Genomic DNA, 60,948 nt, shown 5'->3' on the forward strand with positions numbered 1-60,948 from the left:
GATCCAAACAGGCTATCAGGAATCATTCAGGAATACCAAGTTAGGTGATTTGAGGTAAACATTTGATTCGAGCCCACTTTGCGGTCTGTTCGAAATTTGGACGTGCACTTTGAAAAATATTGGAATTGTGACAGTATGTTTCAATAGGTTCTTTATTTCGCTCGGGTTGAAAGGCAAGGTTTCTTGGGAGTTGGATTCGCTGCAAAAAGGTTCAATATTTCTGAATACGAGTCTCCGAAAAAATATGGTTTCAGGACAACACAGTCGAAACTAAGTAAATTAAAGACATACCCCATCGACGGTGACATTTCATTCTGGTTTTATTTCAATAATTCATGAGGTTTGAAAAGACATTAGGCCAAACGAGGAACACATGAGGCTAACGCTCAAACATGTGGTTCGGGAGAGGGGGAATTTTTAGGACTTAACAAAAACAAGTGCTGTGACGCGAGCGCAGAGCGCAAACAGGAAGGAAACAACACACTCCATAAACTCTCCCCAAATGAGTATGTTATCAATAACACTTGTGTCTGAGGGAGAGAGTAAATGTAGCCGCGTTTCACAACGTGTGTTTTAGGTTTGACTGCCGGAGCCTTTGCCAATAACCATGTTACCCGCAATCACTATCCAAACCGCACTGCCTTGGCACCGTCGTCTGTCACAAATTATGTTTTGGTTCTGACCGAATGCTACAGCTTCCTGTCTCGTTCTGTTTTCTCTTACCGTCTTTGTTATGAGCCTCAGCCAAAGGCAGGCTTTTTCACTTTAGCAGGGAAGGAAATGCACATGGAAACAGTTGGCGCAATGACAAATGTGAAATATAGGTCTACATATCTTTTTATGTTGACTTAACAGGGCATGTGAATCAAGTCATTATCATATCTGATGACGTGCGTGCTGGTGTATGATGGCCCATTGACCCGAACACCACTTAAACAATTGTAACAATTTACATCACTTACGTATTTACCACTGGGCACAGACGTTAATTCACCGTCTAGTTTTGATTTACATTTGGTTGAGTTGTCAGCTAACCATGAATTCAACGTGAAATCAACAAGAAATGTCACAAGGTCATTGGATTTAGGTTAAAAGTTTTTTTTTTTTAAATGACTAAATGCCTTTTAGGTTGATGACTTTTTGCAAATCCAATCAGTTTTCCGCGTCGATTCCACATCATCACATAGATTTGTCGGGGTTGAAATGACATGGAAACAACGTTGATACACACAGTTTTTGCCCAGTGGGTTACCACCTTCTGAAAAACAAAAAGTACGTACAGTTTTAGGTTTGTCATGTCTAAAAAATCCCTTCTTCTGTAGCCATTTTTTCACTATCTTTGTGACTGTGTCTGTGTGTGAGAGAAAGGCAGTGTGTGTGTGTACCCGCTGGTGAGTGTGTGTGTGTGTTTCAAATGCGAGACAGCTCCTGGGCTTGCTGAACTTTTGCTTGTTATCAGGAGCTGGGAGAGAGATGGAGAGAATTGATCTTTTGTCTGCTGGAGGTGCACTCCCCTGGGCCGGACCAGCTCTCTCTTCCTTCCTCTTTGTCTCCCTCCCTCTCTGTTGTTCTCTCCATCCCTCCCTCTCCCTCTTTTTCTCTCACTCCCTCTTCCTTTCTCTCATTTTCTATCCCTCTCTCTCTGTCTCTCTCTCCCTCTCCAACCCTCCATCTCTCTGTCTCTGCATGGCGGCTACCTCTCCTCCAGCTGACACTTGTCCTGCCGTTGCTGAGAGGAGAGATGTGCGCTGAGCGCCTGACACCAGGATTGATCTGATCTCGCTGTCTCCCCATAAGCTCCATCTCATCCCTCGCTCCCAGAGACTCCGGAGGAGAGCAGTGATGGAGGAGAGAGGAGAGGCTATTGTCAACCCTTATCCTAGCGTGTCAAATTAGAAATGTACTGTGGGCACAGAGTGAGGATTCCAGAACACACGGAAGTTAATGACAGGAGAGGGGTTGCAACACAAAGCTCATGAGACTGGGTTGCAAGAGATGGGCGTGACATTCAGACAATCCAAGTGGATGATTATTATGAAATCCTAAACATCACTTTATACCAGTGGCTTGGCACCTCTGTCTTAATCGTTCCCTGCATCCATCCAGAAAGTATATTTCACTTCTCCCAACAAGTACTGTGAGTGAACCTCTGACCTCTTTTATTGAAGTGAACTAAGAATGGTATGTCAAATGTTATTTTATTGAGGTGAAGTGAGAATGTAAAAACCAATGAGTCCTGTGTTTCTGTAAAAGCCATGCCTACCCACAGTGAATAACAAATCCCAGACATGTTCTTGCCTGGGCAAGGATACCAGCTATGTATTTCTTCCATCGGGAGAAAAACTCCAAGCTACAGTGTGCTGGCCAGATGTTGGTGGGAGTGAGAATGTTTTACCGAAGCCCACTAAATGTTTGAGCCCACACACACACACACACACGCATGCACGCACACACGCACGCACACACACGCACACACACACACGCATGCACGCACGCACACTCACACGCACACATGCACACGCACACACACACACACACACACACACACACACACACACACACACACACACACACACACACACACACACACACACACACACACACACACACACACACAGAGAGAGAAATCAAGACTTCACTCCAGGCCAGAAAACACAGCACAAGTAAACTGTATTCATCTGATAAAACTTTATTTTTCTATGGATTTGTACTGGAATCAACATAATATTTTCTGATGGAACAGAAAACACCAAGGAGAAGGGTGGGAAAACCCCCTCTAAACACCAGATAATGTTGGAGGGTTGCAGAGTTGGAGTGAACGTTAGGGCAGCCTCCTATCCACTCTTATTATTGTCCTTGTGTTTCTTCCTACTTTTGGGGTGAGTTTCTTGTCTTTGATTCAAACACTCTCACGTGTTTTTACATATGATTAATGACATGGAACATACTTGTCAGGGTAGATCAGAAGAAAAGTACACTAAGCCAACTCTGACATGTACTGTAGCCCTCTCTCCCCCAACATACCTTGTTCAGAGTTTATTGTGTGCCTAGGGTATATTAGTTGCTATAGTAACTAATATACTACAGTATATAGCAACTCCAAAAGAATTCTTGAAAAAAGGGAAAACCTAATTCTGGCCCTCGTCCAATTCTGAGTGAATTATGTAGGCTAGTTAATCACAAAATGTGTTTCTTAAAACCAACAGTTCATAAAAAAATGCTAATTTATAAAAAAAAATCTAGGGGGAGGAATATGAATTTTTGCTCACACTTGTGTATTGACGTATCGTCAGAGCGCAGGGTGTAAGACTTTGTCACATATGAGGTTCTACATTTAGTTCCTCACACAGTAGCTGGATTATATTTGCAAACCTTGACCAAAATAGCTGAAAATAGTGTGGTAAAATGTCCTTTCAAATGAACATAATGGGGCAAAAGTGAGAAAATAGCTTATGGTGTATTGCACTAATACAGTACAAACTAGTATAGCCACATACTCAGGGGGTAGTTTGTTGGAGGTATTTGGGCACATATTAAAGTGACAGCTATATCTGACTGCCAGCAGAGTGCCGTTGACAGGGCTGTAAGCCATCCAAAGTGCATAATTAGCAGGATCATGTCATGTCGTATAGCCAGACTTAGGGAGATACGGTGGTAACGTCTCAGTGCAGTTTACCCGCTTCAAAAGGGGATCCATCTGCTGCTGCTGACAACACTCACCTTGCCATGCAGGGGAATAAGCTGTCTATGTTAGCTTACTTCAGGCAGGCAGGCAGAGAATACAATGTGGTCCTATTTACATGTACAGTTTAGTCAATTAGCAGATGCTCTTATCCAGAGCGAGTTACAATACAGTTAGTGCATTCATTTTAAGATAGCTAGATAGCTAGGTGGGACAACCACATACAGTATCACAGGCATAGGAAGTACACTTTTCCTCTATAATGCAGCAGAGTCACAGTTAGAAGGGCGGGGTCAAGTGCAAGTGTTGGTTCAGGGAAGTTTGTTTATTTATTTATTTATTTTTAAATCTTATTTTCTTATATATATATATATATATATATATATATATATTTATTTTGGGGGGGTCGAGGGGAGGAGGGGGATTATTTGAAGATGTAAAATATGCTAGCTTACTTTATGGTACAGTCAGGTTTGGGTAGGTTACTTTCTAGATGTAATCTGTTACAGTTATTGTAATGGGTCATTTACTTTTGGATTACCTAAACTCAGTGACATAATCTGATTACTTTCCCCTTAAGAGGCATTAGAAGAAGACAAAAATAATCCATCAAATGCATTTGGTGTGTCATCATAGTGGTTTCTGACTCGTGGTCAGATTCGCTCAGGGGAAACAAACTTAAACTTGTGCTTTTTTTCAATGTTGAATTGAATGTAATTGAGAACATCCTTTCTGAATTCAAAAGAAAACCAATAAGTAATCATGAAGTTTTTTGAAAGTATCTATAATGGGATTAAAATATGTTAACTGGTAACGTAATTTATTACAGTTACATTTGTTTCTAATCAGATTACATGTAGTTCATCTTCAATCCTGGGTACAGTGAAATAATGTACTTCTGGACGTAAGAGGGTCATTTAGTAGATGCTTTCAACATATTTAACCTGTGTTCAGTATGTTCAGTCTAGGTGGCCCACGTGGGGAAGAAGTAGCCAGCTCTCTCCTACAGAAGCCTTGGTGGAGCGGACTGTTGATCTTTACCGTTATTATTGTGTGTTACTGGCATTGGGAGGAGAGGGTGATGTAATCTATTGTATCTATGTTAATCACCTCTTTTTGATCCCAAACAACTAGCGAAATATAACCACCAACACCAAAAAATTATATATATATATATATATAGGCCTAGTCTATTAAATATGGAATAAAGATATTCTATTTGTTGAACAAAAAGGAAAAAAGAAGCAACTGAGCAAGAGATGAATCAAAACAAATGTCTGTAACTCCTGAAAGAGAAAAGTAACAGAGATGTGTTGTTAAAAACAAAGGAAGGAAGAGAGTTGGGAGATGGGTTGGCTGCTTTTTACCAGACAGGTAGCAACTGCTAACATGATCACTTGCAGGTTAGCCAATTTCGGGAAGGCGAGATGCCCCGTTACCCTCCGCAAGGGTCCAGGGGAGAGAGAGGAGCAGAGCAGGGATGGATGAATCAAGTTTAATGACAAAGTGCTCTAATTGTCCCCCTCCACCCTCTCTCCACTCCCTCCTCCACCCCCATCCCCATCCCCATTGAACTCTAATTACGGGCCAAGCTCTCCACACTGTCACGCGATATTAAGTTGTTGAAGAGCGGGGAGCCGAGATCATCGATAAACACTTTACTTTTGCGGAGGGGGGGGGGAGACGGAAGAGAGAGAATGAAGAAGAAGAAGAGCCGGCCCCTCCCTCCTGCCGTAACAGTGGGAACCAGCAGCACCTAAAGCCCTCCTGCGTCCATGAGAACGCCGGTGGGACTGCCCGGGAATGATTGCCGAGCAACAATCCGGAGCGTGAGCTCCCGGGCCCCGTCGAGGCTCCCAGGGGCCCACCAAGCGCTGGTGCGTCTGAGAGGGAAAGGTGAACACGGTCACTCTAATTACAGGCCACTCACACACACATTCTTTCAAAGACACACACACACACATTCACACATACCACCGGCATAAGTAAAGACAGGCCAATTAGGCCGAGTGGGAGATAAGGGGAAGTTTTATTTGTATACTAATTAAGACCCTGATGAAATTCAAAAGGGGGGGGGGGGTGAGGTGGAGGAGAGGAGCGAGCAGCCGGTAATTGTGTCTCGGAGAAAAGGTTGCTTTAGGTGCTGTTATCTGAGAAGCACAGCCTTGAGATAGTTGCCCCTAATCCCGTGCTAGAGCCCCGGTGTTGCACTGCAAGGTCTCTCATAATTTGATCCAGGCCCTTATGAAATTGCTAGAGCTTTGACAGCGGGATCATCGACTGTGTTTATTGTCTATTTGGTCCTTGTTAGTGAGTGTGGGAGAGAGGAGACAAAAAGGAAAGTGTGAGATCACACGGAAGGTTTATTTTTACCTGGCGGTGTGAATGAAGGAGCGGGAATCTCAAGACAATGGATGTGAACTTGTGGCTGTCCCCTATTAGTGAAATGAACCCTAAAGCTGATTCATTGAAGAGACGTGGTGTTATTAATCATAATTAGTAGCGAGCGTGCCAGTACACGTGTAATCACCTCAAAAGGCGTGACCATTAAAGCACTGAGTGGTCAATGGTCTCCTATTCACAAAGCTCTTTAATGAATACAGACAATAGATCATGCTTAGGCATAGTGGAAGTCAGCACTACCAATACACTGAGGGCCAGATTAAACCTAGTCCTGAACTAAAAAGCATGTTCAATAGAGAATCTATGTTGAAACAGCTATTTAGTCCATCACTACGCATAATATCTTTGTCCGTGAAAACCAGCCCTATGGGTAGGCCTAGAATTCTCTGTTATTTGTGTTTAAAACACAAGGAGATGAAGTTGTCCTGGTCTGGTAGACGTGGCGGTGTGTTTCTAGCTCCAACTCCAGCTAAGCAACAGCGAAGATGATCAAGGAGTTTGGGCATAGGCCTCTTGAATCTCAACTCGGAGTCATTGTGTTCAAAGAGAGTTGAAAAGGAGTGAGAGTGAGTGTGGAACTAGTTGAAGTAGCGAGCCCTCGTAGGTTGATCATCAGTGGGGTAATTCCCCCCACGGTAGCAAGTACCTCCTCGGATCAGAAAGTGAAGCACATAGATCCAAAGTGAAAAGTACTCCTTATCATTAGGCTACCCGCTATTTACTCCAACACTCCTCCGTCTTAAAAGGGAGTTTTTTCCCCCTGCTAAAGATCAACCTGGTTGGCTCTAAAGCCTCATCAAGAACCGTTTCATCCCTTATTAGAGATTAGGCTCACAGAGACCCCCTGCGACGCGTTGTCACAGTAAGCCCTGTTGCCCGGGAATCAAAGCAGGTGCCCCACCGAGCGTAGAGAGAGAGAGAGAGAGAGAGGGAGAGAGAGAGAGAGAGAGAGAGAGAGAGAGAGAGAGAGAGAGAGACAGAGAGAGAGAGAGAGACAGAGAGAGAGAGACAGAGAGAGAGAGAGAGAGAGAGAGAGAGAACGTCAGTAAAGCTCCGTTTTATCGGCCAAGTAAAGAAGATCGCATGTGGCAGGATCTTAAAAAAGTCAAATAATCTGGGCGATTTGACAACTCTCGGCAGTGGAGGGGAGCTTGTTGCTTCACTGGGGAGACCGATTCTAGACCGATTTGGAAAACCCTCGGCTTCAAATTGAATTAGCCTGCGAGACGGAAATATTAATGACGTAGTAATGCGTCGCTAGCAAAGTCAAAAGTTAGTATAAGCGGAGAAAGTGTGTGATGTTAAAGTGATAAAGAGAATTCGAAATGGACCCTCATCAGTGGAGAGAAGACATAGCTTCACACTCTTGAATCTGAGGGCAACTTTTTACAGTTGCATCATGGCAAGTCCAAAATTGCATTATTTTTCTGGGGAATTGACTAAAACTATTTAAGTTGTATCCCTGCAGTGGAAGCAAGTGTTAAGACAAATATCCTTTCACATTTTGAGATGGCAAATGTATCATTGGTTTATCATTGCTAGCATGGGAATTTGTTTGTTGTTGATTTTATCTCATAATTTCAGTTTAGTGAAGCCAGAGAATATCAGTGTTTTGTTATTCCCTAATTTCTCAACAGTCCAATTAATTGAAATCTAATTTGAATGAACATTCACTGGGATGATTGAGCTGAAAAAAAAGTGATTAAGGATTCAAAAACGTAAAAGAACACTGCGAGTGATTACACTCGGCCACGGTCGTCCATTCGCGTAGTGAAATATCTTGACCAGAGAGAGGCATTAGCAGAGATGTTTAATCATGTATTCCCTTTAAGCCCATTAAGAATATCTATGTGGACACTTTTGATTGCTACAGAAAGTGTATCATCTAGGAATAGGCTTACCTTCAAACCACATCTCACCCTTTCGTCTCTTTCCCCCCGAGCCACAAAGATCAACTGGACCAGGCTGTAATTGTTCAGAAGTGAAGGAACACCAGAGAGGTGGATGCTACAGAGAAGCAGGTATCAGCTGACCTCTGTTGGTCTGTTAGTGCTGCTAGGGGTTTTAAAGGTGTCATTGACAACGTGAAGACAGGTGCTGTAATGCAATGGTCTGAATGGTCATGCAATGCAATGGTCTGGTTGTCATGATTAGGGACTGATTCAGACCTGGGACACGCCAGGTGAGAGGGAACTCTATGGACAATCAATGACATGAATTTATTTTAAAAAACAGCAGTACTTCCAGGCCACATGTGAATAGTTCTGTCATGATCTATATCATTGGCACTTTGATGGAAGACCTTTGATAATCTAATATTTAAAACATGTTTTTATCTCAACTTGATAGAAAATCACTTGATAGCCCAAAAAAAACAGCAAGGATTGCATCTTTTTCGTTTTATTGATTAATGCAACATTCATTTTGTTTACTTGTTTCCTGCTCACACATCAGTCCAATCTCCGTCCGTCCGGAAGGTTTCCCTTCTTGAATTTGTCTTGCAAATATTTATTTGGAGGTGATGCAAGCCATTGCAACTGTGAGAGGGGTGGTCAGCATGGGGTTGTGGGATCACTGTGAAGTAACCCACGTATCACCGATACCACTCCCTGTGCTCCACTGTGGGTTGAGGATTAGATAAAGAGCGTGCGTGTCAGTATTGGAATGGACAGTAATACAACACAACAGCTTACATGTCATGGATGCCAAACAATAACAAATCATAGTTTGGTTGGTGCATCCCTCGACGGGAAGAACTATCAAAGCCTGTTTGCTTTTACTCCGTGATCACTTCTCTCTTCCAAGGCTACGTGTGCCTTTTAATTCTTTTTTTACGTAGTTCTGTCTTTGAGCTGTTCTTGTCTGTTGATGTTCTGTATTTTGTCATTCTGTATCATGTTTCATGTTTTGTGTGGACCCCAGGATGAGGAGCTGCTGCTTTTGCAACAGCTAATGGGGATCCTAATAAAGTACCAAATACCAAGAGGAGGGATTGTCTAGTCTACAGAGAAAGAAAAAGAGAGAGAGAGAGAGAGAGATAGAGGCCCATTCACAATCCACCCTGGGGGGGTCTGGCTGGTCTGAGTGTCTTCACCGGGGATGGGGCTCCGGTCTGGGGCTCGGCTTCCACCGCTCCTGGGCCCGTCTGTCTGGGTGGAAGATGAATCTGGTCCATAGTCAACCGTCAACCTCCAGCCCCGAACAGACCCCCAACCAGCCTCCAGCCCCCAACAAACCCCCAACCAGCCTCCAGCCCCCCAAACAAGCAACCATTTCCCATGCGCCAACCAAATGGCAGGGGCTCATGGGGGATAATTGTGTGTGTAAGTAATGTTGTTTCTTTAACCATTGCAGCTCTAAAGCCCCTCAACACTTGCCAGGCCGTCATTGTAAGTAAGAATTTGCTCCTGGATGAATAACAAACCAAATAAAAAGCAGAGTGTAGGTCCCTGTTTAAGGACTCTGTCAGGGGTTGGGGGGGGGGGGGGGTCTATAAAACCACACCGACAGGGGGTAAACAGTGCCGAGTCAACCCCGGCGACCTCCACAGCGACGCCTTCACTGTGTTATTAGCCCGGGGCCCTCTGGGGAAGGAGGCTTTGGAGAGCTGCCCACGCTAATGCCACGACAGACAGACAGACAGACAGGAAAACTGGCTGGGAAGCACAATGAGGCCTAATTAGCACAGAGACCTAGCAGCGTTAGCAGTTCTCGGCTACGCGCTCCCCTGGATAGCTAAACCCCCGGCCCTTCTTTTCATTTACTCTACTACTCTCATCCATCCATCCAGTGGCGTACCACATGTTGTGGCAGAGTGAAAACTGAGAGAAAACTGTGCAGTTTTATAACTAATCTCAAGTTATTCTACAAATTTTACAATGAGGCTGAGAGAGTTTTGCATTTTTAAAGCACATTTCTACACAAATTTTACAATGAGGCTGAGAGAGTTTTGCATTTTTAAAGCACATTTCCTGCCATTCTACACAAATGTTGCCATGAGGCTGAGAGAAAATATTGCAGTTTTACAGCTAATTTCCTGTAATTGTAAACATTTTTGCCATGGTTTATGACATGTTCACATGCCTTGCCAGGGCTGCTGGGGTGTGTGGTACACCAGTGCATCCATCCATCCCTCCATCCACGGAATAAAATGTGTGGGTTAGTTCACATGTGGGAGAGCAGGGAAATAGGAGAGCACCAGCCTCCCATCCTATCTCTGGCCCCAACGTCAAGCCTCAGTCTGGGCATCAGGAGGGGGCAGAGGTGGTGGGGGTATATTGTCTAAGGGTGTCGTTTAGCAACAACCCACACCATTTATGTCTAGAAACAAGGTACTGTAATTTAGAATGCGTTTCAGAGCAATTAAAATTTTACAGGCACAATTACTTATTTCCCCACTGGGGCAGCCACAATCAGAGAGTGTTTGTGTGTGTGTATGTGTGTGTGTGTGTAATGGGTTTATGGCCTTGACGCCTGGCACAAACATGTGATGCCTATCGCCCAGCTCGGCCGGGGCTTCTCTCAAGGCTACGGACCTGCGTTTATTAATTGTGGCTAAAGTTGATAAATAAAATCAGCTGTTTGCTCTTATGCTAATTAGCGTTAGAGATCAAATTTATGATTTCATAAGCACATATTTCTCCAAAGACTTAGGCCGTATGCCCCCTATCCATCGGTCATATGCTGCCTTGTAAGTAATCTATCTTTTGGGAGAGGAGAGGGGCCGAGAGGGGAGCTTGGACGAACACAGGCAGTAAATACTAATAGTACTTAGTGGGTACTTTGAGACTTGAAGTATTTCAGGCGATTTATTGAGCTAACTGGGCTTCTAAAGTAAAGATGCTAGAATGAAGGACTAACACACAAAATATGACAATTTGTAGAAAAACGGAGCATCACAGGCTAACTAGCATTTAAATAAGATACCTATCTCACAATCAACACACAGAAAAGAATATAGTGTGAGATTAGGTGTCACATCTATTGAGCATTTGTCTAATTGAATCCTAACCATTTCCTCTTTTGGGTTTTCTCTCCCTTATTTGAGGTAGAGTACGGGTTAAGGTCTGTATAAAGCGACCCGTAGTGGTTTGAGAGATTCTTCTAACATAAAATGTGAAAAAGCCCTCTGACTGAAGCCCTCTTCCTCGGGTAAACCCAGTGCACCAGCTTCACACAAACACTTCATCTGTTTTTAACATCATAGCATGTCGGTGCCACCGGGCTCCTAGTCCGACTATCGATCCAAGTCACGACATCAAGGTGTAGCGTGGACGCCAGAGCCCGTGAAGAGTACCACGGCGGGACCATCCTGAAAGGGAAGACAACGTCCACATCTCTAGCCTCTAGGCCATGCCCGGAAGAGTGACAAGTGCTGAAACCACTTCAATGGACTTCACTGTGCCCCTAGCCCTTTCTAGTCCCTGCTTCAAAGCCAAGAGGAGCCTCTGGCAGTTCCCTCTCTCACTCTCTTTCCCTCTCTCCCTCACTTTCTCTCTCTCCAGTCCTTTGGGGTGGCTGGTCCTCCTCTCCTCCTCTCAGGCCTGTCAATGTCAAAGCCTGACTGAGTCCAGTCAAAGTCAGCTACCCCGCTCTCTCTCTCTCTCTCTGATGCTCCAGTCTCTTCCCCTCTGCATGGCTGGCCCTATCTGACAAGTGGAAATCACATAGATCCTAGCTCCTCGCTGAGCGAAGAAGACTTCTGAGTGCCGACTACCCTACAGCGATCAGTTGTCCTGAACCTTAAAGATGACACAGAGTGCATACATTTCCCTGTACTTCAGAAACTACTTGCAGTTTGAGTTTCATGAAAAAATTTGAAAGGGGGCAAGGGATATAAAAATGGTCTGCCTGCTACTCTGCTCGTGATGTTTTTTTTTTTACTTTCTAGGATAAATAGAGAGGGAGGAAAGAGGGATGAGAGAAAGGGAGCTTCACTTGCCAAAAGGGACCTTGGGTTTTGCCCTGTGGGCATGGCAGCTTTCATTTTCCTCTGCCTCCATCACTATTCCCCCCGGTTTCCAGAGGTATGATTAAGTTTCACATATTGGAGTTATATCTGGCAACACGTCTTGTTTATCTGCTGGGCTTGATAACTGTACTGGTCTAGGTCCGAACGGGTGGGGGGAGGGGGGGGGGTGTAGAGAGAGAAAGAGACTTGAACTCAATCTCTCTGTTTGACTCATTGATTTAGCCAGAGTTCATTGGCAACCCTTTCCAGCCACTTGTTATCTCAAGCTCCAGATTGGACCCAGGGTGGACTCCCCAGGACCCTCAGACCCCTAAGGCTAGCTGGGCAAGAGTCTGGTGATCAAGGTGGGCTTTCTCTGCCCAAGACAGGGAAGACAGTTATTCTGGGTGACTAGATGGGTTTTACTACCGGGTAATCACTGTTTGTTTGTGTGTTTGTTTATTTCAGTTAAAGTCCAGCCCTCAAAGTTACTCTCCTGATGTCCGCTGTGGGACTTGGTGGGGCGCACTATGGTTCAACCTTTTGGTTTTATTTTTTATAAACGGTATCCATTTTTAATAGGAGAGTCTAGGCTTTTTTTAATCAATACAAACGCTATGAATTATATTCTGCTCAAGTCCCAGGACAGTATGAGGGCGAGGAGGGGGGGGGGGGGGGAGTTATTTGGCAGAGGGGTGTAGGATGGAGAAGGAGGGAAAGGGAGGGGGGCTGTGGAGAGACAGGAGGGACGATGGCAGCCCAACTCAACTCAGGGATCATTTCACCAAAGTGGATGGTGCCACGTCTCCCAGACTTCTCTTATTGTCAAGGATTAGATATGTCCAGCCGGACAAAGAGAAAGGAGAAAGAGAGAACGAGGGAGGGAGAGATAGCAAGAGAGATAGAGAGAGAGAGAGAAGGGTAGAGCTGTGCTTGCTGGACCCTGGCTGCGTTGCAGCGAAGCCTCAATTATTCATGGTGCAGTGCACATGTCAGGAGGCCGCCAGACAAGCACAAGAGCAAGGCCGAGCCCGAACGGCGAGCGAATCAAACGGCCGCGTCCACGGGCAAACCAGGCCCACAATGCACCTGGAGCAGAGCAGCAGCACGCCTCACCACGGCCTATCTCTACTGTTCTCTGGATAAACAGAGAACAAGGCTACCTGAGCACCGGCTGACTCTCCTGCTTCTCCTCTGGAGCCAGGAGCTGCTGGCCTGCTGTTGTTGTTGGGTTCCATCTGCTCACGGCTCATTACTTTTTCAACCACTTTAAACTTAGACTATCCTATATCTCCTCTGTGGTTCCACTCTCTGTGAGTGTGTGCGCATGTCCCCAAAATGTCTACATTAGCTTGGGTTGTGAATGGTTTCCCCAGGTGGCCACAGAGGGACTGGATGGTGATGGTTCAGGAATCTCATCTTGTCTTTATTTTACTGTCGACCGCTGACTGACTCTCTTCTCACTTTCTTTATTCCCTGTTCTTGCACCTTCCTCATCTATTGTCGGTAGACCATCCAGGCTGTATCACAACCAGCCGTGATTGGGAGTCCCACAGGGCGGCGCACAAAGGTGAAATAAAATAAAATAAAAAGTTTCTCAAAGCTGTTAGAATTCCATGTATGTATTATTGTTCTAGTTGCCAAAAGAGCTTTTTACACTTGGCCATTGCTCAACACCTGTCAATTAACACTTTCTATTCCACTCAGAGGTGGTAGAATTATGGACTGTTGGCACTATGGCGACCGTGGGCCACCCAGGGCTATGGGCAGCCATTCCAGAATCTTCTGAGCCCAGTGCATGCCTGGGGTGACCTCTCCGTGCTCCCTGTCAGTGACAGCGGGGAACCAATCAGAGAGCTCGTCACTGGCTGACCCTGTGCTGTATTTTAGCAGAGAATCAGGACTGTGAGGTTGGTGAGGCCAAATACGGGGAGAAATGAATACACAGTACATTTAAATCACGATTTTGTGAATTTGCCATTGTTTATAGCATAAATTCACCCCAGTTTTGGGTTGATGCCCTCTTCCGGGTAAAACTATTTCCAAGAAAAGTTTTCTAGGATATGTTGAGCTGATTTTCAAATGGAAGTATCAAAATGGTCTATTTACATTTTTTTTTTTTTATCAAACCTTTATTTAACCAGGTAGGCCAGTTCAGAACAAATTCTCTTTTACAACTGTGACCTGGCCAAGATAAAGCAAAGCAGTGCGACAAAAACAACAACACAGAGTTACACATAAACAAACGTACAGTCAATAACACAATAGAAAAAAAAATGAAAAATCTATGTACAGTGTGTGCAAATGTAGAAGAGTAGGGAGGTAAGGCAATAAATAGGCCATGGAGGCAAAATAATTACAATTTAGCATTAACACTGGAGTGATAGATGTGCAGATGATGATGTGCACGTAGAGATACTGAGGTGCAAAATAGTAAGAGGATAAGTAACAATATGGGGATGAGGTAGTTGGGTGGGCTATTTACAGATTGGCTGTGTACAGCTGCAGCGATCGGTAAGCTGCTCTGACAGCTGATGCTTAAAGTTAGTGAGGGAGATATAAGACTCCAGCTTCAGTGATTTTTGCAATTCGTTCCAGTCATTGGCAGCAGAGAACTGGAAGGAAAGGCAGCCAAAGAAAGTGTTGGCTTTGGGGATGACCAATGAAATATACCTGCTGGAGCGCGTGCTACAGGTGGGTGTTGCTATGGTGACCAATGAGCTGAGATAAGGCTGGGCTTTACCTAGCATAGACTTATAGATGACCTGGAGCCAGTGGGTTTGGCGACGAATATGTAGTGAGGGCCAGCCGACGAGAGCATACAGGTCGCAGTGGTGGGTAGTTTATGGGGCATTGGTGACAAAACGGATGGCACTGTGATAGACTGCATCCAATTTGCTGAGTATAGTGTTGGGGACTATTTTGTAAATGACATCTCCAAAGTCAAGGATCGGAAGGATAGTCAGTTTTACGAGGGTATGTTTGGCAGCATGAGTGGGCAGTCACAATAGGGGCAGTCCTTTTACACCTCCAGGCTATTCTGTACAGCTATCAGATACACCGAGACACAGTACAGATATAAGGCACTTTTCAAGGATGATTTTGGGGGTTTCTTCCTGGTGTGTTTTCATACAGTAGATCTGTTTGATATATAGCATTGTTTATTTTCCTCTGGGTTTTTGCACTTCCATGAGCAGTGACTTGTTCTTCTGAGTATTTGTTAGCTGGAAAATATCAGCTTTCACAGACACCCTGAGAGAGAGTGAGAGAAAAGAGAGAGAGAGAGAGAGAAAAGAGAGCGAGAGAGAGAAAGGGAGAAAGAAAGGAGAGAGAGAAAGAAAGGAGAGAGAAAGAACTCCTCTGTGTCGAGTAGTCCTCAGGAGGTGCGGCTCTCAACACCACTTGACAATACATCATTGGCCAATCCCCTGGCCCTTGTATTCTAAACTGTATTTTCCCCGGCCCAACCGACAGGCATGAAATGTGTACGGGTTTAATAGGTCTTCTGATGTGGTCAAGTCGAGCAGAAGCATAGCATTATGTCCCTAGGAAGAAACAAAATCACTTTTTTAGAGGCGTTGGTCATGTTATCGGTCAATGAATCTCTCTCTCTCTCTCTCTCTCTCTCTCTCAGAAATGTAACATGTTTCTCTTGGACCTGAACTCCTCAACATCAATTTAAAGGAATGTGCAGGGTAGGGTTAGTGTTGTCCACTCTACTCTCTCAGGGAGTTCACTCCAATTCCCCTCTCTGTTTGCTGCCACATGTAATATGTATTACATTCTGTGGGGTGGAATAGGCTTTTGTATTAAAGGGTAGACTGTTAGACTGTCAAGCTGCAAAAGGACAGTTGACGATACCCTGTAAGGATGCTGGTGAACCCCTGACAACCATATGGGACAATTTGCCTTAGATATTACCTGTCTTGTGTCTATTTGATACAAATGCTGTCCTTTGCACACAGGATGGAATCTTACAAACAACACCAAGTGGAGACCGTGCCTTTGTGTGCAATGTCTGCAAAGTGCAATGCAGCCTCCCACCAATCTGAAGCTTGATGCCATGGTTTAATGAAATAACCAGTCAAACATCTGCCGAGTGTTATTCAAGGCGGTTAACAGGAAAGGTGTGTGTGTACAGAAGTATTAGCAGTATCGGTCTAATACCTCTGACATACACACACTGCTGCTGCCCCAGTTACTCGTCTCCCTCTCTCTCTCTCTCTTTCTCTCTCCTGATGGATGACAAGGCTCTAGAGAAAAGGAGGACAGAAATCCCTCCTTTCTTCCCTCAGTGAAGACGGTAATAATAACTCATTTAATAAGACGCCACATCAGCTGTTTTCCTTTACCCAAAGATCAGTGGCGTTCTTCGTCTTCCGCCACATATTTCCCCTGGAACCGGAGGAGCTGAACTGAAATAAATACTACATGTTTACGTTTAGTTTTTAATGTCCGTCAGTTGTTACATTGAATGACTGATCTCCGGATCAAGAGTGTATCAAAATAAAATTATTTCATAACCCTCTATCCACTTAAAATCTTGGCCCAGTGCAGTCAAAATTCAGTTTTTCCAGTGTTTTGTATCATATTGTACAACAGCTGATGAAACTAACACTGTAAAAGTGTGAAAAAATGTGATCAGTGTTGTTATAATCGACACGGGTCCTTCTAATCAGCAGGTTTGCATGGGCGGGGGTTTCGGCATTCCATGGTGACATCACCATGCATAGATAATATGACATGTAAAGCAAGTTCCTAACGAGTTCCGGATGCCAAGCAAGAGGTCTGTGAGACGTTCACAGCGATGGGGAAAGAAGTTTTGATCAAGAGAGACCTTTAGAAAATATGAACATTTTCTCTACCTAAACACCTTGTAGTTAGTCATTTGATTATACTAGATTTAGAACTCTTATAAGTAATTTCAAGTCTTATTCATGCAGTTTTGTTGAATAGGAAATACATCATATAAAATAGCATTACTAGTTATTGTTTATGGTACTCTCATGATAGTGCCATACTTGGGGGATGATGTAGATTACATTTTAGATTTAATTTAGTTACATTTATAAAATGTCCACTGCAGCTGTTTTTATCTCAATATCAAATCATTTCTGGGTAACAATAAAATACCTTCCTGTGATTGTTTTGAATTCAAATGGGCAAAAATAAACAAAAATGGCTTCTTAGCAAAGAGCAATTTCCCAAGCAAGAATTTTGCTAGGTTTGGTCTGGGAGTGTTGAGGGGAAAATTAAAAACTAGCTTTGGAACCCTCTGTCTTAACGGTCTATTAACTTATTTACCACATGGTGATGTCACCATGGAAAGGCCAAAGGTTCATCTAGTCAAAACAGGCTGAAATGTCAGGCGGTCTATTCAAACAGCTCTTACACTAAAAGGGCAGTATCCTCATTTTCACAAATTCACAGTATTATTCCAACTTTATATTGTGGAAATATGTACAGGAGCAATTATGGTGCTTTGCTCAACTGCTTTACTCAAGGGCACATCACCAGATTTTTCACTTAGTCGGCTCAGGGATTCAAACCAGCGACCTTTAAATTACTGGCCCGTAACTTTTAACCGCTAGGCTACCTGCCACCTCAGGAAACTCACTGCCAGGCTACCTGCCACCAATGTTCCCTCTAAGCTGCACAGGGACTGCCACGCAGAAGAAATATCAGTCCGTTCACTCAGCTTTTCTAGAGTTTTCCCCGATTGTTAACATTCAACGTTTCCCTTTACTGTGGGAATTGTGATCGAATCAATGCAATATTAGCCCATTTCAATGCAACATACCGAAACGAACTATGCAAACGTAGTATGCAAAACAAACTATGCAAGAGACTGTTTTGTAGGCAGAACTCATCGGAGTAGGATTCTATTGCGTTGACTGACAGGCACGACTCAGGCCCATACTCTAGTCTACATAGACTGGTGCGCCATAACCAATCAGAGCTGCAGTAGGCCTATGTGCAAATACACCGCTGCCATACATGGATCTGTGCCATTCACTTTGAACTGCTGTTTACAGCATGAGCGGTCTTGAGTAGATGAGTTTGTTTTGAGATCAAAGCGAGAGCTGCATCAGCCACACGCACACATTTGTTCATATTCTTTGCCAGTTAGTGAGTTATTAGCCCAGTTATAGATAATTTGTAGACAGCAATGAAGGAGTGAATGCTTCCTACAAGAGCACAAAACATGTACATTTCTAGACATCTTTGAAAAGAGAGTCAGGTGAAGAGCTTTTTTTTGTCTTAAAAGGGAAGTGTTGTATTTTGAGACAGGCTTGAATAAGCTCAGTAGCCAATAGGCAGAGGGAAGCATAATTTGTCTGATTCACTGTAATAATGGTATGGGAATAATAATTTATTTTATTTTGTAAAGTGGTTTCTTGCATCAACCAACCATTTTCAGTTTGTAGGAAAAGTAGGTTAACGGGTTAATGTAAAGCCTGTATGTTTTTTTCAAAAGTCTCACGGAATGTTTTTATTTAACTTGGCAAAATAACAAATTCTTATTTACAATGACGGCCTACCCCAGCCAAACCCTCCCCTAACCCGGACGACGCTGGGTCAATGATGTGCCGCCCTATGGGACTCCCGATCACGGCCAAGTTGTGATACAGCCCGGGATCGAACCTGAATGATAGAACAGCTATTTCCGTGTTAAAATGTTATGGGATGCATTTTTTCCATTGTTTATGATGGTTGACCATTCTGGTAGGCTTACATTATGGTCAAACAGCCACTTAAAATTGTAACTTACAGCACGTACAGCCTCAGTGTTCACAGTAAACACACAGAAGTTGCACATTGCCTGCTTTTTGACTGCACCGGGCACTTAAGGATCAACTGTGGACAGAGAAGAGGAAAGAGGAGTGGCGGAGAAGCAGCCGCCACTAGGCTAATTAGCATGGGCTCACTGCTCCACCAGGCTACAGTTAATGACACACCTGGTGTGGTGGCATTGGCTCTGTGTACACACACACACACACACATATATAGACATACACACACACCCCCCTCCCTGCAAGGGAAGAAAACAAATAGACATCCACACACACTAAAGGCACTCCCCCACACTGGCCTATTGTGTGGACAATGCAAAGCAAGCGCATCGGTGGTCTGCCCTGAGATGGCTCCAGTGACTGCTTCATCAGCATCCCATAATTTATGTTGTGTTAATTAGGTCCCTGTGGCTGGGCCTGGCTGCTAGCGGTGACTTCATGCTCACACCAAGGGAGGTGTGTGTGTGTGTGTGACACAGAGAGAGAGAGAGAAAGAGAGAGAGAGAGAGAGCAAAAGTTAGAGGGGGAAAGAGATAAAGAGAGTAAAAAGAGAGAGAGAGAGAGGGAGAGAGAGAGAGAGAGAGAGAGAGAGAGAGAGAGCAAAAGTTAGAGGGGGAAAGAGATAAAGAGAGTAAAAAGAGAGAGAGGCTCCTTGCAGACATCAGTCGCATTAACATGCCCTCAGCATTGGCATCAAACTGAGATATAGACAAGTCATAATTAATGCTGGTGAATTATTAATGGCGCATGAGTCCTCATTGTGTGTGTATGTGTGTGCATGCGTGTGTCCATACCTTCTCAGTGCTTCAGTTGTTGCAGGACAAGTCTCTTTTCACACACACACACCTTCGCTGATTAGGACGAATGACATCACCTGGAACTGGGGTATAAAGCTCAGCTGCAGCTGCCGGGGCCCCAGCTCCGCTCCACCATGGCCCTACCTGGCTCATTAGCCATAGTCAGTGTCAGAGGTCAACACTGCACCGTGGAGCCCAGTGGAGCTTGGTGAAGCAGGGGCCACAGACACACAGCTATCCCAGCAGGAGCAGCAGGACCAGGGGCTGAGTTATTAAGACACTGCCTGCTGCCAGGGGCTGGTACAGGTCAACATCACACAGGTCTGGGAGGACTGGAGGATGTCCTGGGAGAGAGAGATGTAGACACAGATTTAAACACAAGTACACACCCACACACCTCAGATGTACACACACACACAGAAGTACACACATAAACTCAGCGCTCATGAACGAACAGAGATGCATAACAGACAGACAGACAGACAGACAGACAGACAGACAGACAGACAGCTAGACAGTGCACACAAAGGTAAACAGTAGCTGAAGGTATGCCTACAGTATGTGAACTCAAAAATATTATGTGTGTGGGATTCAATGCAAAATACTGACCCAGGCAAAGTTGACACATATGGTAATACATAGTCACACCAGACCAGTACACATTGTGTAAGAAATTATTATTGTGTGGTCTGTTTTATAGCCTTGATTTATAATGCAATTCCACGAGGGAATTCAGGCTTTAAGTCGAATCCAAACGGGATAGGCCACTAGAAATGTATAGAGCTGATTTTATTTATTGATATGGCAAGAAATACATTGTAACAAAACATATCCACACATTTTGCAAATGAAATTTTAGGGATTTGACCCAGTCAAAACCCGATTCAGAACCTTACTGAAAAATGTCTGATTTAGGAAATATCTAAACCAATACAGCATGAGACAAAGCCAAACATATTTGTTATGGTACTGTATTCTAGTGGCATATACAGTTGAAGTCGGAAGTTTACATACACCTTAGCCAAACACATTTAAACTCAGTTTTTCACAATTCCTGACATTTAATACTCGTAAAAATTCCCTGTCTTAGGTCAGTTAGGATCACCACTTTAGTTTAAGAATGTGAAATGTCAGGATAATAGTAGAGAGAATGATTTATTTCAGCTTTTATTTCTTTCATCACATTCCCAGTGGGTCAGAAGTTTACATACATTCAATTAGTATTTTGTAGCATTGCCTTTAAATTGTTTAACTTGGATCAAACGTCTCGGGTAGCCTTCCACAGGCTTCCCACAATAATTAATTTTGGCCCATTCCTCCTGGCAGAGCTGGTGTAACTGAGTCAGGTTTGTAGGCCTCCTTGCTCGCACACACTTTTTTCAGTTCTGCCCACAAATTTTCTATGGGATTGAGGTCAGGGTTTGTGATGGCCACTCCAATACCTTGACGTTGTTGTCCTTAAGCCATTTTGGATGTATGCTTGGGGTCATTGTCCATTTGGAAGACCCATTTGCGACCAAGCTTTAACTTCCTGACTGATGTCTTAAGATGTTGCTTTATTATATCCACATAATTTTCCTCCCTCATGATGCCATCTATTTTGTGAAGTGCACCAGTCCCTTCTGCAGCAAAGCATCCCCACAACATGATGCTGCCACCCCTGTGCTTCACAGTTGGGATGATGTTCTTCGGCTTGTAAGCCTCCCTCCTTTTCCTCCAAACATAACGATGGTCAATATGGCCAAACAGTTCTATTTTTGTTTCATCAGACCAGAGAACCTTTCTAACTATGCCACTTTGTTTACATACTCATCTCATATGTATATACTGTACTCGATACCATCTACTGTATCTTGCCTATGCTGCTCTGTACCATCACTCATTCATATATCCTTATGTACATATTCTTTATCCCCTTACACTGTGTACAAGACAGTAGTTTTGGAATTGTTAGTTAGATTACTTGTTATTACTGCATTGTCGGAACTAGAAGCACAAACATTTCGCTACACTCGCATTAACATCTGCTAACCATGTGTATGTGACAAATAAAATTTGATTTGATTTGATTTGATTTCACCAAAAAAGTATGATCTTTGTCCCCAGGTGCAGTTGCAAACCGTAGTCTGGCTTTTATATGGTGGGTTTGGAGCAGTGGCTTCTTCCTTGCTGAGCAGCCTTTCAGGTTATGTCGATATAGGACTTGTTTTACTGTGAATATAGATACTTTATTACCCGTTTCCTCCAGCATCTTCACAAGGTCCTTTGCTGTTGTTCTGGGATTGATTTGCACTTTCGCACCAAAGTACGTTCATCTCTAGGAGACAGAACGCGTCTCCTTCCTGAGCGGTATGATGGCTGCGTTGTCCCATGGTGTTTATACTTGCGTACTATTGTTTGTACAGATGAATGTGGTACATTCAGGCGTCTGGAAATTGCTCCCAAGGATGAACCAGACTTGTGGAGGTCTACAATTATTTTTCTGAGGTCTTAGCTGATTTTTTTTCCCCATGATGGCAAGCAAAGAGGCACTGAGTTTGAAGGTAGGCCTTGAAATACACTGCTCAAAAAAATAAAGGGAACACTTAAACAACACAATGTAACTCCAAGTCAATCACACTTCTGTGAAATCAAACTGTCCACTTAGGAAGCAACACTGATTGACAATACATTTCTCATGCTGTTGTGCAAATGGAATAGACAACAGGTGGAAATTATAGGCAATTAGCAAGACATAAAGGAGGGGTTCTGCAGGTGGTGACCACAGACCACTTCTCAGTTCCTATGCTTCCTGGCTGATGTTTTGGTCACTTTTGAATGCTGGCGGTGCTTTCACTCTAGTGGTAGCATGAGACAGAGTCTACAACCCACACAAGTGGCTCAGGTAGTGCAGTTCATCAAGGATGGCACATCAATGCAAGCTGTGGCAAGAAGGTTTGCTGTGTCTGTCAGCGTAGTGTCCAGAGCATGGAGGCGCAACCAGGAGACAGGCCAGTACATCAGGAGACGTGGAGGAGGCCGTAGGAGGGCAACAACCCAGCAGCAGGACCGCTACCTCCGCCTTTGTGCAAGGAGGAGCAGGAGGAGCACTGCCAGAGCCCTGCAAAATGATCTCCAGCAGGCCACAAATGTGCCATTAGGTACCGAGATGAGATCCTCAGACCCCTTGTGAGACCATATGCTGGTGCGGTTGGCCCTGGGTTCCTCCTAATGCAAGACAATGCTAGACCTCATGTGGCTGGAGTGTGTCAGCAGTTCCTGCAAGAGGAAGGCATTGATCTGCACATCTGGGACATCATGTCTCGCTCCATTTACCAACGCCACGTTGCACCACAGACTGTCCAGGAGTTGGCGGATGCTTTAGTTCAGGTCTGGGAGGAGATCCCTCAGGAGACCATCCGCCACCTCATCAGGAGCATGTCCAGGCGTTGTAGGGAGGTCATACAGGCACGTGGAGGCCACACACACTACTGAGCCTCATTTTGACTTGTTTTAAGGACATTAAATCAAAGTTGGATCAGCCTGTAGTGTGTGACTCCAAATCCAGACCTCCATGGGTTGATAAATTTGATTTCCATTGATAATGTGTGATTTTGTTGTCAGCACATTCAACTATGTAAAGAAAAAAGTATTTAATAAGAATATTTCATTCATTCAGATCTAGGATGTGTTATTTTAGTGTTCCCTTTATTTTTTTGAGCAGTGTACATCCACAGGTACACCTCCAAATGACTCAAATTATGTCAATTAGCTTATCAGAAGCTTCGAAAGCCATGACATAATTTTCTGGAATTTTCCAAGCTGTTTAAAGGCACAGTCAACTTAGTGCATGTAAACATCTGACCCACTGGAATTGTGATACAGTGAATGATAGGTGAAAAAATCTGTCTGTAAACAAATATTGGAAAAATTACTTGTGTCATGTACAAAGTAGATGTCCTAAACGACTTACCAAAACTATTGCTTGTTAACAAGAAATTTGTGGAGTGGTTGAAAAACTAGTTTTAATGACTCCAACCTAAGTGTGTGTAAACCTCCGACATCAACTGTAGGTCAGGGATTCTTGAAAGATGGGACAATCTTCTTAATATTAACAACATTTGAAATATATATTTTGATAGACCAAAGTACCAGCTATCACACCGTGTAAAGGAACAACCTAATTCTTAAATGTTTTCATAAAATGCAACTAACTGGATTCATGTCAACTCCCTCAAACACCGTAAAGGCATTTCATTTGTACATGTATTGTCTGACAAGGGTTTTTAAAGGCCTTGTGTAACGTCCGTCGTTAAGGGTAGACCAAGACGCAGTGTGATTTGGGTTCATCTGTCACGCCCTGGTCTAAGTATTTTGTGTTTATCTTCATGTATTGGGTCAGGCCAGGGTGTGGCATGGGGTTTTTGTATTGTGGTGTGTTTTGTCTTGGGGTTTTGGTGTGTATGTATTGGGATTGTAGCTAGTGGGGTTATCTAGCAAAGTCTATGGCTGTCTGGAGTGGTTCTCAATCAGAGGCAGGTGTTTATCGTTGTCTCTGATTGGGAACCATATTTAGGCAGCCATATTCTTTGAGTTTGTCGTGGGTGATTGTCCTTAGTGTCCTGATGTCCGTGTTAATGAGCACCAGAATGAGGCTGTTTCGGTTTTCATTATGTTTATTTTTTTGTAGTTTTTGTATTGATTCGTGTTTACGTTGTGTTATTAAACATGGATCGAAATCTACACGCTGCATTTTGGTCCGACTCTCCTTCACACCTAGAAAACCGTGACAGAATCATATTTTATTAAAATGTGAACCAGCAAAAAAACGAAAACATTACCAAGAACGAAAAGCTTCTTCGTGCAAAATACATGCAACCAAACAAAGACAAGATCCCACAACAGAAGGTGGGAAAAAGGGCTGCCTAAGTATGATCCCCAATCAGAGACAACGATAGACAGCTGCCTCTGATTGGGAATCATACTGGGCCAACAAAGAAAAAGAAAACATAGATATACATAATCACACCCTGACCTAATCAAAATATAGAGAATAAACAGGGATCTCTAAGGTCAGGGCGTGACACCTTGACTGTTTAATTCTAACATTAGATTATTCAAATATGTGATACAAATCTCCAAATGTATTTTGGTTTTATTTTGTATATTTTAATAAATGCTCCAGGGCTAATTTGATTAGCATTTTGGCATGTTTTTCTAGGTTCAGAACATAAAAGAACATGTATAAAGCAAACATGATCCCTTAGATATAGAACAGTAAATACTTCAATGGTTGAAGCATTTGTTGCAGAACAGGGAACGTTTTTTTCTGAATATAAACAAAGAAAATCGATCTTCAGGGGGTTAGTTGACAAGCCACTGATTGAGTTGACGACAAATACTCAAAACACAAATATTTTTGCCTCTAAAGATAAAACATTAATAAAAACATGACCATTCTATCAGGAAATGAATAATTTTGAAAATATTTGGACAATTCCAAAATAAATTCTTTCCCTTATAAAATTCCCCTAAATGTATTTTTAAGCTAAAATAAGGCAACAAAATAAATATTTTTTTAAACTATAAAAATAACGTTTCCCTGCCGGACAAGGATTGTCCCGACATTTAAGAACTAGGATATAAAAAAGGTAGAGTCCATTATTTATGTATCTGTGGTGTTGAAGGAATAAATAAGCCTTTTTAACACACACACACACACGCACACGCACAAACACACACACACACACATATATACACACGCACAAACACACACACACACACACACACACACACACACACACACACACACACACACACACACACACACACACACACACACACACACACACACACACACACACACACACACACACACACACACACACACACACACACACACACACACCACAGAGGTACTCACTGACAAGTAGCATGTTGCTCTCTCTTCTTTTTACCCATACATACAGAAAGCAATAATATCTCCCCTGGACATTTAAATTGCTAATCACAGCATAGCTTTAACATCACACAGACAATAAATGATTTAGACGTATGTCCAGCCTGTATAATTACAGATGTATTTTTCTCAATCTGTCCAACATTGAAAATGTATCACGGTAATCCAGTGATGTTTAAACCAGATGAAATGGTAATTACAGTGCTCATTATTTAAACCCAGATCAAGGACAGGGGAACCTGAGGGGGAGAAGTGGATACCCTGGGTGGCTGTAGTATGGGGGTGGGGTGAGGGGTGTTACTTGGATGGCTGTAGTATGGGAGTGTGAGGGGTGTTACTTGGGTGGCCGTAGGATGGGTGTGTGAGGGGTGAGACGAGGGAGAGGGGTGAGGCAGGGCAGTGACCCCACTCAGTGTAAATGGGCCAAAGCCCCTAGGAACCCCCAACCTCCATAAACACAAGACACATACCTGTACACCCCCCCCCCCCCCACACACACACACACACACACACACACACACCCACACACAGTCTTTCTGAGGAACATAATGACACAGCTGGAGTTGAACAGAACTCAATGCCACAGTCACAACCATGTTTATGGTGCATTATTTGGCTACTTGCCAACCCGTTGGAGATGTTTTTCTCTGCTCTTGTTGCATCAGAATGACACGAATCAAAAAATAAAAGGCAAGTTTGTCTACACTCTGACTCTGTGTTATGGCTGGCAGTTAGAGAAGGGGACATGAGGGAGGTTATGTCCTTAAGTTTGTCTACACTCTGACTCTGTGTTATGGCTGGCAGTTAGAGAAGGGGACACGAGGGAGGTTATGTCCTTAAGTTTGTCTACACTCTGACTCTGTGTTATGGCTGGCAGTTAGAGAAGGGGACATGAGGGAGGTTATGTCCTTAAGTTTAAAGATGAAAGGCTCACGGAGAAGGACGACAGAGAGACCTTAATGTGTGGAGAGGGTTTGTCTGAGACTGGACTCCTGGGTGAGTTTTTCTGGGTTGTGATGGTGTGGAGAGAGGAGGGTGGGTGGAATGGTTATTGTCTGGTTGAATGCCGAGCTTTGGACACACGGGCCAAAAGGAGGGCGGCCCGGCGTCTCAGCATGCCCAGCCTCCCAGCCAGACAGCCAGCCCATCCCAGCGGCAGCGAGGCACAGAAAAACCACTGTAGCAAAAACAAGCCTCAAGATGTTGGAAAGAAAAAAAAAAGAAAAACTACTTTATCCACAAAATCAACAAGGAGAATGTCAATGTTTGGTCTCAGGGAGAGAGAGACACGTTTAAATATACATTTATTCAGACCGGGCTGAGATCAAACAGCAACATTGATCGGCTCTTCCCTCAACCCCCCCTCCCCTCTTTTCCTCCCTCCCTTCCTCTTTTTCCCTCTTCTCTGTGAGTATCGACTTTCTGCATGGGCCATCACCATGCCGATTCTGGCCCGCTGTCACCTGCCTCTCTTAGGGGCAGAGCCTGGAGTATTATGGGATAGAGTTCATCTGATGGCCTTGTGTTGGTTGTGGAGGCTAAGAACACACACACACAAACACCCATCCACACACGTATACAACCACCCACACACACACCTCTCTATGGGGCCCTCTTGTCTTACCAGCAGGGACAAATTGAGTTCCCTCGACCCAGTCCGAACACAAAACAAGTTTCTAATCAAGACAAGGACTGGCCAACGGATTCCTGCCAAACCCCAAGCTACATTTCCCCAGGCCCCTCATAGCCCCTCTCTGCATCGACCCAATGGGAAATCAGATTAACTCACTCCAGCCTATCAAGTGTAATTAGTCCATTCTCCGATATTGCTTAATTGCAAGGCCCGGCCTTTTTACAAAATGGGCTTGTCAGAACCCTTCCGAGGTGATAAAATATTTACAAGGGTATTTAAAAGGTAGGACGCAGCCCTAAATTAAAAGTGGCATCCTGTCTCCTGGTAAGGAATAACAGACTGATTGTGGAGTTAGAATGGTGACCAATGCCAGAGAACCTGATGATGATGGTCATGAACAGCCTTCTACTCTCCAGACCACAACCAGTCAAATGGGCCGGGTCATATTTTAAAAGCGGGAAACGGTTGAATATGATTGGATGAGCCACTTGTCAGTTATTGTTTTCGACGAATCACCTCCAGACCACAACCAAACGCCACAGTCAAACGAGGTGGATCATGATGTTCAATAAGCGGGAGATAGTTGAATATGATTGGATAAGTCACTTGTCAATTATTTGTTCTGACCAATCAGAATCATACAATGCTTGGTCAACGCTTGGACAACGCATCTCCAAAATAAGCCATTATGGACAATACTGCATAGGTGAGCATTTAATCATTCATCAATGAGTGAAGGGTGTCATTAGGACTTGAGGGGGGAGCGAGTTGTGCTGCAGTGCAGTTTCTGAAGCAACATCTCGTTGAGTGGAGAGAGCTAGAATGGGCATAGGAAGTAGATCGATAAGACCTGAGGCAGATGCAGAGGGAGTGATGGGTACTCCATGCAGCATCACACACACAGTGGTATATTACATTAGGAAGGCCAGCTCATGACGAAACACAGAGAAAATAATAACAAACAAAAAAACAAGAAGACAATTTTTTGGAGGGTATAGCTGTGAATCCCTAAGTTTGTTCAACTTGGTCTGTGTATTTCAGATAGACACAGGTGGGCTGTATCTAACAGAGAGAAAGGCAGCCCCCATCTAGATCAGTAGTGACTGAGATGGAGTTAACCTGTGCTCTCTAGGTAGTTACAGAACACTAGTTGTCTCATTTGAAAGCAGATCTCGGCTCTAAAGAAGGGTCCAAATCAAATCAAATAAAATTTGATTTGTCACGTGCGCTGAGTACAACCGTGAAATGCTTACTTACTTAAGCCCTTAACCAACAACGCAGTTCAAGAAATTGAGTTATGATAACATTTACTAAATAAACTAAAGTAAAAAAATGTTTTTAAAAAAGGTAACACAATAAGGAGGCTATATACAGGGGGTACCGGTACTGAGTTAATGTTCGGGGGAACAGGTTAGTCGAGTAGCAGCAGTCTAAAAACAAAGGGGGGTTAATGTAAATAGTCTGGGTGGCCATTTGATGAATTGTTCAGCAGTCTTATGGGTTGGGGGTAGAAGCTGTTAAGGAACCTTTTGGACCTAGACTTGGCGTTTCGGTACCGCTTGCCGTGCGGTAGCAGAGAGAACAGTCTATGACTTGGTTGACTGGCCAATACACTACAATTCCGCCTCACTATCAATTACAGATTTGACTCTTGTATTGAATCAATTTGTTCAATTGAAATGTAAGTTTATTAATCACCATCATCCCTGTGATGGCAGATGATTCATCTGGATACTGTAGATCGCCGTTTCCCAAACGATTCATCAAGATCAGCGTTTCCCAAACGATTCATCTGGATACTGTATGCCAAACCTGTCAGCAGTGACTGATATGAATGTATCTGAATAGATCCATATTCACATGTTGCCTCCACATGTCAACCAACTAATTGATTATGACAATATTTTCTGAATGAATTGCTTTGACATTAACATGTTTCATTATAACAGATGAACTCTGTGTCAATAATAATAATATGTTATTTAGCAGAGGCTTTTATCCAAAGCAACTTACAGTCATGCGTGCATACAATTTAAGTATGGGTGGTCCCGGGAATAAAACTCACAACCCTGGCATTGCAAGCACCATGCACTACCAACTGAGCCACACATGACCACTATATTTGGAGTGAACATGTTTGGTTTGATACAGACCAAGAAGGAGAATCTAGTGCAGAGAGAGCAGTAATCTAATTGGAGCTAAAGCTCCTCTTGTGGTCAGCCCAGACTAAGAACATCCACTGTATGTCCTCTCTGCTTCCCTCCAGTCCAGTTCAGTCCATCAGCCAGGACAGATCCACCTCTGACCCATCTGCCCTGTGGTTGGTGGGGCTGGTGATAGTCTAGATGTAGGTGACTGGTGGGTGGCCCAGTGGGACCCACTGTCCCTACGAGGGTGCCCCGCCACGGGTCACCTGGCGCCGTCTCTATTCCTCGTTATTTATCCCTGTCGGACAGTCCATTCCTCTTCCTGTCATCTCTCTCTCCTTCCTCATCCCCCATTCCCTCTCTTCCTCTCCGCTCAGCTGTGTCTGGCACTCGTCCTCCACTCTCCGCTCCCTGGAACTACAGCCAAGTGCCAGCTCCCTGGGCCAATGCCTGCTGAGTCCACCCCTCCACGCCGCCCCCATCCAGCCCCCCAACAGCCCCCCTCCGGTAGCCCCATTACGCCCATCCCCCGCCCCGTAGGGTCATGTGACCACCTAATGATGGTGATGGCAGATCCAGAGCTGTGTGCTCTCGATGTATAAAGTTAAGTCCAGTAGTCTAGTGAGTTCCTCTGGCCCAGCCGGGGGTGGGGGGGATGGGTTGCGGTCTCCTCTCCGTGGCCCAGCAGTGGAGGTAATTATTTCCCCGGGTTGGTTGGGTCTGGAACTTGTCTCCTTGCCCCCGCCAGCTCCCTCAGGAGTGTCCAGGACGCGGCCCTCTTTTATTTCTTTCATTAGGAAAGTAGCAGCTAACGGAGGCAAGAGGCAGGAGGCAGCCGGACAGAGTGAAGGCCCCTCTTTTGGCCGGTGATAAATTGGTTCGCCTTGCAGGCTGGAGGTAGGGGGAGGGAGGGAGGGGGGTAGAATGACACGCAGAGGACATGAAGGGGGGAAGAACACAAAGAAGAAGAAGAAGTCACAAACAACATTAAAGGAGGTGAGGGAATCGGCAGCAGATAAAAAATATCTAGTTCAAAGAGAGAGCAAAGAGAGAGACAGGAGAAGTACACTTCCAGCTGCAGTCTCTGTCCATTCTGGCCCCTTAAATAACAACCCTATTCTGGGGTTGTATTAGCAAGAGACCACTGGTCTGCACATCAAGGACAGGCCCCAAAGTGCGAACAAGTGGTAGGCATTAACATGAATTGAAAGTCTGGTAATGACAGGAAAATAATTGGCATCATCTTCACTAGAGTTCCGGTTAAGGTGGAGGAATCCTCCAAAGCCATTTTCGGCGGTTTTGTACCTTGCAATTACTTTGCAGCGCTCACAGGCAGTTTAAAGTGACACAGCAGTGTAAAAAAAAGTGGGGAAGAAACGAGGGAGCGAAAAAGTGTAATTAGCGAAAGGGTTTCATGTGAGCAGCTCTTTGATTTATAATTCAGTAGCGCAGCGCTCCTGCTAACCCAAGGCTAATGCTCTACTGAATTAGCTAGACCTGCATGCGACTGGGAGAGGAGAGGGGCCAGCCAACCAAACATGGTGGGTAATTTGTGCTCTGTTTAAGGTGGGTTTAAAGAGGGCGAGAGACGTGAGGTCCATACCTGGCCCTGTCTCTCTCAACCATCCACCTGGCAGGCATCAGGCATCAGATCACAGGAAGAGGCGGAACATAGTAGAGGAGGGTCAGGGAGGTATGGATGATGGGAAGAAAGAAGGGTCTCTCTCTCTGATATCTAGCCAGATGAAAGGGATGAAGGGATAGGTTGGTAGGGACTGAGAGACCCCCCATCCCTCAAACTACAGGAAGGAAGAGGACCTCATATGAGGACTTCATAGGAGGACTGTAGTGACAACACTAATAGTTATTGTAATCTACTGCACACACAGTAGGCTCTTTATGTGACCTTTCATCTGACACTGCGTCTGTGTCATAAGAAAAAGTCGGACCAAGACGAGACCAAAAATATGTAGTGTAGCTACCATTTAGAATAGTAGACATACAGAATCGTTTCTAATCTGATAGCTGCTTTGATGATGCTGCAGTGCTCTCTGTTCTCTGCTATAGTAGCCTAGTTTCTACTCGACACACAGTTAGGCTTTTTCCTCCTCAGTCTGTCTCCCCCTGGGTTCAATGATTCCCCCCTGATCATCTTCTTCTCTGACGCACTTATAAAGCTAATGTGCTGACTTTAGGTTTTCAACCCGCCGTGATCCCCCACAATCCCCTCTGTTCCCTCCGTTCCCCCGTTCACATTCCCGAGCGAGGATCCGCTGCCGCGGCGCCGCCTTTGATCGCATACAGGCAGTCCCCGGTTAACGGTTTAAAACGTCTCAATTCCTTGACGATGTTGGGCCTCGGCGGTTCAGTTAAAGAGCGTTTCCCCATCACCGCACCCCTGTCCAAATTCACAGCTCTTAAACGAAGAGGAACCCCTTTCTACGAGTTTCCCATCACCAGCACTGCTTTCAAGTTTCAAGTGCCCCTCAATAGTGTGCCGTAGATGTAAGCCCTAGATTTTGTCTCGCCCATCTTTGTCAAGCCCGTTTGCCAAATACTCAAAAGGGCCAATAAGCTAGGTCTTCATCGTTGCTCTCCAAGTAATCCTCAGCTCTGACTCTCTCTCAGAAATCAATGTAAAGGTTGAGAGGAGGTTAACTTGCAATTATTCACTCATTGGGGTTGGAAAGTAGTAAAATTTAAGGGATCACCCTTTTTTGTTAGTATGGGCATTGGTCTACATGATGCAATTAACTGCCCACATCATTCAACATTGTACATTTGGTAACAACAGTGTGTCAATATGTGACCCGTTTCAAGAAGCTAGGTGTATGTCACATGTCACTTCACAGGAGAGGCATTTGAACATATACACTACCGGTAAAATGTTTTAGAACACCTACTCATTCAAGGTTTTTTCTTTATTTGTACTATTTTCTACATTGTAGAATAATAGTGAAGACATCAACACTATGAAATAACCCATAGGGAATCATGTAGTAACCAAAAAAGTGTTAAACAAATCAAAATATATTTCTTCTTCAAATAGCCACCCTTTTCCTTGATGACAGCTTTGCACACTCTTGGCATTCTCTCAACCAGCTTCACATGGAATGCTTTTCCAACTGTCTTGAAGGAGTTCCCACATATGCTGAGCACTTGTTGGCTGCTTTTCCTTCACTATGTGGTCCGACTCATCCCAAACCATCTCAATTTGGTTGAGGTTGGAGGATTGTGGATGCCAGGTCATCTGATGCAGCACTCCATCACTCTCCTTCTTGGTCAAAAAGCCCTTACACAGCCTGGAGGAGTGTTGGGTCATTGTCCTGTTGAAAAACAAATGATAGTTCCAAGTCCAAACCAGATGGGGTGGCGTATCGCTGCAGAATGCTGTGGTAGCCATGCTGGTCAAGTGTGCCTTGAATTCTAAATAAATCACAGACAGTGTCACCAGCAAAGCACCTCCACACCATAACACCTCCTCCTCCATGCTTTACGGTGGGTAATATACATGCGGAGATCATCCTTTCACCCACACCGCGTCTCACAAAGACATGGAGGTTGGAACCAAAAATCGCAAATTTGGACTCCAGACCAAAGGACAAATTTCCACCGGTCTAATGTCCATTGCTCGTGTTTCTTGGCCCAAGCAAGTCTCTTCTTATTATTGGTGATTCACACAATCTGATTCACACAATCTGCTCTGAACAGTTGATGTTGAGATGTGTATGTTACTTGAACTCTGTGAAGCATTTATTTGGGCTGCAATTTCTGAGGCTGGTGACTCTAATGAACTGATCCTCTGCAGCAGAGTCTTCCATTCATGTGGCGGTCCTCATGAGAGCCAGTTTCATCATAGCACTTGATGGTTTTTGCAACTACATTTGAAGAAACTTTCAAAGTTCTCAACATTTTCTGTATTGACTGAGCTTCATGTCTTAAAGTAATGATGGACTGTCGTTTCTCTTTGCTTATTTGAGCTGTTCTTGCCATAATATATGCTTGGTCTTTTACCAAATAGGGCTATCTTCTGAATACCCCCCAACCTTGACACAACACAACTGATTGGCTCAAACGCATTAAGAAGGAAAGAAAGTGCACAAATTAACTTTTAAGAAGGCACACCTTTTAATTGAAATGCATTCCAGGTGACTACCTCATGAAGTTGGTTGAGAGAATGCCAAGAGTGTGCAAAGCTGTCATCGAGGCAAAGGGTGGCTACTTGAAGAATCTCAAATATAAAATATATTTTGATTTGATTTGTTTAAAACATTTTTGGTTACTACATCATTCCATATGTGTTATTTCATAGTTTTAATGTCTTAACTATTATTCCACAATGTAGAAAATCAAGAAAAACCCTTGAATGAGTAGGTGTTCTTAAACTTTTGACTGGTAGTGTACGTAAAACCTTTTTTTTTTATCAAAATGTGTTTTTTGGTAGAAATGCCACAGGACGACACAGGACATCTTACTTATTTAAAGGGGTTCATCCATGTATACGGTAAGTCTAGCTACATTTTCAGATATTATGCATTTCAAAATTTTGTCAGAAAGTCATTTTCATTGCAAGTTAAAGCGTACTGTTAGCTAGCTATCGAATGTTAGCTTGTTGGCTTGATAGCTAACGATACGTGTATGATCTGTGTAATAATTGTATTTGTATCTCAGAAATATATTTGCATTGCTAGTTATAGCCTAATGTTAGCTAGCTAGCTAACACTGAACCTCATCAGTTAGCTTTAGCTACCTGCAGATTCATACCACAGCATTTCATGTATGGTGGCTAGCTATATGACAATCCATTTGTATTACTAGTAGTACTATATGGTTTGGGATTTTTGTTCATTGCTAGCTAGCTACATGTCTGAACAAAAGTCTACACTTCTCCAGATGATTATTGGCCCATGAATTTAGACAAGTGTGTCTGGGTGAGCATCATCTAATAATGATAAAATATTTCTACAATATTTTTATCCAGACACTTCCTGTTTTTGATATTGCTACTATGCAAGTAACCATTTCACTGTACTGTTTACACCTTCTGTATCCTGTGCATGTGACAAATAAACTTAGATTTTATTTGATATAGTGTGTGTTTACCAGATACGGTAATGTGAAGAACAACATGACCTATACCAAAGATAGATTAGGATATAGGCCAAGGACTGTATAAAGTTACCTGGAGTTTTTCATTATCGTAGGCTACTACTGTCGCCACTTTTAGTCTTGGGTTATTTACTACACTACCTTACTCACTCTGTTTAGCACATGGCCTCACATGTGACTCCTTAAAGAGATGGGTAGAGCTAAGGCTTAAGAGGGTGTGAACAATGCTGAATAGGTGTAGACAAAGAAGAGCTCTCCAGTAGATGTACCAAAACATTCAAGGGCCATTTTCTGTGTGGTTACAAGCTTATCAACATTCAATGCAGAATTACTTTCCCATTGTTCCTCAACTTCAGTGTAAGATATATAATTGTGTAGCTCTGAATATCTATATTTATCCAATGTAAAAAACACTATTTTAAATTTTGCAACACAAGACTGAATAGAAGTGGTCGGTCAGATATATCCATAAACATGTGTAAACCTACCTCATGCACCACTGGGGTAAAAGTTCAGTAGTTTAGCTGTTGTCCTAAACTCTTATTCTTCATGACAGAGGTGCTGCTATCTAAATGTATCCTGGTCCATCTATCACGGTTGAACTACTCTTCCACAGAGATGTGGCCATAGAGGTCTGCTGTGTGTGTGTCTGTGTGTGTGTGTAAAAGTAGGCTAGCTCTGGGACGGCGCGGGAACTGCCAGAAAACCTTGGCTAATGTCAACCTGATCGAGGCTCAACCCAGTGGGGTGGGATGTTCCACTATAACCCTCGGCACCGGATCTAGCACCATAATTAATATGTTGTTGTATCAAAGTTGAAGCGTTTGCCTCCGAAATGTCCCGTGCACCGCTCCCCTTATTGAAGACCTGACCTCCAAGCAGCTGAAGGTTGCTCCGGAACTTGGCTCGCCCCTGAGCGAAAACATCTGCTCCCCTCGCAGGGTGGACCAGCGCGGCGGACCCTGCGTCTCAGCTGGCTCCTCTAGCCCAGCAAGAGAGCCCTTCTCCTGTCCTCGCTCGCTGACCCCCGCATTTATAATCCCGCCAGCAGCCCCACACATGCCCCCTAGACCCGAGCCCCCGGCACAGCTCTGGCCTGTTCCATCACCTTACTCCTCCTCTGCCCACGCCAGCCCGCGTGTCAGTGTGGTCACTCCACCACTGAGAGGACTGATCCTGTCTTGTCATCCCCCATCGCAGCCTGTCGAGAGTAGAGGTGGGAGGGATGGAGGGAGGGAAGAAGGGAGGGAGGGAGGAGGAGGCATCTGTGGCGCTCCCACTAACCGGCGACTGTTGGAACGCTGACAGAAGCATCTGTCATCCCCTGCCTTCACACACTCACCTGCTGTCCGAGGGCCTGACTCTCATTCCCTCTCTCTCGCTTTCTCGTCCCTCCCTCTCTCCCTTTCTCGTCCACCCCTCTCTCTCTCTTTCTTGCTGCAGAGCTGATAGGAAGCTCTCTTACGCCTCCTCCAGAAAAACTCTGCCATCTCTCGTTCTTGTTTAATCTGGAAAAGGTACATTCATTTTTGGACTTGGGGGTTAAAAACACAAATGCCGTCACTATCCATTTACAAACTAATTCTACTTCAGATTAGTCACCACCAGACATCCAGTGTTTCAACAATAGCCATTTTGTATTACTGCTAATACACGACCTGTGCCACTCGGTACCAAATATTGTTTCAGACATTTAATTAAATCCATTATTTTGGACAACATCTCACCTATAGTATTAAAAACACTATTCAAAATACCTACTCAATCATATGAAGTTTGATTGGTTCTTTTACTTTCATACTAGGTCATTTAATAGAGCTCCATAGTTCATCACCAGGTCGAGTAACACTTCATAAACAAATAATATGCCCCCTGATCATGGCTGTGGTGTTAATGAAGATACTGACCTGCATGGCAATTACTTTATCATTCACCAATGGCACCCCTGCCCACCCCCCAACGAGCTGAAGAGTTGCCAGCAGCGGCGAGGGGAAGGATGCCAATCCACGGGCACGACACACACACACACACTCAAGGACACCATCGTTCACTGAACTCTGGCAAGGTGCCCTTCAGAAGAAGCCACACAGTCCAGGCATGGAGTACCCTAAACCCTACACACACAGGCCTGGAGTACCCTACACACTACATACACTGGCAAGGAGTACCCTAAACCCTACATACACAGGCCTGGAGTACCGTAAACCCTACACACATGTCTGGTGTACCCTAAACTCTACACACACAGGCCTGGAGTACTCTACACACTACATACACAGGCAAGGAGTACCCTAAACACTACATACACAGGCCTGGAGTACCGTAAACCCTACACACTACATACACAGGCCTGGAGTACCGTAAACCCTACACACTACATACACAGGCCTGGAGTACCCTAAACCCTACACACTACATACACAGGCCTGGAGTACCCTAAACCCTACACACTACATACACAGGCCTGGAGTACCGTAAACCCTACACACTACATACACAGGCCTGGAGTACCGTAAACCCTACACACTACATACACAGGCCTGGATTACCCTAAACCCTACACACTACATACACAGGCCTGGAGTACCCTAAACCCTACACACTACATACACAGGCCTGGAGTACCCTAAACCCTACACACTACATACACAGGCCTGGAGTACCCTAAACCTTGCACACCTTGTCCTAAAATATGCCAAAACCTGAACAGGTTTAATGGTATGTTATTATGTTAAGGGTATGTTATTATGTTAAGGGTGTGTTATTATGTTAAGGGTATGTTATTATGTTAAGGGTATGTAATTATGTTATTATGTTAAGGGTATGTAATTATGTTAAGGGTATGTTATTATGTTAAGGGTGTGTTATTATGTTAAGGGTATGTTATTATGTTAAGGGTGTGTTATTATGTTAAGGGTATGTTATTATGTTAAGGGTGTGTTATCATGTTAAGGGTGTGTTATTATGTTAAGGGTATGTTATTATGTTAATGGTATGTTATTATGTTAATGGTATGTTATTATGTTAATGGTATGTTATTATGTTAATGGTATGTTATTATGTTATGGGTATATTAGAATCACCTTTATTTGCCAAGTAAATGTACACACACTCTGAATGTCACTAGGTGATATGGAGCATCAGCAGTGAGAATAGCAGGACATCATGGGGCTCCAGAGAAAAAGAGGGATGGAACGTGGTGCCAACACCTCGTCTGCCAGGGTGAAGGGTAGATAGACACACTACCACCGTCCATCCCTCCCTCCCTCTCTCCATCCGTCCATCCCCCTCCTTCCTTCCTTCCCTACCTACCTCCATCCCCACTAGGCCTGGTGTCTGAACCCCACTGAGCTGGCTCAGGTCCAACACCAAGGTCTCTCACCCTACAGGCTGGGCAGGGGTCCTCCTCCTCCTCCTGGTTGCTCTTCAGTGCTATTCCTGGGGCCTGCCCGACCTGCTTTGCTCCTCTCTCTCTCCTCCCCAATCCCCCTCTCTGGGGTGACGGGCCTGTCCTTCACATTCATCAGTATCTCCTTTACTCCTATTGTCTTTCTCACGCACATACGCACACACACACAACTGTTCTGTCCTGTGTTTGGTGGTCACACACACCTAGGTCACCTTCATTCAGTCCTTCCTGATGTGTTCATTCAACAGTAGAAAGGTTCAAGTAGTCGTGACAGTTCTGGTGGTGTCAGAGGTAGCAGTCGCAGGCCTAGTATTATTGATGGGATGTCATTGCTGTTGTCAATGCACAGAGATTCACCTTTCTAGACGAGACCTCTGATAATTCCAACTCAGTGATGTAGTGGAAGATAAACTCAAACTAAAACCTTTTTAATTGTGTGAATAGGGTCTAGCTACCCTTTTTACCACTACATCCCTGCACTACAACGTACACATAACCAAACATGTACTGTATGTTCCTGAATGAATGAGACATTATTAAGAAGATGCAAAAGAGAATGTAACTAAATACACTGCTCAAAAAAATAAAGGGAACACTAAAATAACACATCCTAGATCTGAATGAATGAAATATTCTTATTAAATACTTTTTTCTTTACATAGTTGAATGTGCTGACAACAAAATCACACAAAAATGATCAATGGAAATCAAATTTATCAACCCATAGAGGTCTGGATTTGGAGTCACACTCAAAATTAAAGTGGAAAACCACACTACAGGCTGATCCAACTTTGATGTCCTTAAAACAAGTCAAAATGAGGCTCAGTAGTGTGTGGCCTCCACGTGCGCCTGTATGACCTCCCTACAACGCCTGGGCATGCTACTGATGAGGTCGCGGATGGTCTCCTGAGGGATCTCCTCCCAGACCTGGACTAAAGCATCCGCCAACTCCTGGACAGTCTGTGGTGCAACGTGGCGTTGGTGGATGGAGCGAGTCATGATGTCCCAGATGTGCTCAATTGGATTCAGGTCTGGGGAACGGGCGTCCCAGTCCATAGCATCAATGCCTTCGTCTTGCAGGAACTGCTGACACACTCCAGCCACACGAGGTCTAGCATTGTCTTGCATTAGGAGGAACCCAGGGCCAACCGCACCAGCATATGGTCTCACAAGGGGTCTGAGGATCTCATCTCGGTACCTAATGGCAGTCAGGCTACCTCTGGCGAGCACATGGAGGGCTGTGTGGCCCAAAGAAATGCCACCCCACACCATGACTGACCCACCGCCAAACCGGTCATGCTGGAGGATGTTGCAGGCAGCAGAATGTTCTCCACGGCGTCTCCAGACTGTCACGTCTGTCACATGTGCTCAGTGTGAACCTGCTTTCATCTGTGAAGAGAACAGGGCGCCAGTAGCGAATTGCCAATCTTGGTGTTCTCTGGCAAATGCCAAACGTCCTGCACGGTGTTGGGCTGTAAGCACAACCCCCACCTGTTGACGTTGGGCACTCATACCACCCTCATGGAGTCTGTTTCTGACCGTTTAAGCAGACACATGCACATTTGTGGCCTGCTGGAGGTCATTTTGCAGGGCTCTGGCAGTGCTCCTCCTGCTCCTCCTTGCACAAAGGCGGAGGTAGCGGTCCTGCTGCTGGGTTGTTGCCCTCCTACGGCCTCCTCCACGTCTCCTGATGTACTGGCCTGTCTCCTGGTAGCGCCTCCATGCTCTGGACACTACGCTGACAGACACAGCAAACCTTCTTGCCACAGCTCGCATTGATGTGCCATCCTGGATGAGCTGCACTACCTGAGCCACTTGTGTGGGTTGTAGACTCTGTCTCATGCTACCACTAGAGTGAAAGCACCGCCAGCATTCAAAAGTGACCAAAACATCAGCCAGGAAGCATAGGAACTGAGAAGTGGTCTGTGGTCCCCACCTGCAGAACCACTCCTTTATTGGGGGTGTCTTGCTAATTGCCTATAATTTCCACCTTTTGTCTATTCCATTTGCACAACAGCATGTGAAATGTATTGTCAATCAGTGTTGCTTCCTAAGTGGACAGTTTGATTTCACAGAAGTGTGATTGACTTGGAGTTACATTGTGTTGTTTAAGTGTTCCCTTTATTTTTTTGAGCAGTGTACTATATATAATACACTGAAGGAGAAGTGAGGGAACAATACTCAATAGTTCCTGTAGTGGTATGTTAGTAGGGCTAAGTACAGATCTTCACCACTGGAGGGCAATGAATAGCAAGCAGTAAGGAATGTGATTTCCTGTACTGGTGCAAGACTAGAATACTCCACAACATGTCAGCATTCTGTAAGATATGAAGACAGCTATAATGACCACGTTGACATACAACGTAGCCAACAATTTCAATATTAAGTTATTTCACGCAGGAGTCGGCTAACGCTTTACCAAATGCTCTTACCTGCAAATGAGTGATATGTATTAGTATGTGATAACATAGTCGAATTTTGGAGTATTAGACAAACTCATATTTCAGTTTGAGGCAACTTGAGAAAAACGGAAAGTATAGTTCCTCAAGTCAAATGTACTAGCTGTCAAAATGATCACATGTGGACTTGGTCAACCATAATAACAGAATGCAGCATCAGTACCAAGGAAATGTTCTTGCGCAGTTCTCCTAAACTTGCATCTTATAAGAGGGGTGTACCTCATCCACTTGAATTGTCTTGCATTGATTACATCTACAAATACAACCATGTGCACACCAGAAGCACAAATAACGTCACTTCAATTACTTTCTTCACGTAAAAAGACCAAGATACACATTGCAAAGACTATCATTTTTGTGTTTAGGATTTTAGCTCACCCTATTTTAGAGCTATTATGGTAAAATCCATTACCGTGTTGCGCGGGAGCAGGACAAGTTGTGTAGGCTGCTTAGCTAGCTACGAATATAGTACTACTTTGGTAAGCATTTTTCATTTTCTTCTAGGTAACACCATTCAGAATGTTTGTGAATATGATACTAACATACACATACTAGTATTCCTTTCTTAACGATATGTATTAGTTCGTTTTGAACTGAGGTCAAAGCTAGAAAGACAGCCCGCATGTTCATGTTGTCACCGGAAAATACTAGAATGTCGCGAAAAGGAAACATTGTATCTAAACACTAGGTAGCTAGATTTTGACAAGCACGAAAATGTATCTACATGTAAACATATGTAATGCCATGTTCATGGGTCGCGGGAGAATCGGTATTTGGAATGAAACTGGATTCGTCCACGTTTCTGTTTGTGTGCACGACCCGATGCGCTAATGCATGGGGGTAAGGGTTAGTGTCCTTGCTACATACCCACACTGTTATGCACGAATCATGCATTCTATAAGTCGTACACTTGTAGAATGGATTCGCAACTGAAACTCAATTCAGGTGTGCAATAGGTAGGTGCATGGTCCTGTAACATTTTCCCAATTGGCTTTTTCGTAGGACTTGATGCATTTCATCTAGCTGTTCTTTCTGTGTATGTAGGCTAAAGTTGCATTCTGTTTGCACTGTGTTCTACGTATTATTATTATTATATCAAATCACATCAAATGTGATTGGTCACATGTGTCAACAGAGTGCCGTACGTCGCAAGAAGAATGGCTCGGGATTACAAACCGGGTGACCTGATCTTTGCGAAGATGAAGGGCTACCCTCACTGGCCTGCCAGGGTAAGCCAATACACAATCACACAAGACAAGTTACTTCCATTTACCTTAACGACGTATGTAGAGCTGGGCGAGATCGACAAAAATCCATATCGCGATAAATTGTCTGAAATTATGCAATAACGATACATTTACAATTACACCACATTTTTTCATGTATTATTCTTTTAAACTACTACTAGTTTGCTGATTGTAGCCATCAATTGTCCCATTAACAATCACTCATATTAGCACAAATATTTCATTTCAAACTTCATATTTCTCTAGTATAGGCTACTTATCTTAATGAACGATATCAGCAAAATGCCTGTGATGGGTATGGTCTGTCGATTATTTTTGGTTTATCGTCCCAGCTCTAACGTATAGTCATTAGTCTTATTTCATGGTATTATAGAGTTGTTACTTCCATTCTAAACACTTAATGCACTTGTTACACAGTTAATTTGTCACATAGGGCATTTATTAAAGATGGATTTTTGGAATTGTCTGCCAATTACATGACATGTACACACTAGGCTAATCAATTCACTGCTCTTTCCCTTTCTACCAGATTAATGACTACTCTGATGGAGCTGTGAAGCCGGCCAACATGAAGTTTCCCATCTTTTTCTTTGGTACCCATGAAACGTAAGAAGTTATCTACAGTAGTTCCCTTTGTCTCACCCATACACTATACTACAATACACTACACCCTCTATCTGAACAATACACCAGTACTTGATATTGGCATTGTGTACAATATACAAACATCAGTTTGAGCACCAGAAAAGCATCTATGCATTGACTTTCCTCCTCTATTGCAGTGCATTCCTAGGCCCCAAAGATATATATCCCTACCTGCCCAATAAAGAGAAGTATGCCAAGCCTAACAAGAGAAAGGGTTTCAATGAAGGCCTGTGGGAGGTTGAGAACAACCCAAAGGTGGAGCTGAATGGAGAGAAGGTTTGTTTTATCTCCTCTCTTTTGTCATGTTGCTCTGGTTCGTGTTCATTAGGGCAAACAAACGGAAGACTTTATGCAACAGAAAGTGAATATGAGCGTTAAGCCTGGCCTCAGCCAAATGAAAAGTACTTTACGTATTTATAAGCACCTCTAAGACGTACTGTATGATGCCTGTTAATGGTCTAGTTACTTTAGACAGAAACAAAAGTGGGGAGGATGAGGGGCCTAATCCGCGACCGTCTACGTTGCACGTTGAGAGTCGGGTCAGGGACAACTGTAGCATTTTAGCCCATCAAATCTTATTTTATTTGTCACGTACACAGTTTACAGCAGGTATAAACGGTGCAATGAAATACTTACGTGCTAGCTCCCCCAACAATCAGTACATTCATCCATTTACTTCCATTTAGTGCCAAATGAACATGACCCTGGAGTTCTCTATGTGGGGGGGTTGCCCTAATGGTTAAAGGGGCAATCTACTATTGCTACATCCATTTTGGGGCTGTTAAATTAATGATATATAGCCATTGATTCTTGAAGAATATAACTTATAAATGCCTCATGAGCTTAGTTCAAGTGTCATAGCCCATCAGAACCCAGAATATAAGCTTGTTTAACTCAACATTTTAAAAAAACAAAGTCAATGTAAACAAACACTGTATAGCTTCAAAATATGTGGTTAAATCTATAATTTGGACATCATGGATGGTCAGTCCTTGCATCCATAGTTCTGCCTATGAATGCAAGAGCAGTAATATTCTATTTCTCAAGGCCCATCCCTCAGCTGTTTACCAAAACAAGTGACCCCTTTTTGTTATTGTTTCAAATGTGGATTTCCCCTTTTAAGGTTGGGTTTTGGGGTGAAAGTAGTCTGTTCCTCGGTCTGTGATTTAGGAATGTTTTCTTATTTTTAGTAACATGTTTGGTTTTCTTTCATTAGCAAATGATGCTGTCGGATAACGTAACGGAGAAGGACTCTGACAGTAACCCGGAAGGGGACGAGGAGGGAGGTTATGAGAAGAGGAAGAAACCCAAAGTAGGCTAACTATTCTACCATCTACCTTAATTCATAGGTCATTATTTTTATATGGACTTTACTGTGTTATTCACGTGAACACCATAGAATACTGACTAACCTCACTTTCTTGACAAGCACCACGCCTACGTAACATTAAATGCCGTGCGCTCTTGTACCAATGTGTCTGTCTGCTGTTGATGTTGTCTCCTTTTGCCAATGGTACCGTGCTTTGTGTCGTAATACCCCAGGAGGCAAATCTTGAATTGGCAAATGTTATTTGTGGGGTATATTACTAGTACTTGACCAGAGTTGTTTGTCCGAGCTGAATCCCAATTACGTGTGGAATTGTCTGGGAGCGAAGGACTGAAGTCAAGGGAGAGACGGGGCCCAACTTCTCTCTCTGTCTAGCTGTCAATTGGCCCCACTAAATAACTAACCTAACCCCCCCATACCCTGGGCCCTGTGTGTTTTGATATGGTTACACAGGTGTCGGGGGCTGAGAGTGAGGCTGGACAGGAGGAGGATGATGAGGAGGATGGGGGCATGCAGGTCTCTGAACAGGGACAGCCCCAGGGCCAGGATGTACGTACTGTTGCATGATGGGATAGGTGACCCTCGCACCCCACTTAGGGAAAGCATGATGTGGCACCTGGTGACTTTCCTTTTATAGGTGGTGTTATTTTGTTCCTATTGCTAGGCAACCGTGTTACCATTGGCTTGCACGACTACCGTTGCAAAGCCTTAAGGTGATGGTTTGGTGCCGTATCCTCCCTCTGTTTCTTAGCTAGCCTGGTTTTTCTGTTGGTAACAATGGTATTTTGAGTGTTTTACAACTGTACCACTGAACTACAGGCGAGGATAGGGGTATGGAGGGTTATTTCCCTATAGTGAATGGTGAGAGGGCAGGGCAAAGAGAGAGGAGTTTTCAGTACCTGTGTTACAGCCTGTAAGTTTAATATACCATGGATATTGGTGTGATTGTGCCCTTAAAATAACCACTGTCATTCATTTTGAACAAACCTGGGCTCTCACTATGGGGGATGACGCAAATGTTGTGTTTAGTGAGAGTGGTCATTCACCATAAAAATGTAAATAAATGAGTAAATGTTTTTGTGAATTAGATGTGGTATGTTAAATGTCATTTGCATGACCTGAAAGCATGTTCCCTCCCTTTCCTTCCCACCTCCTAAAGGTTTGATGTACTAGACTGTTTTACTGACTCGGGCACTGAGGCCTGATTGTTGATCAGTGGCACGTGTTGCTCCCTCACTCCTTGTGGTGTTTTTATCAAGCTTTTAATTGGTGGGCTGAACTACAGCAATTCTTATCAGTTAAAGCAACGTATTTATGTTTTATTTTTGCATGGCATTCTATGTCGCTCTGGAGAAAGGTAAGTTGCTCTCTTGCGCCAATGACTGATCCTTCATTTGATAGGAACTGTTCTGGGACTTGGAAACTAGACTCTTGCCTGCTGACTTGGTAGGTGTAATACCACAGTAATCCACTAGATGTGGCTGAAACACAACTTCCCCTTATTTTAATGCAAGGACAGTTGGGAGGGAATTATTACAATACAGATGCAGTCAAATATATTGGCACCCTTGCATGGTTTATATTGGCACCTTTGTATTGACTATTTATTCTAAAATAACTTAAAATTGAAAAAGATGTTGGTGTTTACACGTGTATTTGTTTAATTTACAACTGTACATGACAAAAAATAAATACATAAAGATTTCTAACTTCAAAGTAAAATAATGGCTTGGATTAAATTGATCAAATTAATTTGTTTGGAGCCAACGATTCTTGTTTACTGTGTAATTTCTCACCTGTGCTAAGTTTCATGTGCCTACAGGGTAAAAATAGCAATTTTATAGAAAAGCAGAACATTCTACTCCATTGCACTGCACTGCATTGTGAAGAGCAAAGTGTGCCAATCTATTTGACAGCATCTGTATGTCTGTTTTTTCTAGGACCCCACACCAAATGAATCTACAGACACTCCCAAACCCAAGAGAAGAAGGAAGAAAAAGGTATCCCATATCCTCATTTATAAACTGGGTGCCCTGAATGCTGATTGGCTGACAGCCGTGGTATATCAGACCGTATACCACGTGTATGACAAAATATTTTATTTTTCCTGCTCTAATTACGTTGGTAACCAGTTTTTATAATAGCAATAAGGCACCTCTGGGGTTTGTGGTATATGGCCAATATATCACGGTTAAGGGCTGTGTCCAGGCACTCTGTTTTGCGTCGTGGATGAGAACAGCCCGTAGCCGTGGTATATTGACCATATACCACACCCCCCCCGGGCATTATTGCTGAAGTATATCATGAATTCACCTAATCTAGACATAGTGCAACTTGTGAATTACTTTGAACCTAAACTCACTGTCTTATGTCATTTGTCAGAGTGATGTAGAGGCCGACTCTGAGAAAGAGGACGCTGCCAACAGTCCCACATCCAGCCCTCAAGGTACAGTGTCTGTCAATGCAACCCTCTACCTTTCCCACTGTGTGCAAGACAGCAGACCTACCCCAGGCACTCTATTGTTTTGTCAAAGGGTAAAACAACAACCAAAGTAATGGAAAACAGCTTGCATAGCACTCCTCTGTATTGGGACAGTAGTGTCCCCCCTCATTATGATAGCTGATGACGACTCATAACTACAAACTCTATGACCTGTGTGTGTCCAGAGGGAGAGGGCCCCACTCCTAAGCGGCGAGGCAGGAAGACCAAAGCTGAGAAGATGCTCCTACTCCAGCAGCAGGACCCCCAGGGCTCAGGCAGTGACATGTATGGTTGTGATTATGGTTCATCTGTCTGTCTTACCTGCTGTTATCACCTGTAGAGGCCTCTTCAGCAGGCTTCTCCTTGTCCGACTCCTGCTTCTTATCATCAGGACTGGGGTCGCCATTCATATTGTTATCTAGAGCAAGAGACATACAGACAGACAAGAAACACACAGAAATACATACAATAAGAGCAAATGTGCATTTACAAGAACAATAAATGTGTATTTTAAGAATTTCAGTTCTATACAATTTCAGTTCTATGTATCTAATAGAATCTCTATATGAGACCCATCTGCTGATTTTAAAGGATCCACTAGTAATCCATCATTAATGGACTGTTTAATTGTCAGAAAAACAACAGTGGCTCACCACTACTGTAGCTACCATTGAGCAACATTGCTTTGACTTTCCTGGGTAAAATAACTCCTAAAAGACGTTTCTCTCCATTCAGGGACACTGCTGAGTCGGAGAGAAAGAGAAAAAGGACGCCGGAAGACAAGTCCAAGAGAGGAGAGGAAGAGAAGAGGCTGGACGGGAGGAGAAAGAAGGAAGACAACAAAGGGAGAGAGTTGGAGGGGAAGAAGGACCCTGATGCTAAACGGAGGAGACAGACCAAAGAGGAGAGCTCCTCTGACTCAGAGAACCAGGAGGTGGGTGTTCCACAACCAGACAAGGGAAGTGTCCCAAATGGAACCCTAATGCCTATGTGGTACACTACTATTGACCAGGGCCCATAGGGAGTAGTGCACTAAACAGGTAATAGGGTGCCATTTGGGACTCGCAGAGGTGAACCACAACAAATCACCTCACCAACAGGGACAGGGATTGGCAAAATTCCAAATGGCACCCTATTCCCTATGTGCCCTAAATAGGGATTAGGGTGCCTGGGGCTCTGGCCAAAAGTAGTGAACTAGTTATTCTAATTTAGTTACTGTTTCCACTATTACAGAGTGTGCCCTAAATAGCCTAGTGAAGCAGACAGTTACACAGTGAAACCATGTCATGACAAACGGTGCCAGCCAAGCATGTCTACATGTATGTACATCCAATCAGCATCTCTTTCTCCACCCCGTTAACCATTAGAAGAGCAAGGGGGTTGCGGGAGACCGCAAGCGGCAGCAGCCCACTCTGACCGAGACGGGGGACAAAGACGATCGTCAACGACGCAAACCAGACGAGCAGAAAGAGTAAGGCAACCATCCGTCTTATCTATCTCCCAACACTCACCTTTCTAGTTAGTACCCCACGGGGGCTCCACACCCCCCCACGGGGGTGTGGCCCACGGGGGCTCCACACCCCCCCCACGGGGGCTCCACACCCCCCCCCCACGGGGGCTCCACATCCCCCCACGGGGGCTCCACATCCCCCAACCACGGGGGCTCCACACCCCCCCACGGGGGCTCCACACCCCCCCCACAGGGGCTCCACATCCCCCCACAGGGGCTCCACATCCCTGTTATGGGTGTAAGATGGCACAGTGATGACATCTCTTGGTAAATGTTCATTACTGCAACTCATGTGTTTTACCGGTGTGCTTGAGATACCCGGATGGATTGTGATGTACTGAACAAGACTGGTTACTCGCATCAATGCCTCTGTCTCATCATTTAACATTCAAACATGGAGTCGGATAACTAACCATGCTTTCTGCAAATTAGAGTCACCTGTTCTGGTTTACCAAACAAATGCTTATTTGAGTAATATTTCGCCGGAATTGGCCTTAGCCGGTTAGACATGGCAGCGAACATTCCCCCTCCCACCGTTATGAAGCTCAGTGGGGATTGGAGCACGAACTGGGATACGTTTAGAGGTGAATGGGAGGACTCTGCGCTAGCCACGGGACTTCTGGAAAAGGACGATGAGGTAGTGGCTGCCACTTTGAGGACTATAATGGGAACTGAATGCCGACACGTATACAAACACAACCTGAACCTAACAGCAGCTCAGCAAGGTAACGCTATAGCTATTCTTGATGCTCTTGAACATTACTTTAAGCCAGCAAAGAACGTCATCTACGAGCGTTATGTTTTCTGTTGTTGCAAAAAAGAGGACGGGGAGTCCATTGACAGCTTTGTCACTAGGTTAAGGGAAAAGGCAGCTACATGTGACTATGGTGCTTTAAGAGATGAACTGATCAGAGATGAGATTGTGCTTGGCATAACTGATGAGGGCACCCGCAGACGTTTGCTGAGAGAATGTGACCTGACGCTGTCCTTGGCAGTGGAGACATGCCGTGCAACAGAGCTTACTGATATACCGTTAATGTCCATGGGCTAGAAAGGCAACATACGGACAATGTCAATGCTACATTCAGGCAGCCAGTAAAGAAATTCCCCTTTGCCACAGCTAATACTACAGCCAACTCTGCAGTAGACAACCCCAATACATGCCGATATTGTGGCATTTGTCATGGACGAGGAAAAGAACACTGCCCAGCCTATGGAAGAAATGCAATTCCTGTGGTACAGCTAATCACTTCGCAAGGGTCTGCATGAAAAGCAAGAGAAAGGAGGGTAAAGTGCACTCCATGGAAACAAACACAGATGAAGGGAATGACAGCACAGAGGATGTACATGCTAGCGAGTGCATAGGGGCAGTGAGGGCAAAAGGACAAAGTGGTTTGTCACTCTGCTACTTAATAATGAACCACAGCAATGCCAGCTAGATTCAGGGGCCACATGCAACGTTATGAGCCTTAAAGACAAAAGGAGGCTCGCGCCCAGAGACAAACTCACACAGAGTAGCACCAAGCTGAAACTGTATTCAGGCCAGTTCATGACCTCTTTAGGCCTGTTTGTGACAGAGTGTGTTTTACGTGGCCAGAAACACACCCTAGAGTTTTAAATAGTTGAGGCTAGTCAACAGCCATTACTGTCAGGTTCTACATGCGAGCGCCTTGGGCTTATTAACTTCACCATCCCAGCTGATCTTAACATTATAGACAAAGTCCAGGCTGGGCCCCTGAGCAAGGAGACACTCCTAAGCAAGTACCATGATGTCTTCAACGCACCGGTCGAGTCAGTTCCCGGGTTAGTCCACTTTGAGTTGGACGCAGCAATCCAGCCTGTCCAGTGTGCAATGTCCCAGTGGCCATGAAAGCAGCTACGAAGGCTCAGCTTGACAAATACGAAGCAGATGGCCACATCATATCCGTCACCGAGCCTACAGACTGGATAAGTAATATGGTTATCGTCTAGAAACCAGACAAGCTATGGATATGCATTGATCCTAAACACCTCAACCGGGCTCTGCGACGTTCACATTACATTATGCCCACGTTGGAGGATGGTCTTTACAAGCTCCCAAAGGCCAGAGTCTTCACGCTCGTGGATGCCAGAGATGCCTTCCTGCAGTGCAAGCTCGACGAGCCCAGCAGCTACATGACCACCTTTTGGACACCCTGGGGCAGGAAGAGGTGGTTGAAGTTTCCGTTTGGTGGCTCCAGAGGTGTATCAGCGGAATCAGCATGAGCCCCATCACAAGCCCCATATTGCTATATTCAGCAAGCCTCTTCTGAATGCCCCAAAACGACTGCAGAGCATGCTACTGGCCCTACAAAACTACAACCTCAAGGTGGTGTATAAGCCAGGGCCAGAGATGTATGTGAGTGACACGCTCAGCAGGGCTACTGCATCAGGCACTCACACACGCTCCATGCATGAACAACACGCAGTGTGCAGCTTACAAACAGAGCAAGTGGATGTTGAACACATCAACCAGGCTGACTACCTCAATGTTACGGACCAGCGCCTTATACAAATCAGACAGCACACAGACAGGGATGAGCAACTCCAGGCATTGAGGTCTGTGATTCTGATGGGCTGGCCCGACTGCAGGGAAGAAACTGCTTTAGGCGTCAGAGAATATTGGCCAGTCAAAGAGGAGCTCAGTGTTCAAAACTGAGTAATATTCAAGAGTCAGAGAGTCGTTATTCCCTGGTCTCTGCGCCCTGAGATGTTGGCTCACGTGCACTCAAGTCACATAGGAGGTGAGGCCTGTTACAGACAAGCACGTGACACACTGTATTGGCCAGGAATGCAGAGTGAAATCAAAGACTATGTCAGTAAATGCACAATCTGCAATGAATATGCCATTGAGCAACAGAGAGAGACGATGATGTCCCACGAGCTACCGATGCGCCCCTGGCAGATAGTAAGTCTAGATCTCTTCCAGCACAGTGGCAAAGACTTTCTGCTGGTAGTCGATCATTACTCAGACTTTTGGGAGATCGACCTCCTCCCCGACCTCTCAGCAGAGACAATGATCAAACGCTGCAAGGCTCAGTTTGCCCGCTATGGCCAGCCAGATTGCGAGAGGGCAAAGATGCCTGGAAAGCAATCCTGCAGTGGCGCAATACCCCAACAGAGGGCATGGATAGCAGCCCGGCCCAGCGCCTCACGGCACGGCGCTTAAAAGCAGCTCTGCCAGTAGCCAGCACTCTCCTGGAGCCATGTGTGGTGACAGACGTGCTGGTGAAGCTACGTCACAGAAGACAGGTCTCCAAGTTCATCTACGACAAATCAGCAAAATACTTACCTGAGCTCAGGGTGGGTGAAACGGTGCGAATGAAGCCATTGCCAGGGGACCGGACAGGCCTCTGGAGACTCGGATCCTGTGTACAGAAAGTGGCACCACGCTCCTACTTAGTTGAAGTGAATGGATCACTGTACCGTCGTAACAGGGTTGACCTTCGGATTGCTGAGCCAGCACCTACTCAGAACCCTGATGGTCAAAGAGGTCGCATGACAAAAGACTGAACCCCAGCAAGTCACATGGGGCCTGAGGCACTGGGCAAAGAGCCAGGGGATCACAGGTCGGCCGCTCCCTCGCCCATCAATACTCCCCTTAGACAGTCAGGTGACACGCCTGTGCGGGGACGCGCAGTCCTCGCGGACAAGCCCCCTGTCTTTTCACGCTGCGGGTGTCTGTCCCAGCCACCAAAAAGACTTAATCTGTAGGTTTCCCATCAGACATTGTTGACAGAGATAAAAGTGAAGAGGATATCAAAATGTGTTGTTGTTACCTGAGAAGAAAAAAAAAAGCCAAGCTGTTCATGTTGGAAATTATGACGAGGTTTGTTCTGGTAGTGAATTGACAATGGGGGCTCCACATCCCATCCCCACGCGGGGGCTCCACACCCCCCCCCCCCCACGCGGGGGCTCCACATCCCCCCCCCCCCACGGGGATATACATTTTCAATGGCTAGTGATTTTATTTTTTACTGCTCCATCTAAAAATGGCTCCCGACAGTCGGGTGTGTAGAAAGCCGTGTGTCAGAGGTCAATGTGACAAGATGACAGGGTCAGGGTTTATGTTGAATGGCAGCCGCAGCGGGAGGACAGGGGAGTGACATAATTGGATGTCAGACATGAGGCTCATTCCATGTGCACAGGTCACAAGGGCCCTGCTGGCGCTGGGCAGAAGTCTCCATAGAAACACTCCATAGGGGTCTGGATGGGGTGGGAATTGGGTTCCCTGTTCTGTACATCCATCTCAAATTATCTCCAGTTGATATGTTGATGAGGGAATTTCCAGTGGTGCTACTCTTAAAATGACTGGCAGTTCAGTTTGGTTGTGTGTGTGTGTACTTGTGAGGTTTTTGGTAAGTCATTTGCATGTTTATTTTTTCAATTTTTTTTATTTCACCTTTATTTTACCAGGTAGGCTAGATGAGAACAAGTTCTCATTTGCAACTGCGACCTGGCCAAGATAAAGCATAGCAGTGTGAACAGACAACACAGAGTTACACATGGAGTAAACAATTAACAAGTCAATAATACAGTAGAAAAAAGGAGAGTCTATATACATTGTGTGCAAAAGGCATGAGGAGGTAGGCGAATAATTACAATTTAGCAGATTAACACTGGAGTGATAAATGATCAGATGGTCATGTACAGGTAGAGATATTGGTGTGCAAAAGAGCATAAAATAAAATAAATAAAAACAGTATGGGGATGAGGTAGGTAAAAATGGTTGGGCTATTTACCGAACTTGTGAACTTCAAATTGAAATGGACACATGACCTGAGTTGATTTGGTGCGTTAATGGTCTTCTGTGTTTCAGGCAAAACAAAGATGATGGAAACAAAGTGGATGAAAGGAAAGGAGACAAGAAGAAAGGTGACTACTTGGTGCTACTTGTCCTCTGTCAAGATGGATCAACTCTGGCTTTCATGAACAAGTCATAACCGATGTCGGTTTTTGTTTCCTTCATGGCAGAGATATCGATAGAATCGAGGCTGCAGAGGTTGCATGGAGAAATCAAAATCTCCCTCAAGATTGACAACCCAGTAAGTTGCCCTAAAAGACTGCCCTAAATCTAGACCTTGCCTTCTACAGAGCCCTTACCCAAGAGACAATCAATTATTTACTTCACCAGGGTCATTTTACACACTCACTTTTTGCAGAAGAAGAAGCTTTCAAATCATTCTAGGTTTTAGTTGGGAGACAGTTTAATGGATCCTCCTAGCCATGGGGTGGTTTTGGCTTTGTTTGACATTTGTGGCTGTCACACTGAAGCCAGAGTCTAGTTGAACCTTATCTTGACCTGTGATGGATTCAGGTCTTCAGAGCAGACAAGTTGACTGAGTAAAGCATCAGGTTTTTGTCTGGGTTTACATGAGGCTGAAAGAAAAAGAAGCTGCTCTTTTTGGTTAGACCGAGGGTGGAGTTATTATGCAATGGTATAAGTACATTTCAAGTTGAACGTTTTGTGTGTCCGTCTATTGTAACGGATGGCTCTTCTGCTACTCTTAACCTTCAACCCCACCCAAACAACACCAACCATACCATATGTATGGGAGGGGAAACATCTAATCCCATTTTGTATTGGTCACATGCGCCGAATACAACAGTGAAATGCTTACGAGCAAATTCCCAACACTGCAGAGTTAAAAAGTTAGACCAATATTTGCTAAATAAAATGGTAACACAAAACAAATAAGGAGTTTATATACAAGGAGTACCCGTGTGGACAAGGGGAACACTAGTTGTCATTGAGTTCACTTGACCTCTTGACACCTTCCTGACTGTTACCAGATGTATTTCTGGGTGACATATAATATGCCATTTAGCAGATGCTTTTATCCTGGGTGACTTAGTCATGTCCATTATGCCCAGTCAACACATACCTTCTCAAATGGGCAAAACGGCTATATTAGTGACAAAACCAGCAGCTATAAAACCAGCAGCTGTATCAGTGACAAAACCAGCAGCTGTATCGGTGACAAAACCAGCAGCTGTATCGGTGACAAAACCAGCAGCTGTATCGGTGACAAAACCAGCAGCTGTATCGGTGACAAAACCAGCAGCTGTATCGGTGACAAAACCAGCAGCTGTATCGGTGACAAAACCAGCAGCTGTATCGGTGACAAAACCAGCAGCTGTATCGGTGACAAAACCAGCAGCTGTATTAGTGACAAAACCAGCAGCTGTATTAGTGACAAAACCAGCAGCTGTATTAGTGACAAAACCAGCAGCTGTATCGGTGACAAAACCAGCAGCTGTATCGGTGACAAAACCAGCAGCTGTATCGGTGACAAAACCAGCAGCTGTATCGGTGACAAAACCAGCAGCTGTATCGGTGACAAAACCAGCAGCTGTATTGGTGACAATACCAGCAAAAGTTATGGCCAATTTCAGTTAACTTACTGAATTGAAATGGAATTGTCCCCCAGCCTTGCACTATACTGTTATTATTGTTTGGGGGGGGTAAGACCTTTTGTATTTTTGTCTAATAGGCTGTTACTCACCTGGTCGAAGAAGATAAATAGTTTTGTCTCGTGTGTGTTTGTGTGTAGGATGTGAAGAAGTGTCTGGTGGCGTTGGATGAGCTGGGCATGCTGCAGGTCACCACCCAGCACCTGCAGAAACACTCAGAGCTCATTGCAACACTCAAAAAGGTAACGTCTCTGTCAGAGCTGCCCCCCTACATACACACACACACACACACACACACACACACACACACACAAACACGTAGTTCTCAATGCCTTTTGTTTCACCATAAACCAAGTGACCAATCATTATGCTAGTCCCTCCACACAGCTGCTGTGTCCTGAGTTAATGTTGAAGTGTGAATGTCACCAAAAGTGTCCCAGAATGCATGTGCTGACCCACCCTGCTGGGGTTGAGGGTAGAGCTTCCCCTACATCCTTCTGCTTAGGTCATAGACTCACACCTGCTGCCAGTTGGCCCTCTCCTTCTGCTTAGGTCATAGACTCACACCTGCTGCCACTTGGCCCTCTCCTTCTGCTTAGATCATAGACTCACACCTGCTGCCACTTGGCCCTCTCCTTCTGCTTAGGTCATCACATTATAAGAGTACATAAGAACATCTGCTAATTGTATGCAACTGTAGGTGCATGTTTATATGTTCATGCATACTTTATACCCCATGTACATGCTGCTCTTTGTTGCCAGATCTGGGGATTTAATAAGTGAAATGCTATTGATATTCTAATAATAATAAATGTCCTTTAGCAGACTCTTTTACCCAAAGCAACTTATTCATTTGTGCATACATTTTACATACGGGTTGGTCCCGGGAATCAAACCCACTATCCTGGCGTTACAAGCGCTATGCTCTACCAACCTGAGCTACAGAGGACCAGCTATATCTCCTGTATTTACTGTCTGTTCTCCATGGGTGAGCAGATCCGGAGGTTCAAGGCCAGCCAGGACATCATGGACAAGTCCACCATGCTGTACAACAAGTTTAAGAGCATGTTCCTGCTGGGGGAGGGGGACCAGCTGCTCAGCCAGGTGCTCAACAAGTCCATAGCAGAGCAGAAGCAGCAGGAGGAGGCCAGGAAGGGAGCCCAGAAGAAGGCTGAGCGGGCCAGGGAGAACAACACAGGTACTGTGAGGAGTGAGGGACTGGGGCTCTGTTCCTATATACACACTGGCAAGCTGCACACTAGTGAACTTAGTAAAGCCAAGAGTGGTGCTTTGAAGAAGGCTGAGCAAGTCAGGGAGAACAACTCAACAGTGGGAGTGTAGGAGTGGGACCGGGGTCTTGTGGAGTGGGAGATTTGTGATACATGTAAGGGAGGTGGTTTGGTGACAGGCTTTAGCTAAGTGGGCTAATGTAATTTGGAGTTGTGTGGTTGATACCTGATCACTCAACAATAGCTGGGTTTAGAAGTTGTCCAAAAGTACTTGTCTCAGATCAGATTAGCCTACAGAATCCTTCAGAAAGATTAAGAAATATTACCCAGTATCTGTGGTTAGGGTCAATGCCCTACATATTCCTCCTTGGGAATCTGATAGAAATCCTAGATGTGATGAGCGTCAACTCATCAAACATTACAGATTCAGAAGGATGTGTGTCTTCCTCAGTGTTCTGCAATGCTCATTGTGTGGCCTGTGACATATCCTGTGAATTTCTGTCCAAAAGACTAATTGTTTGGGAGAAACTCCTCACCAGCCGGTATAGAGAAAGGCCAAACCGACTCTGAGGCTTAACAGATCTGTGCCCTTTTGTTTAGAATGTTTTTTAGTAATTACAGTTTTTACATAAACAATTACTGTGGGAACATATTGTGATGAAAGATAAACACTCACTTAGTATAGGTAGTTACGTATCCGCTGTGATATGCACACACACATCTGATTTTTTGCATAAGTCAGGCAGTGTTAACATTAGGAGAATTATCTCAAATTCTAGTTATGCCCACATATCGTATTATGATTTTACACTGTATTTAATCAGTTATGGTGGGCTGGATCCAAACTGGAAATACGCGCAACTTTTGCATAAATCGTCATGTTGTCAATGGGAGATTCATTGGAATGAAAATTGGCGTGAGCATTGTGCATTCATCCCTGTATGAAAAGAGTGTTGTCTACTGATCATATAGGCCTTGGTGTTCTGGCCACGTCATTGGCCACCCTTTATGACCGGTTAGGCCACTCGTGTAGACTAAAGCCCTGTTCACACTGCAGGCCTTAATGCACAAATCGGTTTTGGAATACTGACTGTCCAAATGGCAAGTTACATGTGACCAAATTTGGATTTGTGTATGTTCAGACAAGTCATTTTCTGACTTGGCTACGCTAGTTGTCATAGTAACGGCGGGTGGTGTTGATTGGTGGTGGTGCTCGTGACGTGCTTCCTAGCACTCCATTTATTTTACCTTTTATTTAACTAGGCAAGTCAGTTAAGAAAAAAAATCTTATTTTCAATGACGGCCTAGGAACAGTGGGTTAACTGCCTTGTTCAGGGGTAGAACGACTTGTCAGCTCAGGGGCTACGCTGCCGCCCCAAGTGTAGCAAGCTAAGGTGACAACAATGCCTGCCATGGACATTTCCCAGTTGCTTTCAATGTTCAAAATCAGTTTTAGGGTCATGAAATCTGGTCAGCAGGTTATTGTCATGCAAAGACTGCCGGTCTCACGGTAAATGACCGTTAATTAACAAACACCTTCAGCATCTCCATGCCTCCTCGCATACAAGCCACTGATTCACAGCTTTGGAACATCTACATTTAAAATAAAGTCTAAATCAATTTAATGTACACCATCGCAATAAGTCCATGTATTTTAGTCAGGTCTAAAGAAACATTATGATATGAAGAAAAGGTATTTCAGAAGAACAGAACATGAGTCAGGTTACTGTAGGCCTATGTTATCTGGCTATGCTCCATGCCATGGGCTTGTTCATCTAGCTGATAATATAGAAGTCCCATCACATTATTTCATGTTCTATGATTTTACAGTAAGAAGAATATAATTGAACTTATCTGCATCAAATAGAAAGGATATTTTTCCCATTACGGAGCGAGTGCACATATGAAGTATGTATGTTGAGCATATAAGTGACCATTTGAAACTAGTCTTATATGCTAGATTTAGAGTTATTTGGGAACTTTAGTTGTGAATGATGCAAACATTAGAATGTCTTAGAAATCAGAACGTATATGGTCTGCATGATCCAACTGACTATAAGCTGTTGATGATTTGAAAAAGTATTTTAAAAAAGCTTGCATTCTGTTCCTTGCCTCAGGCTGCACAGCTGTTCTCTCATCAACTGATCACATTTTCAACCATCAAACTATTCTCAATTTAGTCTGGTCTTTACCAAAAATTTAACATTTGTTTCGATTTAGAATGGCCCATTTATCAAATGGGCAGGAACAGGGTCAGGGGGGAAAAATATGTAATCTGTCTGCACTCAAATAGTGAGTGGAGGCCGCGCTTTCCCACCAACCCGTTTTGTAAGCTACTTGGGGTTTATAGCCAGCATGTGCTTAATATGAGCAGCTGAGAAATAAATATAAGAATATTGATTTCACTCCAAGCATGTCACCCAATTAATTATGAACATTCCCTATTACAAGGCTATTCAAAATGAAATCAAATTGACTAATTGCAGGCTAACTGTGAGCCGACCTGCATAATCAGTGAACCAACAGCATGGCCTAGGCCTGTACGTTCTCTCCCAGACTCATGGTATACATTTTGGAGCGGAGCAGAAGGTCCAGTCCATCCATTATGCATAATAATACAGTCCACACTGAAAAGCAATTACTATCATTTGTATAGAGTAGACCAATTATGTACCAAATACATCTTAAATCAGTTTTGTTTTTCTACCATGTGTAATATGCAGTAGGCGTATGTATTTTATAACATCTTAATTCCATTTTCTTTTTGGGGGATCTGGGCTCATGCATCAGCTCCAATATGCTTATGGGAGTTTTGAATGAATCATCCCCTTAGAAAGAGCTGTTCAACTATGTTTTACTCTGTTCAAATGAATCATCACCGTGAGGTGCGTTTTAAAAGTAAGATAGGGCTACTGTTTTGACAAGTGCTTGATGTGATTTTCAATTGTATTTGCATTGACATCAGAGTGGTTAGCGGGACAATAGAGCCCTGAGTAGCAGGCCATTAGGATCTGATGGTAGTTAGCAAGTTGGGTACTACCAAAGAATGTCCAGAGTGCATAAAAGGAGATTACCATGAACGGTTACGTGGAATCTTACTGCGGTCATGACTCGTGACTGGCGGTAATATGAGTGACCCCTGGTAAAAACACCCTTTTTAAAGTTTCAAAGTATATGATCCAACTTTGAAAAGGAGCCCTTTTTGGCTAGCCACAGCAGTCAACTAGCTAGCTGTTTAGCTCTCTAGCATTCACTAATTTGTTTGTAAACAATTAACAAAATAGTTAGCTACCACTTGTTCTTGTCAAAACTGTCAAGAGAATCAGCAAGCAACAAGATATGCCTAAAAACAGTCTTAAAAAAAACACTTGAGAGAAAATACATCCGATTTGAATCTTGATTTCAAACCACATACAAAGGTGATTTGAAATGTGACTTGAAATATCAGATTCATGTGATTTTTTATTTTTTTTGGTTGTTCAGACTGCAGGAAAAATACCAGATTATAATCAGGTATGCAAAAAAAATTGGATTTGAGTCATTTCAAACTGCCAATGTGAACAAGGCTTAAGAGTAAAATGCCCCAGCAGCCTTACCACCATAGAATTCAATTTCTGTGATCCTATAACTCTTCAGACTATGACCGGTCTGTAGGCATTATGCCCTTTTTTACGATGGGCTCTGTAAGTATTAACATGATCAGGAGGGTTGTGTTCTAGTCGGGACCACATCCGTACCACTTAGCCATACCTCAGATAAGTATCTCTATGAAACAGGCATTTCCAATGGATAGAAAATCAGATTAGTCTCCGCCTGGCCCAGATATAGGCATGAGCGTATCACATGTCATCCCCCTCCTAACTCCTACAGGAGATTTCAGATTTGGGGTCGTAAAAGGAGAGCTGGGAAAAAAATGTATGTCTGGGCAAGAAGATGGTTGTCTGTTTGGATTATTAATGCAGGCTGAAAGTGTGTGTGTGTGTGTGACGCTTGCTCTAGATAACAATATGAATGGCGACTCCAGTCCTGATGATAAGAAGCAGGAGTCGGACAAGGAGAAGCCTGCTGAAGAGGCCTCTACAGGTGATAACAGCAGGTAAGACAGACAGACCGACAGGGGCCAATAGGTTCTGGGTGTTTGGAGGTCTGTGCTTGCTCACAAGACCAATCCTGCATGTTCCTTAGGCCGTTGGCGAATGTCCTCCAGCTCACTCTGTTCACTGCTCTTTGGGCCTGAGTAGGTTTCATGAACAAGAATCCTAAACCAAGCAAATTTTCAAAGTATCCGTATTTTGTCAATTTGCTAGTTACATCCCCATTTTGTGTTTGTATAACTTCTATACACTTTCTTAACAGCGCTGTGCTAGTTGCCGTCCCATTTTCTAATCCCTTTGCCGGCAGTGTAGTGAAGGCCCAAGAGGAAACCAACTGATGAAGAACCATCTGACTGACTAAACGGAAGGGGATGTTGGTGCTGCTGACCTTCTCCTGAGTCCTGACTGATCTGTGCTGATCCCACCTGCACACACTAGTCCAAACACCACCAATAAGAGGTCCTGTTGCTTTGACATCATGTCGTACAAATCCAGGCTCTTCTCTGGTCTGAACACCCACGTCTTAAACCCTACAGAGCAGTGTCTTCCAAAGTCCTATTTTAGATTTCATTTTTTATGATGAATGCATCCACTGTGGCTGTTTTTTAAACTGATGGTAGTAAAAAGTGGTTCCACAAGGAAAATATGTTTAATTTAACTAGGCAAGTCAGTTAAGAACAAATTCTTATTTTCAATGACGGCCTAGCAACAGTGGGTTGCCTGTTCAGGGGGTTTGAACTTGCAACCTTCCGGTTACTAGTCCAACGCTCTAACCACTAGGCTACCCTGCCGCCCCAATACTACTTGGGGCGACCTTACTTTGTTTGAACTATTCTGCTATGTGGTGAAAAATGTACAGTATCATGTTTGAGAATGTCATGGCAAAAATGTAGTGGGTCAAGGAAGCTTTATAGTCTGTTTTAAAATCACTTAACGTTTGACATCGCAAGATCTTGCAGTTCAACTCAATTATACAAGATAGATCAAATATACGGTAGTTACTGGTAGGAGTCTTTGTATTACTAGTTAGTTTAGTAAAATGTACTTAATACTGACCAATATTACTCCGAGTAGGTGCACATTTTGTTCTTGCACAGAAAGGAAATACTACTTGTGCCAAAGGTTTTTTTTCCTTCCACTCGCACACCCAAGTTTAAATGTCTGTCTGTTGTAAGTCCTCCAATTTGCTGACATTGATGTAAATAAGAGTATTTTTGTGCCTGTCTGAAAGCCTGTTTAGCCTCCTTTGTAATAAAGCATTGGGTCGGTAACTACATAAATTGATATTCAGTTATTTTGTTTATTGAAACATGAGTACTCATGTTAGATGTGGTTAAATATTGGCACCCTTGCATGATTCACTTCAAAATACATTTAAATTAATAACTTGTTTACACTTCACAGGACCAAATCAAAATTAATATTTTTCACTTAAGTCAAATGGCCTAGACTAGCTTATTCAAAATTCATTCATTTGGAGGCAATGAGTCTCATTAAGTCATTTGTCACCTGTAGTAAGTTGCAGGTGCCTACAGGGTAAGAGAAAGCAGAACATTCTGCTCTACTGCAAAGTACAAGTGGCGCCAATATAATTGACCTCATCTGTACGCATTCAAATAAATTGCTTCTATCAATAGTACTGTGTCAAGTCAACAGGTCAC

At 44.0% G+C, this 60,948-nt stretch overlaps 1 protein-coding gene across 9 annotated transcripts; it reads left to right on the forward strand.

The window, feature by feature from the left end:
- Window positions 1-40,543: 40,543 nt before the first annotated feature.
- LOC110534560 (PC4 and SFRS1-interacting protein) lies at window positions 40,544-60,567 on the forward strand. 9 transcript variants are annotated; one of them, XM_090188647.1, is made up of 18 exons: window positions 40,688-40,800; window positions 41,457-41,550; window positions 42,098-42,174; window positions 42,351-42,489; window positions 43,430-43,525; window positions 43,994-44,089; window positions 44,942-44,986; window positions 45,481-45,540; window positions 45,923-45,986; window positions 46,208-46,307; window positions 46,758-46,956; window positions 47,390-47,493; window positions 52,370-52,425; window positions 52,525-52,595; window positions 54,105-54,206; window positions 54,961-55,162; window positions 59,193-59,289; window positions 59,550-60,567. In XM_090188647.1, the coding sequence occupies exons 2-18, from the start codon at window positions 41,479-41,481 to the stop codon at window positions 59,623-59,625; spliced, it is 1,656 nt and encodes a 551-aa protein (XP_090044773.1). In that variant the 5' UTR covers window positions 40,688-40,800; window positions 41,457-41,478; the 3' UTR covers window positions 59,626-60,567. The 9 variants fall into 9 exon arrangements, with proteins under 9 accessions (XP_090044780.1, XP_090044782.1, XP_090044781.1 ...); XM_090188649.1 differs by having other exon boundaries at window positions 59,595-60,567; XM_090188648.1 differs by having other exon boundaries at window positions 59,600-60,567.
- The last annotated feature ends 381 nt before the right edge of the window (window positions 60,568-60,948 follow it).

The sequence above is a fragment of the Oncorhynchus mykiss genome, chromosome 10 (genome assembly GCF_057628025.1).
Source record: "Oncorhynchus mykiss isolate SJ-2025 chromosome 10, ASM5762802v1, whole genome shotgun sequence".
Classification (NCBI taxonomy): Eukaryota; Metazoa; Chordata; class Actinopteri; order Salmoniformes; family Salmonidae; genus Oncorhynchus; species Oncorhynchus mykiss.

Coding starts and splice junctions, on each gene's coding strand:
- LOC110534560 (XM_090188647.1), top strand. CDS start 41,479: ATGGCTCGGGATTACAAACCGGGTGACCTGATCTTTGCGAAGATGAAG. Junction 44,987..45,480: donor GACTCTTGCCTGCTGACTTG/GTAGGTGTAATA, acceptor TGTTTTTTCTAG/GACCCCACACCAAATGAATC. Junction 47,494..52,369: donor AAACCAGACGAGCAGAAAGA/GTAAGGCAACCA, acceptor TCTGTGTTTCAG/GCAAAACAAAGATGATGGAA.